Source organism: Tachypleus tridentatus, chromosome 5 (genome assembly GCF_004210375.1).
Source record: "Tachypleus tridentatus isolate NWPU-2018 chromosome 5, ASM421037v1, whole genome shotgun sequence".
In the NCBI taxonomy this organism is placed as follows: domain Eukaryota; kingdom Metazoa; phylum Arthropoda; class Merostomata; order Xiphosura; family Limulidae; genus Tachypleus; species Tachypleus tridentatus.
Window position 1 is genome coordinate 23,685,339 of NC_134829.1, and position 72,089 is coordinate 23,757,427.

General features: G+C 30.5%; 1 protein-coding gene across 6 annotated transcripts; it reads right to left on the reverse strand.

Moving 5' to 3' along the window:
- Positions 1–7,162: 7,162 nt before the first annotated feature.
- Positions 7,163–58,966, reverse strand: LOC143250721 (unconventional myosin-VI-like). 6 transcript variants are annotated; one of them, XM_076501654.1, is made up of 29 exons: positions 58,720–58,856; positions 43,153–43,219; positions 34,749–34,834; positions 34,352–34,472; positions 33,475–33,544; positions 31,523–31,596; positions 30,351–30,480; positions 30,059–30,223; positions 28,965–29,062; positions 28,079–28,243; positions 26,264–26,429; positions 25,768–26,011; positions 24,787–24,944; positions 23,422–23,513; positions 22,899–22,971; positions 22,068–22,291; positions 19,341–19,635; positions 16,762–16,892; positions 16,216–16,423; positions 15,605–15,695; positions 14,707–14,857; positions 12,765–12,982; positions 11,504–11,582; positions 10,346–10,395; positions 10,054–10,161; positions 9,408–9,511; positions 8,419–8,550; positions 8,041–8,229; positions 7,163–7,833 (listed from the first exon to the last, which is right to left on the reverse strand). In XM_076501654.1, the coding sequence occupies exons 4-29, from the start codon at positions 34,463–34,465 to the stop codon at positions 7,679–7,681; spliced, it is 3,684 nt and encodes a 1,227-aa protein (XP_076357769.1). In that variant the 5' UTR covers positions 34,466–34,472; positions 34,749–34,834; positions 43,153–43,219; positions 58,720–58,856; the 3' UTR covers positions 7,163–7,678. The 6 variants fall into 6 exon arrangements, with proteins under 6 accessions (XP_076357769.1, XP_076357771.1, XP_076357768.1 ...); XM_076501656.1 differs by lacking the exon at positions 58,720–58,856 and adding an exon at positions 45,312–45,474; XM_076501653.1 differs by lacking the exon at positions 43,153–43,219 and having other exon boundaries at positions 58,720–58,966.
- Positions 58,967–72,089: the final 13,123 nt, after the last annotated feature.

Genomic DNA, 72,089 nt, shown 5'->3' on the forward strand with positions numbered 1-72,089 from the left:
AAATGTAACTCAATGTGTTGTGTGTGTTTAAACATGAATGCAAATTTTCAGTTTTAATAAAAATTACTAACAATATTTAATTTAACTACAATGTTAAGCTTACATCAAAATATTTGCAATTTATTTTGTGGAATGTAAGAAAGGCAAATACTTGCTCTTGTCATTTCCTGCTGGTGCCCATGGTAAATAGTGTAATGCCACCAACAAGTTGTTGCTCTTGATAAGGTATGTAACATCTCCTTTCCAATGTAAAACATTCATGTATTCACACCATAAAGCCATCCATGTTTCCCAGGCAACAGTATACAACATAACCAAGAAGGACCTCAAACTAAAAAAACTTGACATAGTCACGTGTAAATAAGTTGCTTTCACAACACATCTGTTTAACTGTTGCATTGTCTATGGATTTTTGTGTGATTAGACTATTGAAACAGGTGCTGGAAAATTATCATCTTCATATGCATTATGGAAATCAACAGAAAGGTACTGTGTGCTTTGGACATAACTTTTTTGCAATATAAAATGCATTGCAAGGCTAGTGTCAAGATGCACAGTCATCAGATAGGGCATGACCAGACATAGTGAAATGGACTGTGATAAAGTGATCAGTTTTAATTTAAAGAGTATATGTTTCTTAGTAGTCCATGTAGAGGTAAAAAGTATTTAGTATGTAACTAGCTTATTTTATGGAGAAAATCTACTTATAAATTGAGCTTAGCCATAATTTCTACTGTTTGGTGAATTTTGAGTATTTCACACACAAAAGAAAAGAATGCAAATTTCATTACATACTACAATAATGAAAGCATTTATTTTTGTTAACTACATGTTTAACAAGCTAATTAATTTTACTAATAAACTCAAGTTTACAATAGACACTGATACAACAGCTTTATGCTTGAAAATAGAGACAATACCAGATACACTGATACAACAGCTTTATGCTTGAAAATAGAGACAATACCAGATACACTGATACAACAGCTTTATGCTTGAAAATAGAGACAATACCAGATACACTGATCATGTCAAACTTTGTTCTTTCTTAACACTACTGCTGAAGTCTAAACATACCTTATAACACTGCCACCTTCTTCTATTATTAAGATTCTTGAACAATTTTATTACACAAAGAAACAATGATACTCTAAACTTAAACTCCTAAATATAAAGAGCAAAGCATTGACGTTTAAAAACATCTGCATCCATTACGAGATCTTAAAGAGTAGGATAGTTATTTTTACATATTGTTAAAAGCCTATCCACAATCAGCAATCTGAGAAAAACTTCAACTTTTCTTGTAGTTTGTGTAGAGATTTAACAATACAGCAATAGTAATAACACAGTCCAAGGAATCCTCTTACCTCATACAAGTTCTATAGTGTGGGATAATTTTCAGTAGATTAAATAGTGGTTAGTAATATGTGCACTAGGAAATTCACCTGTTAATGTAATAATTTACACTTAAGGTTCTCTTTCCTCAGTTGTTATAATACTTCTCTTAACATGTCACTTCTAAGTAGGTGTTTACAAAATTTCATGGTAGTCTTGCAAGAACACATTCTATTAGTCTTTTAAATGTAGGAAATGCATTACTTGATCCAAATAGTAATACAAACTGCCACAATCCACTTCTGCAATAAAAATTATATTTTCTTGACTCACAGTTATTGGTATCTAATTAAAAAAAAACAAAACATTGATCCATAGAAAACATCCAAAGTAGAACAAGTGCTTGACATTGAAGTGGAATTCTGCATTGTGAGTTCATTTCTTTTCTGGTAGTCATCCTTCTTCACTAGTACAGTTGATGTCAGATTAGTACTATCTATAATTGCTTTTCATTCTTTCATGGCTCTATTTCTTTTTATGTTTAGCTTGTTATGCAAATTGATGTCATCTGGCCAACTGGCATATTGGAGCTGCATCTGTAACAGCTTATAAAATTTGTCTAGCCTAAATCATAAAGTTCACCGAGAAGATGTTTTGGTATTCTGTGAGAATGCCACATAACTTGTATTGTTGATTAGTTGTAAGACTTTCACACCTCTTGTCATAAAGCTCCTGTGAGATTTTAAGCTCTCCTGATGTTTAGATTTGAGTTCCTATAACTTGTTTATAAGGTGACTTTATGACAGTATTTAATGTAGAATTAATCTGGTTCTCATGGTTTTTTTATATGTATGCTCATAACCGTAATTTGATTTTCTTCAAATCCACAGGAAAAAAAAAAGTTCCAACTAACAGTCTCTTAGGACATGCTGGAGTTTTGGTTTTACCCTGTCCCAGTCACTAGTCCTACAGTTGTCTCTAATAAATCCTGGCACAAATATTTCATTTACTAATGTGTAATAATTGCCCTCTTTATTGTCACTGGAAGTTCATCTTCTAACATTGTAAGTGTCATGTAATGCACATGGATTAACTAGTTACTATTTAAATTAAGCACAATGCTACACCATGGGCATCAAAACCCAGTTCCTGGTATTGCAAATCTGCAGACATACCACTGTGCCAATTGTTTAAAATATATGTAACCTTATATCAATATCTTTACGAAACCCATTCCCAATATGCAATATTTCTTGATGTCATTTACTGACACATCATGCAATCTAAAGCAGCTTACACAGTTAGGGCTTCTTCCAACTTTTTCTTGTTGGAACTTTATGATCACTTGATATTGATTCTATTTTGAATATTGCAAATTGCTAAGTCACATAACAGTTATAATGATATACAGTTGTTGGGGGTACAGACTATATGAAAATGCACTTATGACATTGTTTTTTTATTTCTTATGTAGTGTGACCCCACCAGAAATTAACTGCTATAACATAAAATATTCATACACTCGGGTTATAAAGATGTATTTAGTTTGGACATTTAGTATGTGTGTATGTTATAGCAAAGACACATCAGGCTATCTGCTGTGTCCACCAAGGGAAATCAAACCCGATTTTAGCGTTGCACATTTGAAGACTTCTGGTGTTCCAGCAGGGGACTTGGACAGTTTCAAAGATGGAGAAATTGTTTGTGCTTAATGACATATGAAAACCAAAGAATATGAATCCATTTGTAGGACCAGAACCACCCATAGAGAGATGCATAACAAGTACTTCAATAATGATAAGTGCAAAATACAGTGTTTTGTAACAGCTCAGCATTCAAGAACATAAAGGTTAATCACAAAATCTGTCTACTTACTCCAAGCAACAGTATGTAACAATAAAGAAAGATCTCCATCTGGGAAGTCATGCAAGTCATATGTACAAAAGTTGTTTACATAACTAAATAATCCATTGCATACATCAATCAGCAGAAAATAGAATGAAATGAGAATTAATGCTATTTCATACAAAAACATATCAGTGAAGTCATTAGCTGCAGTGCCTATGAACCTTCAAAATTATTTTAATACAACTTACTGAACCTAATTATATTCAAATATCATGACCAAGGTTAAAATAAGAATTTTCAGCATATGGATTGGAAACTACCTTATTTATACAAAGTTGGCTGGACCATGCAAGATATTGGAGTCCCAGACCAAATATGGTTAACATTAGCAATATTTTTTTCTTGTTTTATGACAATGAATACTCCTAGTTAGATTGGTATATAAAATTAGGAATATTATTTACTAATTTAATTTTTGGTTTTTATCTATGATGTTAGTTTATCAAATGTTAATATTTTGCAAGAAGCTTGTTAAATAATAAATAAACAATAAGATTCCCCCCAGCTACAATTCTTTTAGAAAAAAACAAACAACTTTCATTTATTTTTTTACTATTTCCTCTCTTCCTTTTAATTTTTCTGCCAACTTCATTAGCACCCAACATAATAACCTTTTATAAGAAACCATATTGGAGGTTATCTGAATATGAAGACAAAAAGATCAGTTGTAGTGTCTTTATGGAAGGAACTAGAAGCTCCATCATAATTTCCAACTGATATTACACAAAGAAAAGTTTTATAAACCACAAGTTTTGTTGTTTAACATTAGTTTTCTAAATAAAATCTTCACAACAAATATTGAACTAATATAAAAATTCTCAAATATACACTTGAGATATTTTTTAAAAGAACATTATGTTGGTAATTTTCCAATCATAGGTGATTTAATTACACTTAAAGGTCATATATACTTTTTTTCCCAGGTTCCTCAAAATTATAATTTAAAAACTGTCAAGGCCTAAAACTTCTCACAAAAGAAATATTTCAGGCAAATATGCTTGCTGGTTTGAAGTGATTATCTTTTTTAGAGCATACTTAAATTTCTCTTGGTTACTTAAATTGAATGGTCTAAAAAGTTAGTCAAAGAGGAAATTAAGACATCCAACAGACTGCAGTGTGAAAATGTTATGCTGTATAAGTGTGTGTTTAAAGGTATGGAGTTTTAAATAACATTAGGTTGTAATGGTTGATCAGTCTCTTAAGTCATCCAAGCAGTGTGCTGTTGCTAGTGGTAGAATAAATAGGATTTTAAGTTGTATCTACAGAAATATTGAAAACAAGTCTAAATATGTTATAATTTCATTGTATATGTCACTTGGTTAGACCACATTTGGAGTATTGTGTTTAAGTCACTGAATTATAAGAAAGGGTTCAGAGTTAGTAAAATGGTACCTGGGATGGAGGGTTTGTGTTACATGTGAAGAGATTGATTCTTAAAATTGTGTTCTCTTGAAAAAAGAAGTTGGATAAATTCTGAGTGAAGTGTTTAAGATTGTAAAAGGAATTGGTAACATTGATGCATCAATATTTTTCATGCTCAATGGTGAGAATTATCAAACTAGGAGACACAAATATAGATTTAGACAAGGCATAAGCCATCATCTTCAGCTAAAAATATTTTATTTTTCAAATAGAATGGTTGCCCTATAGGATTGGTTGCCAACAGATGTTGTAAAGGCATCAAATTTGATTTTGATTTTGATTTTTAATTAATTTATTTGATAGTTTTAAGGTTGGCTTAGATGATGGGACAGCCAAAGTAGGCCAACAAGTCTGTTGTTTTTCCCAAACAGTATGTTACATTACTTTAACCCAAATACTCCAGAATATTATTCACACCTCAGAAGCATTAACCTAATTTTTGCCAAACAACAACAATAAAAAGAATACTTATTACATTTGAGTGGTTGAAATACTATTATACAATTTGTTTCTTGAAAAACCTTCAGAGACTGAATAAAGAACATAGTGCTCATTTGGAATTAAACAAAGTTATACAAAGGGCTACCCGTGTTCAAATATCCAACACTCTTTTTAAGTAAACCTATTCCTTGTGTAATATATTAGGTTTCTAGAAACAAGGCACAAAATATGATCAAAAACTTATCAACATATTTTCTTAATGCTTTAGGATAAAACAATTTTAATTGAGTGTACTATACAAAAATTGCTCCTATATTGTTTTGCAAGATCATAATACAGAGGAAACAAACATATATGTTTTCTGTATTATCACATAGAGAAAAATGTGTAGATATCTTAAATGAAAGAAAATTAAAATGACAAAAATATTAGTAAAATATTATTCGTCTTCTTTTAGTGCAGAACTAAATTATTTTATTTGAGAACCTCAACAGAGCTTATTAAAGCTATAGTGAAATAACCTTCATTGCATAATAATAAATATTTTGTGCCAGGCTTTGTATTAAGTTTCAAGATTTAAACATACTACAAATTGAATTTAGATGTTCACGTAATACAGTAAATAAACAGCTATATAAATTACATATGGGCATATTTTGAAAGACTGTTAGACACAAGTGACAAATTACATTCTACTTTGTCAAAGTTTTATTTTCCAATTAGTAAAATCTACATCATTTTATTTCAAGTGTATAAATAATTGTAAACTAAAACCAATATTGACATCAATAAAGTACTGGCTATTTTAATATTTAACAATTACAGTTTACTAATGTTTTTGCAACTTACACTGTAGTACTACATCAATATTAATATGGCCTGACATCATTAAGGTGCAACTTATATGAAGTTAAACATAAAAATTAACAAAATTGAAATTTTAGTGAGGCAAAGCAGGCACTGCTTCATAGTGTGGATTTGTAACTTGTAATGTTTTGTACTTTAACCAAAAACATTCATAAAAATCTTTTAAATTAGCATAACAGCTCTGTTTGTTCAGCAAAGACGTAAATAAACTCTTTCAGGTAATGACTGTATAAATCATTAAACAGGGTTGAATTTTATCATTTCTCATAGTGCAGAGCTACTTTGCAGTTGAATCAACATACATTTAAATTTAATTAATCATAACATTATACAACCAAAATCAACCTTATTTTCATAGTATAATATGATGAAGTATAGCCTGAAATATGGTTATGAGTAATTAAAACTTATACCTTCATAATTTTATTTCGTTTTTTTGTTGTTTTTTCTATACTTACATCTTGCAGAAATCACAGTAATACAAAGATAACCACGTATACAATAAGGATATTTAAACTGGTGAAGTGTTAAAAACTAGCATGTGTGTAAATTTCAAACTATTAAAATGCAATTTTTTAACTGCACACAGTTAATAAGATACTTAATGAAGTTACTGATGCTTCCATAAATATATTTTGTATACAGTTAAAAACTGCAGTTTTATTATCTATTTCATTACACACTGTTTATAATTGTATTTCATTTTTAAGAGTGATTGAATATTAAATTTCTATCTTAGTTTACTCTTGTTACTTAGCTCAATCCCTTTTATTCTATGTACTTCTCTACCTAGTCTTTACGTAACATGTGGAATCAAAATAAGTTTATTGGAAAAGTTACATTTTATTAACAGGACCTTAATCTTATTGTCTTTAAGGAAAGGTCAATCAGACACTTAAACTTAATTGAGGATACTAATTTTACATTACTTCTCTTTAAATTTATTTTGATTATTGTTAAAATATGACACGTGAGATACAATTAACAGAAGTGTTTCATTACAAGATCTACAATGTTCTAAATTGCTGCAAAAACTTTTTGGAGCTGAGGTTAAAATAAGAGTTCTTTTAAAAACAAAATAGATAGAGAGAGAGATCTTAATCTGCCAAGTGTATATTGATATATACAATTTTTCAATTCAAATGTTATGCATTGAATATGGAATAAAGAAAAGCACCACCACAAAAAATTTCAAGTATCATAGTTATTATTTATTACCATTAAACCTTTCTGGGAAGAACAAAGACAACTACATGATTTGCAAACCTTTAAGTAAAATGAAAATAAATTACCAAAATTAGTGACTCTATAATTGTATAAATACTTCTGCAAATCAAAAACTATCCACAACCTAAGTAAGCAAAGTGAAAAGCTTTAACTCCAAATGATTGAAACTGTATAGTCTGTGAAAACAAAACTAAATAATAAATGCTAACAAAATTTGGTAAAATTTCAAAGATTCTAAAGAGCTACTAAATTTGTCTAGAGGAAAGATTTACTTAACGTAAATTCAATTAATTTATTTTAACAATAAGAACTTCTGTTGGTTGTTTTTTTATCTTATGTGCATTACCTTCACATTTATAGCCGAGATCTGATTTTGCCACAAATATACGTTGCAGCTCAGCAACAAAAATTAAAGTTTATTGATATACCTAACTGTTTTTGTTACAAAGTTTCATTTCTATCCGAGTTTTCTGCTTAGTTAACTTATTTTCCGAGCCTGGAAATATGTTTTGTTCTCTCCTCCATTTTTCATCCATTCTTTTCCAAAAACATGTGGAAGTATCTCTGCACCTTTTTTTCGAGTAAGACCTGTTTCTTCAAGGGTCAGTTCACACATTTGCATGTCATCTTTACCTGAAGAGGAGATAGTCATGTGGAAAGTAAGTTTCAGTATACAAGAAACATGATACGTGGTTTTTGATTTTAAACAGATTAAAATATTACAGTTGTGTAGTAAAACTGTTTATGCTTATATATTAATTGCACAGAGGAGAAACAGATGTAATAAAAGATGTTAAACTGGGTGAATTTCAACATGTTGTACTAACAGAATAAACAAACCTGCAACAAGAAGAATCGGAAACCTCCCTGGATGTATTTCCATTTGACGAGCAATATATGGACCATCAAAATGAGCATACCACATTCCAACTTCTGATGCTGAAGCACCTGCTCGTAAGAACGGCATGCGAAAGTACCGCTGACGATGGTCTGGGTTTTTAGGTTGTCTCTGAGGGAGAGGTGGTGGAGCTGTAGAATAAAATAACATGTTTAAACAAATAATCTAAGATAAATACTGTAATTTTGACATGCATTTTTTAATAGTGGTAAAAGTGTACTAAATGTATGTATTATCACTGTAATGAGCTAATGATTAGTATAAATTTTTGAACTGAAACTTTTTTAAATTTCATTTTAACAAAGACACTGTCAACATACTTGTGTCTGTAACAGACTGTGGAGCTCTGCCCTGTGGATTTTCTCCCTTTTTGATATTCTTACGCTTCCAGGAATGATAGACCTTAAGACGCCGATGGAATTCCTCTCGACAAGCTTCTAATAATTCCAAGTCTGAAAAACAATACTATAGGCATGAGTATACAATCTGTAACAAATCAAATGAACTAGAACAGAAAATAGGTACTCTTCACTCCTTTTGTAAACTAGAATCTAAGAAAGATATTTTTCTTGCTTTGAAAATGTCATATAAAAACTACATTTAAAGTTTGGACTCATGGTCAAGTGGTCTTTATTTTTTTAATTCTATATTTCTGTGAGATTATAAGAAAAGTGAAAAGATAATTTATCAGTTCAGAAGATACTAGTTTTTAATCAACAGAACAATTTTTTTTTTTCAATTAGGTAGGACTAGCAGTGTATTTAATATCAACGCAATCAGAGCAATGCATCAACTGGAATTTCATATTGCAAAGTAAGGCAAAAAAAAACTTGTACATCTGTACACCTATAGCTGATCAGTATAGAGATCCCTAAGACAATTGTACCGAGTGAGTTGAAGTGTTAAAAATGCTCTGAACCTAAACTAACAAAACCTTAGTTGTTACAGCTATCTGTTCAATTGTGTTATAGTTATAAAACTAGTAAAATTTAGGCCTCAAAGCTTCCTTCAGAATGAAGGACGTTACAAGTGAATGTATCAATAAAACTATACAAGTAAAATAAACCAAATACACATTCTGTCTTGTGTTTAAATAGTAAATAATAAATTAGGAAGTAAATAAATGCACTAAACAATAGTTGTTTAGAAAAAGAAGTATTGTGTATATGTAAAAATTCATGTTTTTGGTTTTTTTTTCATCTTTCACAAGAAAATTCATGCACACCATAAACTAGTACTGCACTTGTAGTATTATTCCTATATTATTTAAAACAGTTAAATTAATGGATGCAATACCATTTATACATACCGCAAGATGTATTGATTGTATCCCGAAGCTTTGAATACGTCCATTTAGAAAGATTGTACTTTTTATTTGCTTGTTGTTGTCTATTCTTAATGACAGTGGATGATCTGTCACACATGAAAAGAAAAAACTTCTTTTAATAAAAATGTAAACCTAAGTAACATATCAAAATACTTAAGCACTTAAGATTAACCTGTTCAGTGCCGTAGACAAGATAACTCGTCCAAGCCAATTGGTAACACAGTGCCATGGACCAGTTAATTCGTTCTCAATAGTACCTAACTTCAACGCTAGATGTCAGCACCACACATGCATTTAACCTACTTACAAATTGTTTCACTTTTGATCCAAAATGGTGTCATGAAAAAAAAATTACAAAATGAAGAAGCATTAGAGTTGTATTGTAGCAGCTGAAATACTTGGCAGTCAACAGGTTAAAGAAAGGTGCTACATGCAGATCTCTACTCAAAGATGTGCTACAATACATGAGTCTACAGATCAAACCCAGTTTAATAATAATGCTACTTATTTACTTCTATTTTCATTAATTTTTATATTTTTTTACTTACCAATACTTTAAAATCAAGATGTTCGAATAACAAAATTGACATTCTTTATAGAATTGAATAAACGTAATAGCTTAGCAAACCTGGGAAGTGTCGGAGTCGGTGGAATATCTTCTACCACACTATTGTTATCCTGAGCCAATCGTAAAGCCAGCTCGTGATCACGGCATTCTTGTTCCAACTGTTCTTTCCTTTCAAAAAATATGTAAACTTTATTAACTAATGGTACATAACAAACTGTGAGTACTGAAAATAAGTTGACACATTAGATTAGTTTTTCAACTGTTTACTGTAGGACTTCTAATACAGGTAATAAGTTATAAAATTCTGAATACATTAAGCAATTAATAGTAGCTTATGAAAACTGTCCTGTACCTTCTTGCTGATTCTTCTCTTTCTAACTTCAACTGGGCTTCCATGGCAGCCTATACAATGATGTCAAAATATTTTAAGAAAGGATACTTGTATGAAATGATAAAATTACTTCAGAAACAAAAAATCAGCTGCTGTGTTCAAAATAAATAAAGGGTCATATTAAACCTCAAAAAATTATTGCTATTTGACTATAATGATATTAAAATTTAGAAAATATTAATTATTAAACTTTCAGAAAAAACAAACTTTCCCTGCAAGTTTAACTACATAAACATAACCCAATATTAACACCAATTTAAATGAAACACGAGTAAAGTAAATTTAGAGAAAAGAAATTGAGATAGAAACATTTAATTAATGCTCTGAAGTATTGGGTGGAAGGTAAAACATTAAATTGGCAAAAATATGCTCAGAGAAGAACCACAGTAAGAAGACCTGTATGGTTCAGGCACAATGCTCCTAATTATGATATATTGGCCAAAAGGTATACAATTGGTCAGTAGTATCTTTCACTACAGCTAAAAGACAAACAATGCCCAGCAACATCATACCATGATCCATAGAACTATCTGAATCCTGGCACTCTAACCACTAGGCTAGTGGTTTCCAAACTGTGTGTTATGACAAGTTGCTAGGGTTGTCAGAAGAGTTCACCAAACAAATAGTAGTTGAGAACATAAATGAATAAAACTTAAAATCCATATTGTTGCAGCAGGAGTGTTGTGCAAACCAAGGTAAATGATTAGGGGTGTCATCAGCACATAAAGGAACAACTGCTCAAGGCCCTACCCAATCTATGATTTTGTGTGTTCCCAAATAAGGCTTCTTAGGAACTTCTGACTGAATGAACAAATATTTCTCTGAAGTAAGTAATGTACTGACTTTTTAATTTCTTCTACTGTAGGTTCTTTAAGTTAATAAAAGCTGCAGAATAAATAAGAATAAATATAGATGTATTACAATAGAAGAGCTAACTTTAAACATTCAAAAAAAAATTAAATTACAGAAATACTTTATAAAAAAACTATTTTTACAAAAAGTATATTACCAGATCTTACACTAAGTACTACTAATATATATTTAACGTACAATCTATAATTTAATGTGTGGTATTCAATAGTACTACAAAAAACAAGTGCTTCAATACACATCCCATACCGCTAATTTTTGGTCCTCCTCTTCTTGTTTCCTTCGTCTTTCTTCTTCAGCTATTCTTTCTGCTTCTAACTGTGCCTTTCTGTGGACATTGATGGATATTTATCAGGCACAACTCATTATTACATTTTAAAATGTATTAAAAACACAGTTTAATGCAAACAAAATATCATGAGGTTATTATTTTATTGCACTATATTCTTTAAATAGGATCTTAATTAGTATAAGATTACCAATTTAATATGAAAAATAGTACATGTCAAAATTCCAGGTCACTACAATTCATGTATCACATTGTTTTTCAGATCATTTTATTAGGTTGCCCAGAAATAAATGTCCTTTTTGAACGGAGAAGTTTGTAAAAGTATAAACCATTGTTGTAAAACATGCTTTAATCAAAGAAAGCACCATTTGTTTCAACACACTTTTGCCAACATGTAATGATGCTGTTTATGCCCTTGCTTTAGAAATCAGAGTTTTTATGGGCAGTAAACCCCCTGATAGCTTCTTCTGCAACTGCCTATTTTTGAAAGCATTTATTGTTCAAAAAGTTGTATAAGTGCTTGATAAAATGGAAATCTGTAGGGGAAGGGTCTGGGAATAAGGTGGATGAAGCAGAACCTCGACTCCCAATTTGTTCAATTTTTGGAGCATCATCCTTGACAGGTCTCATAATGCCAATTTTGTTGATCTTCAGTCAGCTCATGTGGAACCCACTTATCCAACTTTTTTGTCTTTCCAATTGCTCTCAGATGGTTGACAATGCTTGATGTGCTTGTGCCTAGTTTTCCTGCAAGCTCACGTACTGTTGTGCAAGAGTCTGTCTCAACTGCTTTCCTTAATGTGTTTTCATCTAAGGATGGCTTCCTTCCATGACCTTTGTTGTCTTCAAAACTTTCACCTCCAATGTTGAAACCTTCAAAACCAACATTGAATTGTACGTTCAGTAACAGATCCATGACTGAATAGTTGGTTAATATTCCATGTAGTTTTGGTAGCCTTTTGTCCAAGTTTGAGGTCGTAAAGGAAAATCAAACGAAAGTCCTTCTTGTCCATGCTACCTTGAAGGTTGCAAAACTTGTTCTGAGTAGAGTTGAAACAGCAGATAATCAAGACACCTTGTAAGTGACAAAAGTTGGATTAAACCAATCAACCAATGATAAGTAATCCAACATTCAGCTTCTAAATATCATCATGAGAATTCCAACATCTATTTTTGGACAACCCAATACCAGTAAAAGTATATTTACTTCATTTCACATACTTTTTACGTATCTCTTCTTCCTCACGTTTTTTTCTTTCTTCTTCTTCCTTTCTCTTCCTTTCTTTTTCCATCTCTTCTTGAATTTTTCGTAAGCGCTCTTGCTCTTCTGCTATCTTTTGTTTTTCTAGCTTGCGCTTCAATGCTACCAGAGTGTCATTCATGGCCATCATCAATCTCGTGTAGTTCTGTTTAATTTCAGCTTCCTTCACGTCTGTTGTCTATGGACATAAAAAAATTGTTCATATATCCTCAAATCCATACATTACTGCTTGTCTATACAGCTGTTGTAGAAATATATTATATTGTTCAGTATATACCCTCTGTTACTACTTTATATTTTAAATCCATGTTATGAACAACTTTTCGTATATCAGTATACAAATGCATCATGTACTTATTTAACACTATTGGAACCACTATATTCTCATTGAAACACTGGAATATTATGTTTGCCTTATTATGTTATTTTTTATTTTTTACAACAACAGACTTCAATGTGTAATTATGATTTTAACTCATTTAACCCTTTCACGACAGATCACAGGTCAAAGGCCATGTCATCACGTTTGTTGATTTGCAGTTACAATTTTGTTGAACTACTATTTCATGAATTTATGGTCTACATACTGAATCAAATTGAGTGGTCCTATTCACCTCTTTCCACCTTGGGTAATGGTCCCTTATATCCACTTACTTCAGTACGTGTTATGTGAATAACCAATCAACAGCTTAGAATATACCCAGAGTGATTTTCCTTGTCATTTTAATCTTTAAAAGTGCTACACCGTTCTTTCGATTCTTCAGTGAGGTAAGTGTTGTCTTTAGTGTGATAGAAGTTTTATATTTTTTAAAAAATAAATGCATCTTACTTACTAAGCTTAATAAATTATAGTGGACTTCAACAGTATCAGTGTAGTTATTTACAATTTTTTTGGTTATTCAACTGTATAAATAAAATTTTTAAAATAATTTCTTTTATATCCCCACATGTGAAATTTTAAAAGGATTATCAACCTATGTCCAGCAGCAACCAAGCTCAAAGATCATGGCAAGAAGAGAATAATTTGCTTTACTTCTTGATTTATTGTTCTATATTAAAAAACTGTGCTTAATAATAGTGTTAATCTATATACATACATATAATGTACAATAATTGAAATGTGACTGTATATTACAAAATACTAGTCCACTAAAACACAGCCAAGACAGGAAAGACTAAAAGGTCAGTTTTATATTACTGGACACAATGCATGCACATGCACTGCATCAATACAAGTTATGTAATGTTAGCTAGACATGACTGAAAGATCAGTATAATAAAAAATGATAAACATATATATAAATATATAATGTTTTGAAAGTTAAGCTACTTAAACTAAACACTTGTATTTTTCTGTTATAATATGCAGTCATTCTAGTATGAAAAAGCGTGATTTATATTTCCTTAGTTTTTAACGATGTTTACGAGGTTAGTCAAATGACAAACCCCATATAGGTAGACTGTAGAAAAATATAGTGTGTTACTGAAAACAAACATGTCAAATGTATTAAAGGTGTTAAAGATTATGTAAATAATATTTAAGATTTTTGGGATGAAGAATAGTTTTTAATCATAACGTGAAATGATTTTGCACTCAGACTAGTAACAAAACAGACTATTTTCACAAACAACTCTTTAGTGTAAATACATTAAATACATTAAAATTTCAGACTTTTGGCCAAAAAAATACTTGTAATCTTTACTAAAAGTCTAACAAATTGTGTGAAGATACACATGGTGTGTCAAAAGTTATAGTTGCAAACACTTAAAACGTGTAAATGAACTTGTGTATGTTACACCCAGCCTGTAGCAAAAACATGAACTCCAACTTGTCTAATAACAGCTAGAATTACCAACACACTTCTACCTGGGTGACAGAACAAATAAAATTGGTCTATATACCTTTAGATTTTTAATGGTTTCCTTCATCTTTGTTTCAAGTGCATTTACTTGTGTTACTGACTGCTGCTTTTCTGCTTTTAACTGGTTGACTAGTTCTGACATTTGCTTCAGTTGACCTTGCAGAGACTTAACCTTCATAATGCCAAGGTATCTACCAAAAAATATGCATTCAAGAAAGCTTCAAAAACTGAAAATCAGTTTCATATATTGACATAGTTTCCCAAACTCAAACTGTACAATTTGTAATATCTTTCATCAGAATGCAGGGGTGATCACTAAGAAATATTTTTCACTACAGAATTTAATGACTTTTAGGATGAATATTAAGGAAAACACTGCTTTTTAACTACTTCAAAGACATATTAGTTAAAAGATGAGTAAAATATGTTTTGTATGAAAGCATCTCCATCTGAGATAATTAATCATTTGATTTGTTTTTGAATTTTGCGCAAAGCTACATGAAGGCTACCTGCAATAGCCATCCCTAATTTAGCAGTGTAAGACTTAAGGGAAGGCAGCTAGTTATATTCACCCACTGCCAACTCTTGAGCTACTCTTTTATCAATAAATAATGGGATTGACTGTCACTTTATAACGCCCCATCGGCTGAAAGGGTGAGCATGTTTGGTGCATTCGGGATTCAAACCCGTGACCCTCAGATCATGAGTCGTGCACCTTAACCACCTGGTCATGCCGAGCCGTAATCATTTGGTATCAAACAAGTATTTCTTTGAGAAAAACTAGAAATTGAAAACCTCAAGTAAATAACGTTAAAAACACAAGTTACAGAGATAAAAAAAAAGGTGTATTATGAAGTTAAAAGTTGTGGCTCAGATAAAGATTTTTTTTTTCTCCCAATAAAAACAAGTACATCCCAGTAGCTTTTCACTTATCTTACCTAGGTCGATATTTCTTCATAGCTTGATATCTTCTAACATTTTTCTGAATAATGATCAGGTGTTCTCTTCTAAACAAGATTTTGTTCTTCACTACAAAAATATTGCAAAAGTATTCTAAAGAAATTTGACTCACATGAGAAATGAGCACTTGAAAATGGCTTAATGATTACAATGCTGTATTGTTTTCAACATTTTGAAGATTCACTTACAGCAGAAAAAATCAAGAATAATTCCTAACTTTTTTTCAAAACAGTTTCATGAATTTCTGGAATCATTTCACAGTTCACCTAAATTTCTGATACCTATATTAGGCCATAATTTCCCAAACAGTCTCTGCAGATATTAACAACAAAGGTGGTTTCAAAATGTTGATATATCATAACATCTATACTACCAAAACATTGTTGAATATAAAAATATAAAACCAATGATGTCATAGCACTAGAAGTAATGCTGTTATAAATACAGAAATACAAAATGTCTGACAACACCCATTCATAATACTAACGCTGAGTTACACACAGAAAATGTACAACAATCAGAAAGCAACAAGTCTTTAGACATATACATGGAGTAAAAACATTCTTTAATATTTATATTAAAAACGTACATTTGATGACAGACAGAGCACAGTATTGAGTCTTTTTCCATCGAGAAGCAAGAAGCCATCTTTTCACTTTCTTCACAAGCAATGCCAGATTCTCTGGGTCAGACTTCATGATCTGATCAAACTCGGCAAATTTCCCAGGTCTGAAGAAAACTTTTGTCATCCCAAACCTGAAGTCATTTTCATTTAATCCAAGAGCCATGAATAAAGCCTGGTAATAAATTCATACTAACTTTTAATATTATAAAATTAACAACAAAAATATTTTAACTGTGATTGTTAAAACAATTTGTAGCCTAACTAATATGCTATTTAGTTATTTGGTCTCTTTACATGCAAGAATAAACATATATAGTAAGTGGATTTTTTTCAACTATTTATAAAGACTGAAATTGGTTCCTACATGTCATTACTCAGTTGATTTTAAGAAAGCAGTTACAATTAATTTACTATAAAGAGGCAGTTCGTTCAAGTTCAACTAATAAGAAATTCTAAATGCATTACTAAGGAGAGCTGAGGAAGTAGCCAAAACGTTAAGTCATAACTTACCTTACAGAAAAGACGTGCATCTAGTCGAACCAGCTCTGGAGGAAGGTAATTCTTGTACATGTTATAAAGATCAGCAAATTGGGCTCTTGATGGAAAACCTTGTTGCATCAAATTCAGAACAGACGTCATACCTGGTAATAATGTAACACGCATGATTTATCATATGATGTGCAAGTACAACTACTTTATCAGGTTGATAAATCGTTTATTACACTTTTTGCTTCGAACAGAAAAAAATTCAGCATTTTTTTTTAAAATTCAAGATATTTTAATGTGCAGCTACTACCTTTATATTAAATAATCTCATTTGATTTAGACATTCACTTTAGACTTTGTACATTCTAAACATTTTAATCATGTCTTGTTTAATACATACAGAACTAGAGGTTTTAACTACATGGTCTTTATAGTAAACAAGTATATTACATTTATCACTATTTGGCAACATGTCAACTGATAAGAAGCAAGAAATAACTCGCGTATTATTAAAATATGAAAGTAGAATAAAAGAAATAAGTATGTGTGCTAAATGGTGAAAACAAATCAAAATATTGCAAAACCCCAGTCTGCCATTGAAACATAACTCCTGACAACAAGTACACAATTTATTTGTACTACTTCAAATGTTACAAGAGTTTGGATTCAAATTATACTCACCAAACACTTGAAAACAACACTAATAATGAACTGCTTTATGGAAACACACTGTTGGTGAGAGATTAAAATTTATCTGTACCTCGACAAATATTGGAGTGAGATTTTTTCATTAGAAGTTAACAGTTTACTCCATAAATGAGCAGACAATTACACATTGTTATTAGTTAGTTTGAAATGAAAAGTTGAAGACTGAAAATTGTTTTCAAATGTTAGGGTGAACTTCTAATTTCAATTACATAATAGCTTAATAATCGTCTCAATTAAACAGGGAACGTAATAAAAGTTTCTATGGCAACTCTGCCCTAGAACCTATGCTGTTAGCATTATTTTCAACTTTAACTCATGAACAATTACTGAGGTTAAGCCTACTTAACAATATTTATCATCAAGTATTGAAGCAGAACTGCCACATTTTAAGTTCCATTTGGTAAATGTGATTACTCTTTAAATATTGTCATATGTTAAACTAGCTAATACTATAAATAACTAAAAATAAAAATTGAATTATTTAAATTTTATACTCTAAGTCAAACTTGCATCTTATTTAGCATGTAGTATTGAAGTTCTAGCTGGATATCTATCTACAAAATACAGCATAGCCTGTATGAATGTATAACTGCCAGTGTACATGGTCTTATTGTCCCTACCTAAATTCACCATACACCTGACAGGGAGGGGGCAACTTATAGAGGGAACAACTCAAAGATAAACAGTTCTTAAAACAGACAGATATTTTTAAGAAACTTTAGCACAGAATTTGAACGACCACACCATGGTAAACAACTCATTGTATTGTCTGGTGGAACTGAATGAAGTGGTAAGTGTGAAAGTTTAAATGCTTAAGTTTGTGTTGAAGTATATACATCTAGAATGAAGAAAGTTATCTACATTCTGGATTAACAAGCTAAATATGGAATTTATATTGAGTTAATGACTACATTGGGGTGAAACAACTGACTCAGAATAACTTATGTTAGAGCCAAATAAAATACTTTTGAAAGGTAAAATGCTTATGTTTAAATTAGATAATGCACTGAATTTATTTTTATGGTTTGGAATGGGTAACACAAGATTCATCAAACAAAGCAATAAATTTTACACGTGCAACTTGGCAAAGGATGAAACCAAACTAGAATAAACATGAGCCCATTTTTGTTGTATTGTTTGTCAAATTCAGCTTCAGAATAAATGACAATCAATTATCAGACATAGTACATAACACAATGAAAGATAGGTAATGATTAGCTGTTTACAATAGGAAACAAAAAATTTGGTAATAAAGAGGAATAAACAATCACTTGACAGACATAGCATACAAGAAACTAAATCAACAATCAGTTAGTACATTCAAAACATGTGAAACTGAATAAGAGCATTCAGACAACACACAACAATAATTTTAATGCATGAAGGTTATTAGGACTAGAATTAATAAAAATGTACAGAATTATCCATCCTATTGTGCACATTTTTTCATTGTGCTTGTTTGTTTAGGGCTACTACAAGGGTTATCTGTCACCATCCAAATTGAGCTCCCAACCACAAGGAAGCCAACAGGTTAAAAAGCACCCACTGCCAACTTTTGTCCTATTTCTTATAAATGAATAGTGGAATTGCCTGTCACATTATAGTGCTTCTATAGCTGAAAGTGCACAACTGTTCTGCACCATTTCTTATTCCAGCAACTTACAGATTGTGAGATGAGCACACTATCCACCACAAGCAGTATCCTGATCATCAATATAACCAAACCCAACACACTATTTGATTTTCTTGTGCACTGAATTCTAACATAACTACTAAACAATTTAAATATAAATAAAATCAAACTCAGTTGTACATAAAATGTCTTGTTTCAACTAAAAGCTTTTATATACAAATCTATAAATAACTAAATTTCCTCTCAGTTATATTCAACCTACCTGCACACCTCAACTGGCTTAGAATTTGACCTCCTTCAAATTTATGGTCTATCATCTGCAAATTAGGTTTAATGCAACGAATAAAATGAGTTCCAGTGCTACGAAGTTTAGCCATCAGTTCCATTAACTGCGAACGGAACTTGCTACTGACACTGATGAAGGTCAGTTTGCCTTTTGATGTTTTAACAGGTGCATCACCAGAAAATAACTGCTTTAACAATGGGTTTTTAGCATCCAACATCAATGCTTCTAGTGAGTCATGTAGAGCATCATTGTTCTTCTCTAAGAATTTGTCCTGAAAAGTCATAATTAAATTAAAATTCAAGAGACTTAAGGAACTATTCAAGAGACGATTTGCCTAACACAATAATTAGTTACATTACAGCACAATGCCAATTTTAAAAATATTTTAGTTTTTTTATCTGTTTTGTTGTAACCACAGTAAACCTGCATACTACTGTATACACTATTTTAGGACTTTACATGAAAGATGTGTGGACCTCAACAAATGTTTTAGTGCATACTCATTATCTATACTAGCTTGTGTGGACCTCAACAAATGTTTTAGTGCATACTCATTATCAATACTAGCTTGTGTGGACCTCAACAAATGTTTTAGTGCATACTCATTATCAATACTAGCTTGTGTGGACCTCAACAAATGTTTTAGTGCATACTCATTATCAATACTAGCTTGTGTGGACCTCAACAAATGTTTTAGTGCATTCTCATTATCTATACTAGCTTGTGTGGACCTCAACAAATGTTTTAGTGCATACTCATTATCTATACTAGCTTGTGTGGACCTCAACAAATGTTTTAGTGCATACTCATTATCTATACTAGCTTGTGTGGACCTCAACAAATGTTTTAGTTATACTCATTATCTCTACTAGCTTGTGTGGACCTCAACAAATGTTTTAGTTATACTCATTATCTCTACTAGCTTGTGTGGACCTCAACAAATGTTTTAGTGCATACTCATTATCTCTACTAGCTTGTGTGGACCTCAACAAATGTTTTAGTGAATACTCATTATCAATACTAGCTTGTGTGGACCTCAACAAATGTTTTAGTGCATACTCATTATCCATACTAGCTGAACTCATGTTTTTGTTTAAATTATTATGGCTAACTCAAATGACTTAATAGTCTTAAACTCTTTCATAAAGCCTACCTCAAAAAAAATTCAGATTAGGGTTTTTTTCTAACTTATTTAATTTATGTGTCTCAATATAATGTACACTTTTCCTCCAAATACCTCCTGACAAAATTGCTGCATTATATTCACGTTTAATTTTGTTACATATTTTACTAAAGGCTACCACTGAAAATCATTAACCTTTTCCCGATGGGTTTGGTACAAAACAAAGAGGTTATATAAACATTTTCACACATTAAGTATTTAGACTGCAACTTTTAACCCTATCCACCTGAATTTTTCTATTGGTGTGATGCAAAGTTTTAGTGTCTCATATTCAAAATTTTATTAAACTACATTTTGTTATTCCAAATTGGAATAGCATAAAAACTTAGCTAGTAATCAATATTTTAATAGTATAAAAGTTCTTAATTCTATAAGGTAATATTTAAAAAAGTCAAGTATTTCCCCTAAATTAAACGTAAATAACTTCATAAAATTGCCATTTCTCAGATAAACCACATTTATCAGTCTTCAATTTTGTTTGGTCACAAAGCTATCAAATATAAAATTACACCTCTGCTGCCACACCCACCTGTCCCATCATCTCTATTATAATTTATTAATAGTTCACTATTACATTTAATTTTATACTATTACCAATACAAACTCAAAATTTTCACCTATCAAGTGACATGTTGTATAACATACGTTCTAAATGGTTAAATGCAATTTCACTCAGAGTAGAAACAGCTTTCCCGTAAGAAAATTGACAGCCAGCTTGGATGAATTTTTAACGACTATTGTCGCAGAGTTAGAAAGCCAGAAAAATTTTGAGACGTAATGGAATTTATTTGCTCTTTGTATTTTTATTTGCCTATATTGTTTATGGTATTATTTAATTAAATAAAAATATTAAATGCAATACTATGATTAATATAAAAAATTAGGGTTAACTTTCTTCGACAGCTGAGATATTTGATAAAGTATAAATATGAAAAATGAGAGTTAAAATATTTATGTATAAAAGTATTTAAAATGTAAAAACAAGGATATTTTTAGGTTATTTAAGATTAGATAAAAACAAACATTTCATGAGCTGTTTGTATTAGTAACATGACCTACATGTAGTCCAAGTGATTTGTAACTTATAAGCACACAGACATTAGTTAATCATGGTTCAAAAAAGCAAAAGTTCAAGGAAGCAAATCAGATGAATGTAATTAATCTGATGGTGTCAACAATTCTAGAAGGTGTGAAGTTGAATGATTAGTTTAGGGTATAATATTATATCATGTATTATTCCAACTTTTCAATAAATTTTGTAAAATTAATACAAAAAAATTTAATGACATATTTCCAAAGATTTTCAGTACATTGATAGTTGTTTACAGTGTTTACAATACACTTTGTACAAATGATGTGTAGAAAAAAAATTCAATTTAATCTTTAAAAATTAGGTGCTCATTATATTAGAGCAAATGCAGTATCTCTTCTCAATTTATGCATTTCATAAGTGTAATGAAACTGTTATAAACACTTCTGGATTAATTTCATTTCCCATATATACAATGTAATAAACAAACCGTTTGATAACACACAGCTCCAGCAAAATGACGGATTAAAAATCCCTCGTCATCCCTAACTTCTCGATGGTCTCTGAGCCGAGACTTTCGTGGTACAGCCAACCTGAAGTGCTTGCAATTATTGCTGTGCACAGCTGTAGTAAAATGATTATGGCTAGGTTTGGGTAGCTTGCTTTCCTCATCCAAAAGATCAAAAATGCCAGTCCCTTTGGTTTCCATGAGATCTATGAATAAGCAAAGAAATATGTCTAATAAGCCTATGTTTTACAAATACAATTACTTTAAATTATAAGAAATTTATTTATATAGCTTGTAAATGATTTATGAAGTCCTTAAATAAAACTTTATCCATATCACAGAAGGCAAGACCCATGTATTTACAAAATACTATTTCATCACTGCAAGGCAGAAGATTAAGTGTACATGTTTATAATATCCTGCTGATACAGAGAGTTACAAACATTACTAACAAAATATTAAGCACTAGATTACAGGGGAGGAGTGGAATGTAACCGATTTTTTTTTGTGATCCTTTATGCTTATATATAATTGAATATATCATTCACAACGTATGTAATGACTAATAATGCTTATTGAAAACCAATTATCAACTGCAAAAATTCAAAATTACATGAACACTAAATATTATATTATCTATATAGAAAAAAAAGATTGAAAACGAAAATGGGTAACAATTAAAAACAAATAAACAGTGAGACAGTACGATACTTCATAATAAATTTTTGGAAGAACATGTACTGGGTTTCACGTTCTAAGATTCATTCTAATGTTGTTTTACTTGTTTTCAGTCTTCTCATGAAAAACACCTACCAATGCAATCCTGATTGTCTACAAATTCGATTTTCTTCACACCCAAGCCTTCCTTCTCATACAAGTTTTGCTCCTGGGGATTTTACATTAAACCATAAGGAAATTTCATTCATGTTAAATTTCAAAATTTTGAGAAATAATCATACAAAACAAATGTGCAGTTTACTCACAGTGACTGAAATTTCAATGAACCACCACAACAAAAAACATTACCCTTAAATTTTATTTTAAAATACAAAAAGTTCACATTGGAAGATTTCTAGTGTAGTTTTAAGAATGTATTTATTACTTTTGATAAGAATAACTTTGATAGGTGCTACTATTATACGTATTAAATAACTCTGTGGGACATATTTAAACTCAATATAGTTTATTTAATGATAAAGATATATTACAATATTTATTCATGAAGATCTAATATTAAACCAAATTACAAAAAAGTACTCTCTAAATATTGTTTGACAATTAAACGAAACTGCTGGTTCCAAGTAAAACAAGTTATACTATCCAAAACTTCACTCACATCTTTCAGAATTCTTTCGTTGAAAAACTGCTGAAGCTTCTCATTACAGTAATTGATACAAAACTGTTCAAAACTGTTATTCTGAAAATATTCTGGCAATGAAAGAAAAAACCATTACTACATAGATTTAGAATGTGCTAGAGTGTAACTTCTGTATGCTGTTATATTGCAACTACAATACTTGGTATTTAGGTTTATTTAATACATTCCTATTGTAAAAATGAAAATGTTTGTCTTGCCTAGTTCTTTAATTCAAGAAATATGAAAATCCTAATAAAGTTTACATTAATATCCAACTTCTATAACTGATTAATCTAAGAGCTAGACATGTATGTACAAACTTAGTTACAACATGGAATGTTCAAAAAATTCCACAAAACCTGGCTTGTAATTTGAATTACATAGAATATACAAGTCGCTTTTCTGTTCCAATAAAATTCTACAGTAATCTCTATGCTTTACACAATTATTTAAATAAAACCTACTGTAATATTCTTGCTTTAATTGGCCCTCAAATCAAGACCAATTTGTGTAGTGTAAACACCACATATCTTATTATCCTATATCATGTACTTCTGATCTATAAAATTTTTTCATTTACCCTAGTTCTAATTTTGGAATACTAGATCCAGATGAAATCATGCATTAAATTCATCCCGAGATGTAGTTTGATCAGTGTAATAACCTATCTGTTGTTTTATGACACAGTTGACCTTGTGTTTTTGCAAATATGTTGTAATTTTTCATGCAAATGATAAGTCAGTATTTCAGTGCTCTTTTCTTCTGGTTGGTGAGCTACCAAAAATATGTATAGTGATTGAAACTGATCTAAACTGGTCAAAGTTCACTGTTATAGTTTTGTTTTTTTGGGCATCACCTTGCTTACACTGCTGATCATGGACACTTTATAATTTAATTTTAATTTCAAATTCTTTCATCTTGACATCACTTTAATTTTGTCTTCCCAATCTGAAAGACACAATACATTAATTATGTTCCTCAAAGTTGTTTGTTTCTTCTTTCACATTAACATTCCACCCACCCAAGTCTTTAAAACCTGGTAGTATTCAAAGTAGTTTACCCATGTGCTATTATTTTTCTGAACAAAGAAGTGTAAACATACAAAGAAATCTGATGCTTAAACCAATATAAAAAGTACATAATATACAGAGTAAGATACATATTATTTAAATACTGCATTTGCTAATAGCAGTAGACATTTGATTGCTATATGTTGCTATACACATTTTTTGTAGTTTTACATTAAACACCCACAATACTTACACATTCTAACAGCAATTAAAGGTCAAAAGCAGTTTGATTCAATTAAATGCAATCAGAAAATGGGTATTAGAATCAACCTACCAAACCCAGCAATGTCAAGAACACCAATGTAGTAAGAGGAAGAACTGAATGGTATACTTCTGTTGATGCAGTTCACTATATAGTCAAATAACCTTGAGTACATGGCTTTAGCCAGAGCATCTCGACCATTCTGTGCTTCGTGTACCTTTAGAGGTACCCTATGATTCAAAATAATTACTTCAAGCACACCATGCATGTCTTTTACAATGAAATTTCATAAATGCAAATGTCAAAAAGTGCACTCGCAAACAAAAGTATCTAATTTTTATGCAGTTACTACTTATAAAGTGCACTCATTAATAAAAGCATCAAATATCTGTATAATTATTACTCTAGGAAGGTCACTCACAAATGAAACTTGTATACACATGCTAGAAATATACATGGTATTAAAACACTTAATTGTCATTAGCATACAAAACAGTTACACATAAATATGCTGATTAATAATGTAAATTTCATTCACATTAAATAGGTTTTGGACATATTTAAAATTACACGCTTTACACATTAATAACAAAATTAATGCTAACAGCAATTGCCACTTATAAAGGTGAACATGCAAATGTACAAATAAACTACACAGACATACATGTTTTGCAATGTAACAAAAGTCACTGGTGTAAAATTTGATAATGTATGTAGCAAAACAAAACTGACAGAGGTTTTCAGAACAGTATATAAGTAACACATGCAGTTATTTTTGATAATCAAATACCTGATAATGTATGTAGCAAATCAAAACTGACAGAGGTTTTCAAAACAGTATGTAAATAACACATGCAGTTATTTTTGATAATCAAATACCTTGTTTTTATTTTAAGTACAGTGTTTACATGTCATCATAATTATGGCTCTTTAACACTCCTACGAAAAGTGGGGCCTATTAGGCCCCCCTTTTCGTAGGAGTGTTAAGACTGTTGAAACTACATAACTAGCAACTCAATAAATAGTTCTTCAAATAGCTGAAGAATTACTCACATAATAACAGTGCCTTTGACTCCACCTTTGCTGGGTTGCATGACTCTACTTAACAAACTCTGTCTCAGATCTTCAGGATCTAATCCCATGAGAGATGCAGCTGTTTTAAGTGAAGATTCAGAAGAACTAGCAACTTTACATCCACCCCTAGTGTCATCAGGTGAATCTTCAAAGGTTACATTTCCCATGTGTAGAACTGCTGCTACAACCGTATAAATCGCTAGTTTTTCTTGGTCGTTCAAACCTAATACAAATTCCAACAGTTAAAAGAGTATAACAGCACCCTCTTTGTTTTCAATACTTGTTTAACATCATACATATTTATATTTGCATAAAATTTTTTTTTTAAATATCTACTATGACGACTTTATTGAATGAGCCAGAAAAAAAATTTATAATATTCCAAGCATGCACAAAAACAAATAAAATGCAAAACGTGGAAAAAACAAACATAAAAAAATGGTAACTTTTCATTAGAGTTTAATTTGCATCTTACCAATATTTTTCAAAGCTTTATCCAGAACTTGGAAGTCTCCAACATCATCCAAAAGTGGATCTTTTAAAGGACCTTTCTGTTGGTGGTCTTTAGACTTCCTGTTTACGTTAAGGGACTTCTCCGAAACGGCCGAGGTAAAATATTGTGTACAGCCCTTTCTTAAATACTGAAAGCAGAAATTGGTTAACAGATTTAACAATATGCCCTAATAATTTTATCAATATTGAAGCAGAAAATGTTTTTCTGTTCTTCATAAATTTGCACATTAAGCATTAACCACAAAAAAAGTTGGATATAGAGAATAAATTATAGATTTTACTTTTCTATCTTTCCTGGTAATTAAAGTTTTAAACAATACCACAAATACAATATATTTTCTGTTGCAATAAAATTCCAACATATTTATAAACTTTTCTACTATTTCAAGTTTCTATCTTTATAAGTGCTCCCAGAATTATCATCTTTGCTAATTGATCAAAATTAATAAAAAAGGTAATTTTTATATATATATATCAATCAAGGGAATGATGATGTTTCACGAACTGTGTCTGTAAAATGACTTAGAAGCTTTGTAGACCATATAAACACCTTTAAACTTTCTAAAGCAATTTCTGTTTGCATCAGAGTACTTTTATAATTGCTTAAAATGTAGGTATGTATGAGAAGACTAGTGTTTTAATAACACTAATAAACTGTTTTGTTATTTTAATTTTACTTATAGTTACAACTTAAAACTATTGGTATACTTCCCTTACAAATGTTTTAACTCCTTCCACTTCATTTCAAACTAAGTTAAACAAACATTATACAGAATACTTCCATCAACTACAGAGGAACAAGAAATTCCAATAACTATTTCTTGTTGGTGTTGCATACACCACTGGCAAATCTGTAATTTCCTGTATCAAAATATACAACAATATGATATATTTCAGCTGGAAGTTGTAAGCAGTCAAAGAAACACAGAATTTTTAAGTGGTAGCACCACCTTACCAGCAACTGTCAAACACATGAACTGATCTCCTTTTTGATTCACAAATGAAATTGTAACCTTTCTTCATTCTCTGTTTGAAGTTAGAAATCATATTTTTGATCTTCTGATCTAGTAGAAGGATACTACTACTACTGCTATTACTACGTTCCTTGTTAGCACAAACCTATTTTTTAGTGCCCTCTTAGTATTTATGAACTTGACAGATGAATCTTTCTCAACAAGGGCCATCAAAATGCCCATTATGATCACATCCACAGTGACTGCATATGTTGAAATTCTAATGTCTAGGAACTTTGCACATGCAGGTAATCAAGAGAATACTAGTGAAGGATGAAGACATGCTGAAGAGTAGCAAAGTTCCAATAAGGCTTGGAGATACCTGATGAAGCTATATTGGGCTATAGCCAGAAAAATAGATGCAATGGTGCATAAAGAAAAGGTTAATGTAATGGAGCCAATGGTTATACAAGTGGTTTTTGCTGATGATGTGGCCAGTCACAGTTTAATCAGTTTTGGTCTTATTTTGAAACTATAATCATCACATGATATATTTAAGTCAGTTACAAGTTTTACCAAAATTGGATAAATTCCAGATGTTTTTTTTTTTAAATATCTATTTATTGCTACCAATGCTCTTTTGGCTGAGGGAAAGATCCTGTGATAATATAAAAAATAACCTTCTGTACGTGATGATAAAAGGATTTCATTAAAATTTCTAGCTGTAAGAGGTATTAGTTCTTCATGTGCCATGGATGAAAACATGTCATTAATGGAGTCAAAAAATTTTGTGTAACAAGTAAATTTACAGAAAGGATACAAACCTCAAAAGTATCTGGACTTCCAAGTTTAAGCTGTTGTCGCAGTTGTTCAGGTGCTCCACTACAAAGTTGATAGAAAATATGGTAATTTCTCTCTCCTTTGTTCTGACTGCGAATCCTGGACTTTTCAAGTAAATAGTGAGATATGTATCCTCCAACTACAATATGCTGAAAAGAATTATTTCAAAGGTAAAATATAAAACCATGAAAACACCTAACTTGACACAAGTAAAAAATAATTCATGTAATAAATATGTAAAATAGATTTTGAAAAATGAAAATGACTAAAATATGCAATTAAAATGGGAGTAACTGAATTAAACATACAAAAATCAAACTCAAGTAAAATACATAACTCAAACTCAATGATCAAGATGCACAAATAATTTTAACCAAAATATTAGAAATAAACAACCATGAATCACTAATAAATTTGTTATTTTTTAACATGGTTTTATAGGTTCTTCAGGAGCATTCCACTAAAACAGAAACTGTAACTGGTTATTTTTTTATTTTTAACTGTGTTTTAGCAGAATGCTCTGGAAGAAGATGTAGAGAGAAACACTGAGTGTCCAAGTTAAAGAACAATAAATTTTGGCACTCTGAGGTCATTTATTTCTTCTATTAATTTTTCTTTAATACACCAATGTGCACTATAGAAATTAAAAAAGTTTAACTAAAATCTATAATTCAAAACAAATGATAGATACAAAGACAATAATTTCAAACCATAATAATTTATGGAAAAATAATTCAAATTAAAAAAAAATTTAATTGACAGGTATACAAAAAATTAAAATCAAATTTTTAAATTCAATATTTATATAAGGAAAGTGTTAAAATGTACTAAAATATCAATAAAATCATTAATTATGAACACATAATTTACCTTGTTGTTGAAATGGATTTCAATAAACTTGCCAAATCTACTGCTATTGTTATTTCTTACTGTCTTTGCATTACCAAATGACTCGAGTATTGGATTGGCTGAAAAAGAATTGACATATGACAAAAAAAAAATCACTTTATTCTAATTTTTTTTAAACATTATTGAAGTACTGTTGTTATAATGAAAAATTAAGATTTTTTTGTTTCAAGTAAAACTTTTGTTAAATTAATAGTTTGGTAATAAAAACATTACACAGTTATCTTATATAAATCAGAAACAGTAATAATAAAAAAAAAACACAAGAAAAAAAGTCTACCCTGAATTTTGCAATATTCATTTAATACATCTTCATTTGGAAAATGTTTTGGGTAGATTATAAATCACAAATGTTCTATGAATCCAACACAAAGTATAATATTAACACCATTTTGTTTAAAAAAAACAAACAAATACTCTTCATGTGAACAAACTTACATATATATTTCATTCATTTACCTTTTTTGTAACACTTTATAGAACACACTTTTCCTAAATGTAATCTCATGTACAATATGATACAAGTGGATTAACAATGACAAGAACTAATTCACTTCCATAGCTGTTTGCTTATTTTATATTAATAATAAAATGATTTTTTACTTAATGTTTGAGCAATGAAAAAATTTTTTAAACTCAAATAATAATTATTGTCTATTAGTACACTTGTAGCAAACTTTTCCGAGGTCTGTTTTGTTTAATATTTTTTTAATGTTTATAGTAGTTCTTTTTTGTCTGCATAATTTTATGTTCACTAAGTAAGATTCTTCAGAGGTCTTCCCTTAAGTATCATTTGGTTATACAACTTCTTATTTTATTTGTAATTTTACATACTAGTGCATTATGCATAAAAGTTAATTACAGTAATATTAGACATTTTACATAAAATACCCATAATTATTAATTATTTATATCTTATTACATGCTTTAGAAAGGTAATTTTTGACTGGTTGGATAATTCAAATACAGTGATGTTTAAAATACTTTTACAAGTTATGTGCTCTAGTAGTGTGTGTTTTTAAAGCTTTGCTCACATCAACAACAAGGTATTTACTTACCATCAAGGATTCTCTGTTCAAGTGGTCCAGCATGACTCCCCCAAGACTCACAGAGATACCGAAGGATGTATTTTGTTGACTCTGTTTTCCCTGCTCCAGATTCACCACTTACAATAACTGACTGACTCTGTTTACACCTCTTCATGTCTCTAAATGCTTTATCACCTAATGAACAGAATAATAAATGTAAGCAAGCTCTTACTGGGTATAAATGTGCAAGTAACATTTTAACATACATAAAGAAAACATCTTTAGAGTAAAGCATTACTTTAAAAACAAAACAGAAACCTACCTATTGCAAATACATGAGGAGGCAGAACTCCTAAAGACTTTCCCTGGTATTGTTTTATAGTGTTCAGAGAATACAAGTTTTTGATTTCAAAGTAAGGGTTTACAGCAATCAAAATGTTGGCTACATATGTCTGCCAAGAAAATAAAAAAATATTTTAATAAATGGTAGACACTAGATTTTTTTATAAGAAAAAGGAAGTCAACAAATAGCATTATATAATATTAATTTACATTAAAACAACACTTGTACAATTCAAATATTATCATAAAACAATATGAGATTCACATGATAATGTGATAAAGCAACTACTTCATCATAGTTGATAAACAAAAATAAAAAAGAATTGTACAGTAAAATCAAATTTCTGGTATGACAAGCTTCTATATTTAATAAAATAATTTTAAATATTAATACACTACAGAGTTAAAGAAATATGCATCACTCACACACACACACTTGAAAGTGATACACAATTTTAGTTTCTAAGTCTTTATAAAAAGTAAATGTTAGAAATAACATTTAACTCTTGTAGATCAAACTTCCAACATTGCTACATTTTCATTAGTATACAACTTTAGGTTAATTATTATCAATTTCTCACCAAAGCAATCTATCTCTGTTGATATTAACAAAATTAAATCAATAAATAATGTAGCTATTTTAATATAGTGATCTAATTGAGAGTATGAAATTCACAAAAAAAAATTATAATGATAAAGATGTAGTGATTTATTAGTTAGGTATCTTGCTGTTACTGATATATGGAATCATAATGCTACACATGAACCATAAAGATTTACAAAGTTTTCCTTGGTATTAATATTTCTTTATATGAAAACATTTTAGCATTATTGAAACAAATATAATTTTTTTTAAATTTTACATGTTTAAACTGTCAAAGGGTGTATAGCATAAAAACAAAAAATGTATTGCCTATTGATGTGTTTCAAGGTTTCCTATGGAAATATTGTCAAATTAAATTTGTATAAGCACTTAGGTGATACATCTTTTAAGTTTTAAAAAATGTAGTTTAATCAATGAAATAAAAAATTAATATTACTGTTGAATGTTATTTCATTTCTGATTATTATTGTAAAATAACATTTTTAGGTTTAACTGAAACATTACACACAAAATAGACACTAATTTATAACACATCATAATGTACTTACATAGATTTGATCTCTTTTATATCTCAGATAAACATTATTTAGAAGTGTAGCTTCATTTAAGTACATGAGGGCACCTGCACAAATTAAAAATCAAGTTATTCACAACAAACCAAGTGTTCTAGTTTCAAACAATATTTTGTTCTTAGAACTAAGGTTTACAGTTAAAAAAGCAAAAATACTAAGTCTGTATTTTCATACAAATTAGGAACTCCCAAATTACCAATATTGATAACACAGAATATGAAATAAAAGCTCCTATCTTTCTATCTGTTGAGATATCACACACGTACAGAATCAATTACAGTAGCCCTGCTCATATTTTTCCCGTTTTGAAAATCGGTTCCTTATATTCACATCTGTATACAACATATGAATAACCATTTTTAAGTGTTATGACACCATCTCATTCCTTCAAAACAAGGTTTCAAGGATGTAGATGTAGGCTTTAGTCTCCTAAAAATTTTATAATTTTTTAGAATGAAACATAACTTAGTTATAAAGCTTGATAAATTATAGTGAATTTTCTGGTATCAATATAGTAATTTATGATTTTTTGGTTATTCAACTATATATACAAAAAAAATCTAAAAATATACTTCATTTAATATCCTCCATGTGTGAAATTTTAAAAAGCTTAGCAACCTATGATAAGTGGCAACCAAGTACAAAAATCGTAACTGGAAGACTATTAATTCACTTCTTTATGTACTCTTCTACATTCTAAGAAAATTAACTTTAAGAACTTATTTTTTAATAGTAATAATATATACATTTAATGTATAATTGAAATTTGACTGTATTTTACAAAATAATTGTCCACTAAAACACAGCCAAAACAGTTTACTTTTATATTATTGGATACAGCATGAATGCACATATGCACTTTTGTCATTGCAACTTTTGTAATGTTAGCCAAGGAAAGGTGAAAGGTGAACAACACAGTAAAAATGATATATCAATGCATATTTTTTATGAGATTTAAACTATTTAGTCTAAACATTTACGTATTTGTATTATAATCTGTAATTACTCTAGAATGTAAAAGGCATAATGTATATTTATTTCCTAATTTCTCAGGTGGTTACACAACTGATCAAATCAATAAAACCAGAGATTTGTTAGTGAAAATAGCAGATAAGATATAAAGTTTGTTTTAAGAAATGTCTGACAACTATCTGGATATAAAGATTTTGTATGTGAGATATGAAATTTTTCTGATGCATAAAAGTATCTTTAATCTTAAAATGAAAATTACTTTGCATACTGGATACGTAATATGTGAAAAGAAAAAAAGGCACAAGAAAAACAAACCTTGAAGCTTAAAAAAAATCTGATACGAAAACATTGTGACGTTTACTGATAATCTACAAAATTTTGTAAGCAAATTTGCTAATCTACAAGTTATAGCAGAAAAACTATAAGAAGCACAAAATAGTTTCAAGGGCTGTTGTCAAAAGAGATAAAAAGGCTACTCACAATGTAGAAAAAGTTAAAAGGGCTATTCACATCTTTTAAGTATTTAACCCATGTTGATAAGCAGTGCTGGATTAATTCAAAGGTCTATTGCCTTGAAGCCCCAAAGGCTTTGGGGATACTAAAAACCATAAAAAATTTTGAAAAATACACAATTTTAATAATAAGTCAATATAAATACATTAGCCCTTAGGACCCCAGAATTTTTAGTCTGATCCTTTCAAGAAGACAAGTTTTTATTTTTCATTGGTGAACACTATAAAACAGACAAGATCAAAAGGTGTTACAGAAATGCCCTCACAAACAATCAAATGGATAATGAACAGTCATACAGACTACTGTATTTCTATATGATATTTAGTGTATTAAAAACATATGCCAATAGTAGTTAAAACAGTTAAATATGCAACATGTAAATAAAGTTTACTTATTTCAAATACAAGAAAAGTAACTCAAGAAAATTGTAACAAAAAACTTGCAATTATCATCCACATCCTTATCATCATCATCTTCTGCCATGAACACACAATCATAAGGAGCAGTGATGACCTGTTGTATAAAATAAAAAATGTAAGATTAATTCTTATGATTCAGTGTTGAACAACTTAAACACAGAAGTTTGTAACAAAGTAAACCTTACTCATTTTTTTCAACCAACTACATAATATTTTATGCTGTCTTTCAAAACTCGTAGTGCATAGTGGAGGAAATTACACATTTTGGTGAAAGTTAAGAAAAAAATGACCTTTACACTTCAGATAAATATAAAACATTTTTACTTAAACCAATGGCTTGCAGAATTTTCAGAATAATAAAAGAAAAAATCACACACATACACATTAATAATATGTATTTTAATATTAAACAGTTATGTACATTAACTATGAAAAAGTCACAAAGATGAAACGTTGGATTAAATAAAAATATATTCTTTTAGATTTGTCTGAGTGTAAAAATAATTTTTTTCTTAACTTCTGCCACAGTAAGTTTGTAATAGAATTTAACGTGATAATTCTAACTAGTTGAGGGCTTAGATACAGATTTTCTTTCAACTTGTGTGGTCTGAGAGAACACAGAATAACAAAGAAAAAAATATCACTTGGCAGTACTGTTACATGTTCTTTAATAAGCATGACCAACCAAGACTATATACACATATTTCTGCACTTATAATTTAATGAACTTCATTATTAGAGTAAAAAGTATGACCAACTGAGACTTTCTGTGAGATGATATAATTGCTCTACAATACACAAATTTTGTTCTGAAAAATTTTAAACTAAACACAATTACATATTAGTACAGATGCTTGGTGTTTAAATCTTCAGAGCACTTAATACATATTTTACACTTTACCTCTTTTGAGGGTTTAAAGGTTTCTACTGTTATAGTCTCTTCCCCAATATCAACAATCCTCCCAAGTCTGTAGCCATCAGTGGGATCTGGAGCCCAGACTTTGCTCGAGTCCATTTTTACCCTATTACAAAATCATTAAACATCAGAATTTTATCTTATGATTCAACACAAATACAAAGTTGGTAAAACACCAAAGGAAATTTGTAATTAATATTTTTCCTATGTTACCCGATAAATATTTGTAAAGAAAGTTTAAAACACAATTTGTTTTATAAATGCACTAGATATCTGTATGCAAAGTTGCTTATACATCAGACATGGCATCTGCATTAAACCTGTTTGATCATTAATTACGCATAATACCTACAAATAAATGAGTTTCATCAACACATCTTACCTGTTTCAGGGAAGCGCTCAAATGTAATATTGTAATCCCAGTTTATCTTTCAATCGTCCCTACACTGTTGATCAAATTACTACAAGCTAAAAGAGAAAAAAAATGAAACATTTAATTGCATTAAAAACAAACAAACAAAAAAGATTTCAAACACACCTATTAAAAGTATTTGTAACACCAATGTGTGTGCAAAACTCGGTTACCTTTCTTATCTGGCGTGTATGTTCAATACAAGTGTAACTTTGTGAGAATTGTCTACACTATGCATGGATGGAACATGATTATACAATTCATACTGACTATATGTGTAATGAAATTAACAAAAGTGTACATGCCAAAATAAACATAAATTCATAGAAACAGGAATTTTCTGGCTGAAGAAAAAGTTTGGTGTAGTTATTAGAAGTGTTTGAGTAATGAACTTGAGACAATATGCCTTCGTTTACTCTTGCCTTTTATTATGATAATGTTAACTATTCAAAATAAGACATATGTTAAAGCTGGTAGTATTACTTAGGGTGAAAAAAGTTTGTCACAAATCATTTCAACCTCCACATGTTTTAAATAAAATCAAATATTATATTAAAGAACAAATCTAAATATGCCCAATCTACTTTAAAGGGTTGCAGAAGAGAGATATAATCTGAATCTCAAGATGGCTGATAGGGGTATTAAAATAAACTATATTTTACTTCAACTAGGTTTTTTGTCATCACAACAGATATAATCTGTATCTCAAGATGGCTAGTAGAGGTATTAAAATAACTTAGTTTCATTCAAGTTATTTTCTCATCATCACAAGAGATATAATCTGTATCTCAAGATGGCTGATAGGGATATTAAAATACACTATTTTACTTCAACTAGGTTTTTGTCATTGCAACAGATATAATCTGCTTCAAAGATATTTTGAATTATGAGCTTTTTCCTTAAAAATGTATTTACATTTTCTGTCTGTTGTACTCCACTAAAACATAAACAAGAAAATCCTGCAACTAATTATAAGCATTTTATTCTTTACTTTATAAACAAATCATCAAGTAATTTATGTTGTAATTATTTGTGTCAACATTTTTAAAATAAAAAGTAGCACTAATTCATAATAGTGCCTGACACTTCCTGTGTAACATTTTTCAGTTAGAGGCAACACTAAAATTGATTACCTCTATTAAGAAAAACATGGATTATTAGTTTTATTTTTACAAGGAACTTCTAATGTGATCAGAGAGTAGCCTATATCATTTATGTGGATCTTAAATCCTAATGAGCCATTATGCTTTGAAAATAAACTTACTCAAAATTTAAGTATAAAATCCTTTAAATAAATCTAAGTAACCATTGGCTTTAAGTATATAGCAACTTACCATTTAGAAATTAGGCCAAGCTTTTCATAAATACAGATTTAATTAAATAATTAAGTTATAAAAACTCCAACAAAAGATAAAATGACTGGTTGAAGCAAATCATTAACTTACAAAATACAGTGAAGAAAATACAGATATAGCGCACACCCTGAGAGAAAAACTAGAAATGACACTACACCCTAATAGTTCAACTGCCAACGTAATTGAACTTTGAACAGTTTGTACATGTAAAAGATAAATGGTTAACGGATTAGGTGGAAACAGTGCTTGGTAGATTACTATTATTTTCTGTTATAATTAATACTTCTTAGAACACCAAATAAATTATAAATATTATCACTTCTTTCATCTGATGCTCTTAAGTCTCACAGTTTTCATCATTTCAAAGAAATGTTTACCTGAATTAAAATATATTACACTACATGTATTTAAGTGAATAACACTTTCTTTGGGTGTAAATTATTTTTAAGCCTTTTAATCATAATGTTTAATCAACATTCATATAAGTTCGTGTACAGGTATAATCAGTTATTATTAGAATAATAATTATTCTAATTTGCAGAAGAGAATTCAATATTATATTGTAGAAACCACAGGAAAACATTGCTTTTCCTCTTAAGAAAATTTGTAATTCATCTTGTCCATAATTATATTGTTTTTGATGAAGTATATTACAATGACAGTGACAATGCATCACGAAAAGTAAAATATAGAATATATAACAATTAATTAGTTTGCAAATATCACTAAACTGGTTGTAGGTTTTAAACATTTCAAATTTAATGTAAGAGCAACACCAACTGAGAGGCAAGAAATACAGTACACAATAAACAAAATTTCAGAAATTCTTTGAAATATATTAACAATTAGTGGTTGGCAATTAGTGGAATTTGCCAACTAATTCTTCACTAAGCTCATTAATTGATTATTCTAATAAGACTTGAACAGTTGGAAAGACAAAAATATAGTAATAAATTGAAATATTAATTCCCATTAGCTGAAAACTTACATTAATTAAGATGAACAACATTAAATCAACTAAAAATATTAAGAATAATTACATAAGGATAGTACTTGGATAGTTGAAATAATGAGAAACTAATTGTCATTAATTGATTTAATCATATTTTTGATTATTGAAGGATTATTTTTTTGTGGCATTAATTGATTTAATTCTATTTCTGATTGAATGATTATTTTATGCGACATTAACTGAATCGACTAATAAAGTCAACTACTCAGCTCTAAATTAATGTGAATAGCAACATTAAGGATTTTCACCACCATAGTCAATAACATAGATAAAATTACAATTTTCATCTGAAACATTTTAGGATAACTAGGGTTCCTCTTGTCAAATCAGCAGTACGCATGAGAACTTGTAACACTAAAAACAAGAGTCTGATACTCATTGTGGGCCTTTCACATACTGCACAGCAATGTTCTTGAAAACAAACAATTAGGATATTGTATGACAAATATGCATTGAAATCTTATTACAATTACTATAAACATACTAATTAAATTTGAGTCAAGAAAAATACTGTACAAAACCAAACTCTAAATGAATGTGAAAACCAAAGAATATTAACATTATATTTACTTTTAAGTAGCTTAATGGTGTAAAAGTTTGGGTGCAATTTGTTTAAGTTAACAATTACATATCACTATGACTTTTGTATTCAAATATGTTTTTTTGCAATCTTGTGTTTTTCTTGGTTTACTTATCACTGCAATAACATTATGCATGACTTAAACAAGGAGATTTTGAGTTTTGGCCACAAATGCTTTTTATTCCAGTGCTGATGATGTGTAACATTCCTATGAGACTTTGTATTTCCTGCTGGTCTTAAAAAGAAAAAGACAGTTATCTTTAATGTCCCATGTTTTTATCATAAGTTAAGCTTTACAAAAATTTATGAAATACCCTATCTGACTTCAATTCTACTTTGTAAAGATATTGAACCAACTGAGATATTTTTCAGAAAAATCCACTGTAAATTTTTTATGAGTGATGATATATATTCTTGTTTACAATTCACTAACCAAAACATCCAATTTTCAACTACATTAACAATAAATGTGCATATGAACACACAATTTTCTAGTTTAACAAAGTTATCAGTACAATATGTATTCCAAATAACAATGATGCACAGCAGAGAAAGCTAAGAGAGAAAATCTATATACATCTAAAATTATACAAGAACTATTTTTTGTAAAATGATCAATTGAAGTATAAGGGTGAAAACTATTATTTCTTAAAGTCAAATGAGTAACTTACTCAATTCTATGAACTAGTCCTACTTTCCCACACATGCAACAAACCTGAATTTAGCATAACCAGCCTTTTTTCATTGACTATGGAGTAAATAGTTGAAATCAATACATGTACTGTGGGCAGAACAAGGTGCCAGTCAACGCATACCTGTCTGGACTACTGCAGGTTTCCTTCTCTCCAGAATTGGAAACCAAGTGTGTGTAAAGGCACCGTACTTGTAAGGTTACATTTCACTCATGAAACAATGAAGGCTACAACTGACTAAGCTGTACATTAGTCTGACCTATTTTTTTCTTTTCTGATGTATAGTTGAGATATGACTTGCACAAAATATTCAAAGTACATTTGGGCTTTTCTTAGTTATGCCATGAAGTATATGAAAATCATCCAAACACTTATTCCAGAATTTACTCAAAGAATATTTTTCAAAATATGTTGTTTCAGCAATTTATAATTTGCTATTTTTATTCACATCACTTTAAAAAGTGTCACTGATAAACACTGAAGGTTAAGTTTACTACTAACCACAACAAGCAACTGCTAATAACACATCCACAGCTAACTGTAAGTACAGATTGTATCTTTAAAACTGTATTGTAGTTTATATTTCTACCATACATGAATCCAGAACTACTGAAACTTGTACCATGTCACAGAAACAAATACTGTTGAATATAATTTCTATCTCCTCATATGTCAACTACAACTTGATTCTTCAAGTTTGAGCCTTCTGCTAATTAAAGTTTGTTCCTTCTAAGAAACATTGAACCTGCTGCTAACTATATCTTGCACCCCTATTATTCCATTGTTAATTCAAACTTTTACCTTCTAAGAGTCGTAAACCTACAACTAATTACAATTTTTTCTTCTAACACACAGGCTTACTTTTACTGTAGCTTAATTTTTCAAATACACACGTCTTCTATAATTTACACTAATGATTCTACTGCTAAGTGTGACTCATAACATGCAAAACAAGTGCACATTACATTTTTACTTACAAATAAAACTAGAAAGTGTTTAACTAGAAACATAATTAACTTCTGAAGAAAACCAAACCAAACACTAACTGCAAAGAAATTTTATTTTTATTAAGAACAAAATAAAGGCTTTGAGGGATTTGATAATTGTGTTTTCAAGTACTAAGCGAGTTGACATTTGAAAAGGAACACAAGAACTTGGAACAAATTAAAAGTTCTCAAGGATAATTTATTTCATGCAGAAAATGTAATCATTCTTCCTTGAAATACGGTTCTTAACATTTAAACGTATAGTCAGAAAAGGTAACTTAGCATAAACTATGTGTACAGCAAACTAATTATGGGATTTTAAAAGTTTGGCCAAGGTTAATTGTATAGCAAGACTTTAAAATACCAGTTAAGGCCAAGTCTAGTTAACAAGAAAAATAAACTTTAGGTCAGGAAATAATTAAAACATGTTTGAGTTGTAGGCATTTTGGTATACATTATTCAAACACAAATTGTATAATTTCTCATATATCACAACAAGAAAAGTGTTAATACCCAATTGTATACACATGCACTAAAAATTAAATTATTTCAAGTTTAAAAATATGAGACTAGCATAGAATTTTATGAAATAAAACAAACAAGTTTACATAAGAAATCGTTTATCATGACTAGATGAATGATAGTCATTGTACGGATTTTGTCTAATCTAAGCTTATTACTAAAAGCTACATCCAACAAAACATACCTATGACAAAGCATGACATCTACAGTCTATAGCCAAGTAAAATGTAAAGAACAGAATAAGAGGAAGTTAAAAAATACAAATTATCTTTAATGATATAAAAGTATTCTAGTGTACTTTTTACTATGATCCATATAACACTGGTATTTTAAAGGTTTGGCTGAGGGTAATTGTATAACAAGACTTTAAAATATCACATCACAACTAGAAAACTGCTAATACCCAATTATATACACACCAAAAAAATATTCTTTTTAATTATTCCACGGATATACAACTTTTTACTATTTTAATCTAACTTCTAATGTCTTAACAAAGCTCTACTTAAACATGCAATACAACTTTTTATTATCTTAGTCAATTTCATTTTATTTAAATAAATTTGTGATATATTTGTTCACTACACATTTCTATATTTTGAGGTAAATGTGCAAAGTATTACAATTGTGTGATTAGGAGCCAAAACAGGGATGAGGAAGAACGTGTTATTGTGAATGTCATGTGTCTGCTATACCTTAATGACAAATCTGTTTAGTGGTTTAAAACATCCTAAAATGAGCATGACAAAGCATGACACATTCTGCAGGTAACTAAAGTATGACGAACAGAATCTTGTCTACCTTTTCAACTCGAGTTGTGTATGAACATGTAAATAATAAACAAGGAATCCACTCAGTGCTAACTCATTTGTACAACTGTTTTTGGTTGAACAAACTTTATTGCCCGTTATCAAATATACTATTTACCTACCAATCTTACAAAGATGCTAGCCAATACACATCTGATTCTATTCCCCTTTATACTAAGAAAATACAAGTAAAACACATTATAATTACCTTGCACATTTATATCATTACTAATCAGTAAATTATTAGCATACAAACCACAAATTAATCATTATATAAATATCAAAACACTTGCATGCAAATGTGCTTAAGAAGTTTGCTGCCTCTAATAAACAGGTTTAATAAATCAAGTTCACCAGCTCCTCGTTGATTTAGAAACTAGCTAAGACTAAGGCTACTCTTGTTGGTGGTACATCTTACTCTAACAGACAACCTGTATATGTATCTATGTATGTAAAAGAAATAATAAATACAGTGTGGTACTATCTGTTGAATGATGCAATGGATGCAAATATATATAAAACACTTCACATTTTAGTCATTTTATATCTTTATTGATGTAATTTGTAAATATAGTACTAAAAATACAGTTTTTAAAAACTTACTTTTTCAATGAAGTGCATCACTTTTAAACAAAAAACATTAGAGCTGATATCAACACAAAACACTTCCTGTGTAGTACTTCCCAAAAAATCTGATAAATGCACTATGTATTTGAAAATATGTACTGGAGAGATATTGTCACATTTTGTTTAATGAACAAAACATATTTAACCTTATTACTATTCATAAAAATCTCAGCCAAAACAAATCTCTATATTTAATCAACAAGCAGGATAAAAACTTTCAGATATGAGTAACTGCTTAATATATAATAGGTTTTAATGTAGCTGACAAAACTTTTTCAATACAATCTACAAATTAAAATTATACAGTCAAAAATCCTATGTTCGTGCACCACAAAACTGCTTATTCTGCAGAAGAATATCACAATGTTAAAATAGTTACTATTGTCAGACAAAAATGTTAGTTATAATGCAATCCCACTATAAACAACAGTTTAATATTCTTTTTTAATAAATAGATATTAACGAATACACTCAAGATTTCAGAAATCATCTGACAGGTCAAATTAGTCTATGGCCAATAAGAAACATTTGGCAAATAAGAAACAAACAAGTCAAAAGTTATACAACTGGTAGCTGACATAAAAGTAAATTTTCCAAGTCTAGAAATTTACACTGACACTTCAGAGATCACATGCATGTTATGCACAAAATATTGCAGCCACATAATCATATTGAACTTAGAGTTCTGTATTTCTGAGCATGGTAGAGATGGGAGAGAAATTGTCTTCAATGTTTTGGTATGCCTATACATAGCCAAATTCAATGTATAAAATATATATATATTGATTTTTTTTTAAGTAGCAACACAAACTGAACCAATATTAAGTACTTTTAACAATTTTAAACATACTATTAAAAAAATCAAAGATAATTTTTATATTTTAATTACAAGACTGGAAAGACACTTATTTGACTTTTTTCCCACAACATTATGGTATTATGATAATATAGAGGATTACCACTTTTACACTTACCTCAGCCAGTCACCTTTAAAATAATCACATGGAAATGCAGTAACTCACTAGTAATCAACTTTTTATGGATTGATATACATACTTCTTGTATATGCAAAATATTTATATCCAAGTAGCATTGTACATACAGGATTCTATAAGTTATGTGTTCTCCTTACCCTCAATCCCAACTTACAAGTTTACAATCTCTCTATGTTTTATTTTATAACAACCTTGTTGCCTTGGATAAGCAATAAACAGTGAGTACAGATGATTTTCAAAAAAGCATTCCAAGGCATAACAAATTTTTGTGTTCAAAATTCTATCTTGTTATAAAATGGGTTGTACAAATTAAACACATTACTCTGTGTATATAAGATTTGTAATGGACATTTATTAAATGAAATAACTCACATTTTGCTATATTGAAAACCTAAGGACTATTCACATAATTCAAAGATAATCAGTTCAAGATGATACATTGTACCAACATGTATACACTACATACATGTACCTTTAACATCTCGGTGGTTTGTTTGAAAGTCAGGAGAGAAAAAAAATTATGGATTATACGATTCATATTTTAATGTGATTAGTCAATAACAAACATAGCCTCACATCAAGTACAAAGTGAAATCATGACTTAGAAGATTACTAACCGAGAAATCTATAATCTAAAATTCATATTTTAATGTGATTAGCCAATAACTAACACAGCCTTACATCGAGTATGAAGTGAAATCATGATTTAGAAGATTACTAATAGAGAAATCTAAAATTATAGGGCATTCACAATTTCAATACATAAAAGTCTTGGTTTACAATATAGAAAACTTACTTGAACAAAATTAATTAAATGTGGCATCAGCTTTATCACGGAACAAAAGAAGAAGCATGATAGGTATCTGTATGTAAAGAGCAGATACACTAATAAAACAAGATTACAGAGAACAAAGTTCACTCTAAAATATGGTCTTATAATACTATCAGCATTGCACTAGTAATAAGAAAAAGGCAACCGTATAATTACACTGAATAAAAATAAGTTTACACGTACATGCAAGATAAGTTTATTCAGGATGTGGCATTATGTGTAGTTAAAAAATTGGTTTCTAGTGCACATACATCTCTGTGAAAAAGAATACTCCAAGGTGATTTAGATTCAGATTACATATCATAGGCATTTAAGAATAACTATTACAGTTTTAATTAAAAGTGTGTGAATAAATTGAAAATTACACTAGCCCAGTTAACCTGATGAAGCTGTAAGAGTGAAATATACAACTAATGAAGTTACATGCTGGAGACATAGGTCGTAATTTTATTTTATTGTATAGATGTCTCATAACTCCAGTTTGCATTAAACAAAGTTAAGAATAGAAATTATGGTTTCTGTGATTGATACAATTAATCAGAAATTTGTGTGAATCCTCAAAATATAACTGAATCATGTCACCATGTGTGAAAAAAAAGCCAGAATTGTTCAATTGTACTTTTATAAATGTGACTTTTAAAAAACTCAGGTTTATACATGAATCTGATGGCCTTATTATAGCCATCAATCACTAGAGCACGCAATTATCCGATACTAATATTTGCTTAAATGAGTAATGTTCACAGAACAACTTTGAATCTAAGCAATTTTATCATATTAGCAGCACCTATCTAGTCCACTTCCCTCTTCCCTTCATTTGTATTCTCTTATTACATGATAAAATTCTTGATTGCTTTTACTTAAGTTTTTTTGTGTTTTTGATTGAAGATTCTTTTTGAAGAATCATATATAACCTTATATATAATCTTATATATATATAATTTATATATGGTTATATATAAAAAATTCCTGGCCTGTTTGATTTGTATCTTCTGTTAAGAGAAAATGATATGCAAAGTAACATAGTTACATCTTTAGCATTTTATTAGAAAAATCACGAGGGAAAAGGAACCTTGGTGCCACATGAAAACATTTTGATAACTACTTGAATTATCATTAGTGCTTATATTTATGATCATTAATTAGGGATATTGTACATTATTTACAAACCAATTCTCATTTTTAAAATAGTACTTTTACAATTAAATATTTGTTTAATATTTTAAAATACAATTGTTTAAGGGTTAACGAGGTAACACATACAGTATCACATTAGAAAGCAGACAGAACAGCTACAAAGTTAATACTTGATGTTGGTCTAAATGCAAGGTAAAATCCAGACTGCTCTCAAAAAGCCCAACTTTAGTGGCCAGTGAGGTAGGTAACTGAACAAAGCAGTAAACTTGATAAAAGTGTTTACATTAATTGCAGTCTCAACAAAATCTACTGTTTCCTGCTCACTTTACATCTCTTACTGACCTAGAAGAATATTAGGACTTCGATGCCAATGTCAATATAACACAAACATCTACTAAATTCAACAAACTAAACCCTAAAGAAGTACTTGATATCTTTCCAGGATATATATATATATATATATATATAGTTTTATTGTGCTTATTTAATTGCCCATTAACAATTAATGAAATTGGTAATTTGCAAACTATATATACATACATGCACACATACCAACACAAAGAAGAAACCAATTTTTTCTAAATATAATATTTGAAGATATAAGTTCATTTCTACTGATGAGAATGGTGCAGAAGGTACAGCTAAGATAATATACTACAATTACAATGTATTTTGTAATCAATTCAAACTTTTAGAAATATTTGAAATTTTAATGAACAAACAGTAATAGTCAAGAACATTCATCAATTTGGTAAAGTTTGTTACAAGTATTAATTTGTTTATATTACTAATAAACAGTACCAAATACCACCTTTATTTCTATTATATTTTAGTATATGAATCAGGAACTTTTCCTACTGCAACTGTGAAGAGTACGACTAAATTCAACTTTTCCAGTTTTTGGTTCACTCATGAAAACAAAGCATAAGTTTTAAATTTAAACACACACTGCAAATCACAAACAACATGAAGCTAAGTCAACTTACGTTTACATGAAGACCAGAACAAGCATCTCTGATGCAACTTCTAAAACAAAGTATTCCATGCTATCAGAATAGTCTTAATAAACAATGTAGGGAGACAACTAGAAGATGGAAAACACATGCAGTGACACTGTTGGTGTTAACAAAAGAGCAGTGTTCCAGTCCAATGGCTTTGGTCAGGAAGTATTCCAGGTGTACAGGCACCACTTCCTCTACTAAGTTCACCTGGCAAGCCAATAAAGCCATATGCACAATATGACTCATGGATTACACACAAAAGGTTTAATATACTGCTATACTAATTCACTGTTTCAGTGCATATACACAAACTTAATAAACTACTGAATTACAGTAATGAAAAGAACACTTCTAGCTAGCTAAAACATCAACTTTGATTGTACAGATGTTAAAAACAATGGAAAAAAATTCATCAGTACTGAAGCAGTCAACCATGTAAGATAATACAAAAACATATAGATGCCTTGCTAAAAAAAATTGATAGAGAAATCAATTTAAATATTGTCCACGGTCCACTGTTTGATACAAAGAGCAAAAGGAATGATTCATTTATTCTGTTTAGAAATCATACATTTTTAAAACTTGTGTGTAATTAAAAACACTATAATAATAATTAGTTTCTTGAATTATAAAATGAGGATTTAACCTTTTAGAAAAGATACAAACACAAATTTGATCACTTTAAGCTCTGTGTAACTGATTTGAACTACATGTAACAATTTAAGAGTTGTTCTAAGTTAGAACAGACTGAAATCTAACTGTGATTTGCTTTGAAAATACTAAATAGTTCATAAACATAAATAACAATCCAAAGATAGCTGTGCAATAAAAATATTTAGATTCACAGTTCTTAAATAACTTTTCTAAAACTATGGTTACCTTTTATACAACTAAATTAGTGAACAGATGTTATATGTAAAGAAAGATGATTGTAAAACTGGATGCATTTGGTATTACACATGTAAAAAGCTACAATGAAAAGTCTCTGTTTTTATTGTACTATCAAAAGTTTTATTTAAGTAATTTAAAACAATCAACTTTACATTTCTTTAGAGGTAAGTTTTGTCTATTTCATTCAACTAATAATTATAGCTTGCTCATGCCTATTTAGCCTAACCTATATTATAGTGATAAAGTTATCCTGTTTTTTTTTTCTCTAATTATTTCTAGAATATGGTAATTGTCTTTCAGAAAATATTCAGCATTTGGCTTCAATGAAATGTACTTATTGTGAAAAACCATTAAAAAGAAAAAATATTCAAGTATTTTTGTAGTAATACAGCTGCAAACGCAGAATTTCAAAACCAAACATTCAAACAGAACCACATCTTGTAGTTTAAATGAGTTAAAACAAATGTGTAGACTATATAGGTTATGTGCTGACTGGGAAGGATAGGTAAACCTGTGAATACCTGATCATAATTTGTTCTTACAGTATATTCTTTTGATATAGTTCACATAAATTCTTTTTTAACATGCAATTTCTTGCACAATGTAATACATTGTAGCTGATGGATACAAAATTGTAAAACAATCATGATACCTATACTTCATGCATAAAGAATGTTGTTAAATTTTAAGTAATTCTAAAAGGTCATTTCTGAATGAAATTTTGATATCGTTTTTTCTTACAAGTAACTTAAAAAAACATTATCGACCAAGAAAATTTGAAGTTAACAAAAAATTAAGACTAGTTTCACTGATTTCCTGAATCTTGTAAGTAACAAATTCCTAAAAAGATGGTTCTATAAAGATTGATAAATAGTACAGATAAACGAGGCATTAATACGACAAATAAAGTAAACAAAAACATCTAACTAAACTGATTATGTAATGTCAAGTGACATACAGAACTGTTATATAGTTAAAACTAATTACATATAACAACAACATAAAGAACTGTTATATAGTTAAAACTAATTACATATAATAACAACATAAACTTACAGCAGGTAAAACCAACTGTGGTCAAAATATTGAGGCTGTTTACTATTACTCTATACAACCCTGAGCTAGTTTCCTTCCACAAGAAAAATATCTTGTCTCATTACAGTAAGTCCAAATGAAAACCAAAAACTCTTAGTGTTATAATTAATACAATTATGTATGAGTATCAATTACTACAACAAAGATATGTTAGCTTCAAATGTTCAAGAACAATTACATTATTCTTGCATGATGATATTCCAAGATCAACTAGGTTTGTTTCTTTAAGGTAACTTTCTAATTATCTTATCTCTTAAATGGAATTTTATGCATTTTGCAAAAAAATAATTTTTGGCTATAATATTAATTTTGGCAAAAACCATTTAATAAAAAATTATTCTAAAGATAATTTGAATATTTCCCAGTTAACAAATCTAATGTCAACAGGAAGAGACCATGTGGTTACCATTTTCATTTGTTTTAAAAATATGCAGTAATTTCTCACTGACTTTGTGTGAATGAAATAAATGATAATTAGCCCTTTTGCAACAGATCAAGGGTCAAAGGCCATGCCATTACTTTTGCTCACTTGTATTCAAAATTTTACTGAACTATTATTTTATGAAAGTCAACAAGTTTGGAATTAAACTGTAGATTACAATTCACATTATATACGAGTTAATTTCTTAATTTAAAAGTAAATATCAAAAGAACATATGTAAATATAGATTTTAGTGAGTCACATGGTATGTTGAATGCAACACTTTGAAATTAGAGGTTTGTGATGCCAAAACACTAAGTCTATAATTTCATACAAATTAAAAACTCAAGTTACTAATATTGACAAGCTAGAATATAAAATAAGAACTTCATCTTTTTGTTTTGCTGTACTGAATGAAACATGGTGTTACCATTCAACTCCCTCCATTTTTTGAAACGGTTCCTTATGAACTCTAACTATAGTATATGACATGTGAATAACTAATCAACAGCTTAGAATGTCCCCAGAGTGGTTTTTATAGCCATTTTAACCTGTGAAAAGGCTATGGTGTTCTTTTGAACCTAGATATCAAGAAGGTAAGTTGTGTCATTTGTCTGCTTGAAGTTTCAAAATTTTTAAAAATATAAATCAATCTTAGTTATCAAGCTTAATATATTATTGTGGAATTCTATGGTATCTGTATAGGTTTTTTATGATTATTTTTGTTATTCAGCTGTATATGTAAAACCTAAACAAATTTTGTTTGATATCCTCTATGTGCAGTATTTTAAAAGGTGTAGCAACCTCTGCCCAGCAGCAAGAAGAGAATTGTTTGCTTTACTTTTGGATTTATTATTCTATATTTTAAGAAAAATAAGTTTAATAATTTATTTCTAAATAGTAATATTCTGTGCGTGCGTGTGCACATATATATAATGTATAATAATTAAAGTGTGACTGTATATTACAAAATACTAGTCCACTGAAACACAGCTAAAACAGGAAAGAGTAAAGGTTAGCTTTATGTTACAGGATACAAAACAAAAGTGCACCTGCACCAAGTCGATGCAAGTTATGTAATGTTAGCTAGGTATGACTGGAAGGTCAATATCAAAATATATACATATAAATATATAGCATTACAAGACTTAAGCTACTTAGACTAAACATTTGTATTTTCTTTTTATAATATGAAGTTATTCTAGCATGAAAAAAGCATAATATATTTCCTTTTTTCTTTATGGTGGTCAGAGTATAGAAAATCTTACTGAAAACAAATGTTTGAATTGTATTTAAAAAGTTTTCAAAATTAAGCAAATCATGTTTCAGATTTTTGGGATGAAGAATATTTTCTTTAATCATAGCATGAAATAACTTTGCACTCAGACTGGTAACAAACAGACTTAACATGTTCACAAACAAATCTTAAGTAAAAATATTTCATTAAAAAATCTGATTTTTCTATACCAAATACTTCTAATCTTTATTAAAAGTTTACCAAATTTTGTGAAGATGTACACGCTGTATCAAAAGTTATAGTCCAAATAAGTAACGTGTGCAAATGTGTCGACAAACTTGTGTATATTATATTGAGCCTACAGCCAATTTATTTATGTTGTTTAAATAGAATAAACATTAAAATTTTGCAGCTGTCCACCACGTTCACTAAATTTATCTGATTTGATGAATATTTGCGTTAACTCAACATGTTAAAAAAAAGTTTATAAACATTGCAAATCAGAAAAACAATATCTATTACAAACACTAATTTCAGACACAAAAAACAAAACAAAACAACTCAACATTTACTAAGCTGTAAGTAATCTCCAGTCATGCAACTTGCTTTCATACTGTACATGTGCATTCATGTCTATTCGTAACTACTTTTAGGTAAATTACTTGTACCTGGATCACAATGAAACCTGCTTCAAATGTGTTGTTATTGTGTTACACTTTTAGTGATATTTATTATTCATCTTATCTGTACAAGTTTACCTTAAATCAAGATATCTGATTTTCATTGAAGAAAATTTCTCTACCCTTCAAACAGATATGATTTAATACATAAATGTTCATAACTCACAAACAAAAAGAGCATTTACAAAACTTAACAAAATTCCTAATAAATATAAATTTACTTTATTATGATGTAATCTAATTCTTGCTCTATTTAATCATATAAAACTTTTTTACAACTATTTTCAAAGCTGCTTCATTAATAAATGCTCAAATAACTTGATGTGGGACCAAACAAAAGAAAGATGGTAACCATGGTTAATAAAAACTGACAGAAATGCTTGAGAGTTAAGTGGATAACACATTTTCATGAAGCTTTCAGATTCTCACCAAAAACAAAGTGCAATGTTTACAGGCAAAACTGTTTGCAACTGTGCAGAAACAAAAATGTTTAAATGTTGTTCTTCAAGAATAACATGAAACTGATATTGATTTTTTATTGATTAATATATTTGAATTAAAATTGTTGAAACATACAAAACTGACTAACACTTGTATCTCAAAAAATCAACCAAAGTGTCAAAAAGAAATTAGTTTGTGTAAGTGATGGCAAACAAATATGAAGAGCCAAAGGAAACCCTGCCTTTATACTTCAGGCATGTTAGTTTCAAAATGGGTTACTTTTTTTACTCCTAAACTGTTGTACATGTAGATGTATCAAACATTCAAGTTATGCAATATTGTATGAAACCTTTAACAAGTTGAAAATATGATTAGAGTGCTGCAAGTTGCTCCCCACAAATATCCAAAACATTACATTTTTTGTTGATGAAAATAAACTTTATTTTCTGACACAGATTGTAAATCATACTATATATAATAGTGATTAAAAAGGTCACTAGCAGCTACAGGTTAATGTAAGTTATGGTTATGTACATTTTTTCTGAGGAGTGAGTTTATATTAACTATATTCAGTCAGTTAGCCATAAGGTAAAAGGGAAAAGATAGAAGAGTACATTTGGTGATTTGACCAAATAATTGATATGATTAATTACTGTAAGGAAAAATTACAACAGTTTATATCTCAAACTTATGAAACAAATTAACCTAGTTCAGGGATTAAACAAAACCTTTTAGTTGAACCATGGTTATTAAACTTCCCTGAAAGATTTTATCATAGTAGTTTGTTTTTGTTAATGCTGTACAGACTAACAAAATGACAGAGGTTTGTAAGCTAAGCCGACATGTACCACATAAAATACTTAGTTAATTCAGAACACAAGAATACGGAACGTGAAGAGGGCTGTTTGACAGACTGAGGGTACCTTTCCAAAACTTGTACTAAAATCCTCATAAATATCAAAGTTTTTGTTTAAAAAATCCATCACTATCCAGTAAAACAAAAAACAAACATTTAACCACTAACTATTTTAAAAACCTGATTTCCATAACCTCCATTATTTTAAAATTAAGCTAACTTAGCTTGCAAAATGGTTTCCCAGATGTTGTGGAGTGTGCTAGTACTTGTAGTTTGAATTCCTTCAAGTTTCTGTTAGATCATTTTATGAATGTTATACAGCTAGTCAGGTTGAACTGATTTCTTTGTTGAGCAACCTGAATGAGTTGAATGGGATTCCATTTCCTGATCTTTTTTTTTTTAATTATTGATGAATCCTAAATTCAAAACTTTAAACAGAAAGTAAATCAAAATCTGGAAACAGACCTTCATAAATTTATGAGTTTACGAGCTCTTTCTGTTTTTTAAACCACTGATTATTCTAGAACTCTTCACCCACAATTGTGTGTTTTTCTTATTGCAAAGCCACATTGGGCTATCTGCTGAGCCCACTAAGGGGAATCAAACCCCTTATTTTAGTGTTGTAAATCCATAGATTTACCACTGTACTAGCAGGGGCTCCACAATTACAGCACTTTGATATTCTCCCTAAAACAAGTGAGGCAAAAAAAGCACTCACTAATGATGGTTCACAAGGTTATGTTTTAATAAAATTAAAAATTTATGTAAATCAATTCCAGAATACTGTTAGTTTTTTTTATGTTTACAGATCTTTTCTCCATGTGACATTTAGTTTTATTGTAGAAATAGCTGGTGTAAAAAAAAAATCCATTCTGCAAAGTAATAAGGTATTGAAAACATTTTCCAAAGGTTTTAAAAGACATAAAACATCAGATATGCCAGACTCTTATTTTTGTACATTAACAAACAGTGGTAAGATGCATGAGAACCAGGGATATGCTAAGGTTAATAATGTCACAAATGTGATATGGTTTTGCTTATTTGGATGAGAACATTCCTGTAAAATTATATGCAAAATGCCAGACTGCACTAAATTCCATCAGCTACTCACATCCTATTAACAATATAAAACTGTGTTAACTGAAACCTATCTTTAACAAACAAGAATCTTGTCTTCTCTAGAATTGGGCAGTTAATGGTAATTGCTAATCACCTTATCAATATACCCTTAACTGGTTACATTAATCAAAGTTAAGCATTAGTGTGATAGATAACTTTAACAGCTTTGCCATAACAAAGACAGCACAAGCAAACTTGGTAGCAATGGGAATTGAAACCAAGAACCTCAAAAACCCAAAACTGAACAAAATTGAAGTCCATTATGGACCTTTGTTCTTAACAACAAATAAAACATTTTGATTACTTGGGCAGTTGGAATAATCCAAAACAGTACTAATTGAAATCCTTAGTTTTGATTAGTTGATTACTTTCATGACAATAAGAACTATGATTAACTGACTACTGGAATAATCAAAAGCAGGAATAATTATAAACAATAACTGTGATTAGTTGATTATTTTCATGATAATCAATTAAACCATAATTTTCTTTTAATTGACTGCATTGATTAATTCATCAAATTATTCATCTTTAGTGAGTTCATCGCTCCTATTTCTATTTCTCGAAATTCAGCTTTTATCCTATCGATCCCCTGATAATTTTGAAACATCAATAACATATTTTCTTTGAAGGGTTTAAAACAAACTTAATAACTAAAAAAATATCCCTGTATTTCTTTTCCAAGAATCATCCTAGTGGCTCTTCTCTGAACCTTTTCTAAAATGTCTATCCTTTCTTAACTAAGGAGATCAAAACTGTAAACAATATTCCAAGTTTTAAATCTCAAACATTTGGGTGTATGGATTTGATTCCCCTGTTGTACGTCTTATTTCACTCCATAAAAAAAACAAAACTGGATGAAGCAGTTTAAAACTTAGGATTAACTTTCAAAAGATTACGTAGCTTCTTGAAAACAAAAAAAATCTTACTTTCATATTATTAAATTGCAACTTTCCAATGCTAAATGATTTTATTGTGATATGTTCACCACTGTTGTAAGCTTCAACTACTGATTCTTGTAACAATTTCCAACATTCAATAAAATGTAAATTTCATATATCCTTTTGTTATGCAAGATAGCATAATGGTTCACTGTGCTTTCAATTATTCAAAAAACAATAAAAATAGTTCTTTCACAACAAAATTACAATCAAGCAGCCTTTAATCCTACAAACTCACAGGGAGATTTAGATCCTTTAATGCATTGGACCAATATGTAACAGATAATGTTCGACTATCCAAAGTGTAAGATGATTGATGTACGTTTTTACAATTCACATTATTGTTACAATTTAAATGAAGTTGAAAAATATCTTGGTGTTATGATAGAAAAATCTCTCAAGTCAACTAAACAGTGTATTGTAGCTAGTAATAGAGTTAATAAAATTTAGGGTAGCATCTATCAAAATACTAAAGATAAGACAAGATATAGAACACCTGTAAGGCCTCATTTAGAATACTGTGTACAGTTTAAGGCCCCCGTCCTCAAGAAGGACAATGAATTATTGAAGAAGGTTCAAAGGAGATCCACTAGGATGATACCTGTGATAGTAGGATTATCCTATAAGGAGAGACTAAAAGTTTTCTTTGGAGAGGAGAAGGGTCAGAAAGGATATGATTAAAGTGTTTAAGCTTATTAAAACTAATGACAATACACATCCATCCCCCTTTTTCTGTGCTTAGCAGTAAAAACAATAGGGTAAGGAGTCATAAATTCAAATTTTTCCAGTATTACTTTTTCAAGTAGGGTGGTTGGCTTTTGAAATGAGCTGAAAAGATTGGATGAATACATGAGCAGTTGTTATTGTTGGGAGCTAGAAGTGATGCACTTAATGGGATAATAAGCTCCTTATTGTCCCTTTAAAATTTTATGAAATTTTAATCAAAGTTTCATTTAATACATATAATACACTTTAATTTGTTTTATATTAATTTAGACAGTGACTTTCAACTTAAATTTTGATAATTTTCATCACCCATTCAACTAGTCGCTATTTTGTTCAAAACAAACTATTTTACTCCAGTTTGTGTGTTGTATTACTGTAAACAAAAGGGGGAATTTTATACAAATTGAGTTTTTCTTTGCAGTTCACTTAAATTACTCTAAAATAAATATTTATGATTTTTAAATATTTATATGCACAAAATTATGTAATGAACCCTTTTTCATGAATAAATGTAAACTCCAAAGTATTTAAAAAAACTGAGTGAAAGAACACAAGTTTATACAAATATTTTTTAAAAATTCAATAGACCAGTTACTGTTACTTCTAAGGAAGGAAAAACTATGGAGAGTGTGATAAAAGAAACTTTACAGAACTGTTTATTGAAATATAACATAAAATAAAACCAACATAGAATCATTAAAGAGTTTGCCCTATATTTGTAAAACATTCTTAACAAGTTACCTCACTGAATATTAGATAAGAAATCATATTGGTATGAACTGTAGATAGACTAGTTAACTGGATGAAAGCAAAAGGTTGATATAAATAGATCCAATTAAGCTGAATTTTTTTGTTACTAGTAGTGTACCCGAAGAGTAGGTGCTTGAAGATTTGCTTTTTTATTATTTATATTAATAGCAAGAATTAAAATTTAGCAAAGTTTATTGTTGACACTCGTGTATTTCTAGCTGTACCAAGGATGCAAAGGTACTAGAGAAGAGTTGTTGGATCAACTGGCATGTTATACAATCACTGGAGAAATGACATAATTTAAATTACATGTTAAATATATATATGAACTTAATACTGTGATTGTAGAAAACAATTTTGGCATAATGACAGTAGTAAATTCAATGATAGGAAGAATGTGATTATCAGGGTCCTAGAAGGGGTCCGTCTTGGAACCTTTCCTGTTTATTATTTAGGTAATAATATGGACTACTATATATGCAGAAAGATTTATAAATTCTGATAATGATATTAAACTGATATACATGAATTAACCTGTGGAAAATGAGTTTCAATATTGATATATGTAAAATGATACAATATTCAAGAAACAACAACATGCTTCTTTGTCCAACACTGATTTCTACTCATTTCATCAAACATCTATTTGCCTGTGGTCCAGCATCAACTTCCAAAGAGCTCACACCCTCTCTTTTGAAGGTTAATAAATCCTGTTACACCTTAGTACCCTGTTTGAAAAATGAAAGTGTTTAATTTTCCTACAACTTCTACTTTGCAAACTCCATATTCCCAAATCCATAACTATCATCATTAAACACAAAAATATATGATGCATTGATCCTATATGTATTCAACTTATGAATTTCAATAATTCAATCAGATCCCCTTTCACCATTCATAATAGTAACTTTTCTTTGAAACCTTTACAAATACTCAATAACATTCTTAAAGTATGGAACTCAATAGAGAATACAATATTCTACATGAGACCTAACCAGAAAACTATACAAAGGGACAATACTTTTAACCTTTACTTGATACTCCTGTAAACAAAACCTCAAATTTTATTTCCTTTCCCAAAGTGACCTAGAAAGTCTAAAACACTGATCAAAATAACTAGATTATTTTGTCTATAAAACTTTTAATTTCCATCTTGATTAAAATAAAACCACAGTTTAAATTAATGTAATTCACTTGCATTACCTCGTATTTGGCATAATTAAATTCTATATACCATTTCTCTGCCCAATTTTCCAAATGATCCCTTAATTAGATAACAGTATTCCATTCTTTAAGTTTGACAGTACAATCACACTGATGCTTGAAAGCACCTATGACAGAAGTTCAGAGTTCATTCATATCAAGTCCATCATGATACCCTTTGTTTTGAACCCATTATTGATCCTTTTCAGTCTTACCAAGAAGTATGTGCTATTGAATTCAGATCCTGTTATTACTTGTCAATTAACAGTTTATATATATACATACAAACTTACAAATAACTTATGTGACCTTGTTGGCTGCTATGACTCTGATACTTGGTCTAGACTAGCAGTGTAACATCCACAATATGATATTCCTAAATCTTTATGTTGTATATACACATCAAATATTTGTAACTGAGAAACTAAATCAATATTTTCAAGTTTAACTTATAAAAATAAATATTTATTATTAGCAAGTTCAAGCTAGCAAAATGAATGTTAGCATATTTGATCATGAACTAAACTACATGTCTGAATTACTTTTCATATAACACAAGGACATATGGGTTGCAAAACTGATAAGAGGTCATCATAGTCCAGACACACACCATGAATGCATCTCAGTTTAGCCAGTAAAATTTCTTTGTTGATAAATATACAGCACAATTTAGTCAATATAAATTAACTTTTAATTTTGTTAATAAAGAATTGTGATATGCCATCAAGACTGGACTGTGTGGTGCTTTATAGTCCACAGGCATTTTTCAAATGTGAAGGACTGAATTTCCCTTATGGCCAACTAAACCCACAACTCTAATATCATCAGCAAACTTGACCAAACTTTTTATCATTCCCCTATCAATACTATTAGTGTATATCAAAATGAGTAAAGGTTCCAACACAGAAGCCCTGAGGTAACCCACTTGCAACCTGAACTCCATTTCTTACAACTTCTTGCTGCTTCTTTCTTTAATAAATCCTTATTCCATTGAGAGAACTTATCTTCCAAGCCCACACAGATAATTTCCTTTACTGGTATGTTATGGAAGGATCTTGGAATTTAGTTGATCAATCTCTAAAGCCATCTAAGCAATGTGCTATTTCTACTAAGAAGGCACATAGGATTTTAGGTTTATGTTCGAAAACAGTGAATAGAAGTTTTAAGAGAGTATAAATTCCACTGTGTAGGTCAATGGTTACATCTCATTTTTGGAGTATTGTGTTCAATATTGAGTTCCTTATGTTAGAAGGACATTGGAGATTATGGAAAGCATTGAAAGAAAGGCTAGTAGGATGATATCTGGGATGGAAAGGCTGACATACGAGAACAGGCTAGAAAGTATGAAATTCTCTTAAAAAAAGTTAGAGATGATCTAATTGAAGTTTTTACAATTTTAATAAAATGGACTTACATGCATCACCTTTTTTTTATACTTAATAGTGAAAACAGTCGGACCAAGCAACAAATTTTGGTAGGTTAGGAGTCATCTTCAGCTAATGCAGTTTTATTTTTCTGATGGAGTAGTTGAGTTTGAAATTTGTTGCTTTCAAATGTGGTGAATCGAGTTAAGCAATTAGTGATTTTTTATGATTGGTTAAGTGTTTGGATCACCAATCAACAATTACATCCAATTAATTAATAACTCAAACAAGACTTGGATAGTTGGAATAACTAAAACTAGTAACAATCAGAAACACTAATTTCCATTAGTTGATTATTTTCATAAATCCTGATACAGTTGAACAATCTTGAATTAATTTAAAATAATAAAAGATTACCATTATGATTTCTGAGTAATCATTCAGAAGACGATTTGATTATTTTATAAGATACAAATTAATGTAGTTGATTTATCACCCAGCTCTAGTGATGAATGTAGTAAAGTTAAGGAAGTTTTAAGGGTTAATTTAAATAGCATTATTAAATTTACTACTTTGTAAATTAATGTGTATCATTTTATTTTTATTGTAGATTGTTTTGCATTGTCAACTTAAAATATTGAAAAGATTAGCATAAATCTCTGAAATTAACCAAGCCTGCTCACATTTTATTTGGATTACAGTAAAAAATAGTGTCAACAGCATGGATACTAAGTGATTAAACAACAAATTATAATATTTATAGGTAAGAACATAAGAAAAGTATATTTAATTATTTATGTTCATTATCAGTGTAGTCATTCGTTTCTAAACAGGAAGCCTACTCTGATTAAAAGTTAATATTAATTACTTGTACATCCACGTTATCATATAATGGATCTTTTATATACCGATACTTTTAAGTCTAGGAAATAGTGCTCTGTGCCAGCAATAAAAATACAGAACTACAGACTTAGGTCAGATTACAAACTTATCTTACAATCATAATTCTGTAGAATGGCTCAGTGCAGTTAACAATATGGTTCATGCTGTTTGTCATGATTTGTTTATTCTAATGGTTTATTAGACACATACAAGCATATGATGGGATATAACTGGATTTGCCAATGGTACAAGGATGTCCTCAGTGAGCCAAATGACCACCTGCCAGCCTGATGGCAAGTAAGTGGATTATCATTTTCCATTTATCAAGGAAATTAATAAAATATTTATTAAGTTATAATCATATTCACTGATAAATGGAAAATGATAATCCACTTGCCTTTAAAATTTAAAAAAAAAAAGACCAAATAATTTTAAGTCTTGTTGGCTGATTTATTTTGTAAAGCCATGAATTTAAAAATGTTTCTGCTATCCCAAATATCATTTCAAATATTGGAAAAACTCCGACTTGGGTAACATTAATATTTGGTTTTATAAATTAAACCTTAAAGTTGGTCCAGATTATTGATAGCTATGAGAATCATTGTAAAAATCAGTACTTATAACCGTATGCCTATTAGTATCAACAATAATGACTGGTTGTTGAGTGAGAACTGGACTTCCCATTTAATAATTATTAATATAGTATATTATTATAGTAATTTAATATTGCTTCAGCTGTTATATTAAATTGTATTTATACTCGTAGTATTTAACTGATATTACTTACGTTAGCTAGGCGTAAAGTCATATACTTTAGCTGCTTTCTTGGTTCTGAAAAAATTACTTAACTAATAGCGTCTCAAAAAGTACAAGACAAATACAAATTTCAGGCGAACGTACATTCGCTGTCGTCACCACCACCTCTCTACTAAATGCAAAGCACTTATTGATTGCACTAGATTCCAATACCTGTCATGGCTTCCTACCATCGTGCGGTTATGATTACCACATTACTGTAACAGGTTGAATGCTGTAAAAATTGCAGCAGCTGCGAAATAAATAGAAATAGATTTTTGTTTCTAAAAAATTCAAATATAAAATTATGAAAGCTGTTATTATCATCCTTTATTCAACTTACTGCATATTCTGATTGTTGTTTAGTTCGTCTATAATATATGTACTTAAAGATCTCGTTTTTACCAGATTTCTTTTTCTGATTTGTAATCAATCAGGCATATAATCAATAAACTTATTTTTCCTTTCATATATAAGTTTTGCATCGCAAATTGTATTAAAATTCAGGAGTTTCAGTGCCCATTCGCCCCCTGTGGTACAACGGTGGAAACCAGATTTCGACAGCCATGGAAGGCAGACCAGAAATAATCCATTGCGTTGCTTTGTGCTTAACATTAAGAAAAAAATCCAAAAACAAACAAATACTGTCCGCCAACTTACACGCCAGAAAGTGGGTTAGTGATAAACTTACAAATGTAAATGCTAAAATACGGAGTTTAATTACCTGTGGTGGACGGAGATCAGATAATTTATTGTATAGCTTGTCGCCAAAACAAATTAATTGACATTAAAATTTATTATCAGGTTTAAATTGTTTACTGCTCTTCTGAGTGCAACCATACATAATGAGTAACTTTATTTAAATAAATTGATTAGTGATCTTAGTTTCATATACAGTAGTAATAAGTGATTTTAGCGCAATAGTAAAATATGGGCATATACGTTTTGTCCAACTCGAGATGCCGATATCCGGATTTAAGCGTTTGTTTGTTTAAGATTTCGGGCAAAGCTACACGAGGGCTATATGCGCTAGCCGTCCCTAATTTAGCGGTGTAAGACTAGAGGTACGGCAGCTAGTCATCACCACTTACCGCCAACTCTTGGGCTATTATTTTACCAACGGATAGTGAGACTAACAGTCACATTATAACCGCTGAAAGGGTGAGCATATTTTCGAATCTCCATCATACCTAACCACCTGGCCATGCCGAGCCAAACAAACTAGTCTTCAATAATTAAACTGCGACTAAGCCAGCAGTTATGAAATATAAATAGGACAACAGTGTACAATAAATACGGCGCAGAAACAGATCACTCAGTAAACTGGCATAAAACAATATCTGCGGATTTACAACTCTAGAAACATGATTTCGATACCCGTTGTGGGCAGAACACAGATATCCCTCTGTGAAGCTTTGAGTTTAACTACAAAGAAATAGAACAAACATAAAACAATAAGATTATATAACGCAATATTGTAAATAAGTTTAGTATCAGAGAATATATTGAATTTCTGCGTTATAAATGTAAAAGGCCCGGTATGGCCAAGCGGGTAAGACGCTTGACTCGTAATCTGAGGGTCGTGGTTTCGAATCCCTGTCGCACTAAACATGCTCGCTTTTTCAGCCGTGGGGGCTTTATAATGTGACGGTCAATCCCACTATTCGTTGGTAAAAGAGTAGCCCAAGAGTTGGCTGTAGGTGGTGATGACTAGCTGCCTTTCCTCCAGTCTTATACTGTTAACTTAGGGGCGGTTAGTGCAGATAGCCCTCGTGTAGCTTTGCGCGAAATGGAGACAAATAAATTTAAATTAATAATCATTTGATAAATACAGATAAAGGTTTAGCTGGTGATAATGCCGAATATTGAAAGGGAATATTTACTTTACATGTATAGTATTCATGTCACATCATTGAATGTTTGTTTGTTTTTTAATTTCGCGCAAAGCTACCTGAGGGCTATCTGCGCTAGCTGTCCCTAATTTAGCAGTGTAAGACTAGAGGGAAGGCAGCTAGTCATAACCACCCACCGCCAACTCTCGGGCTACTCTTTTACCAACGAATAATGGGATTGACTGTCACATTATAACGCCCACCCTGCTGAAAGGGCGAGCATGTTTGGTGTGGTGGGGATTCGAACCAGTGACCCTCGAATTACGAATCGAGTGCCTTATCCACCTGGCCATGCTGGACCAGAATTTGAACGTTGCGAGTCGGTAAACTTACCGCTAATCCACCGGGGGACCATAACATGTTTGTTAAAATTAGTTATAATCACCTAGTATGCACCCCTGTGATACTGTAAGCTGCACTGAACTTAAGAAGAATCTAATTATTACTTTTTTTTCTGTGAAAATGCAGGTTTAGCTTCGTTAAACTGGTATGAGTTAGTGATGGATATCATTGTTATTACTTGATTTGCTTTACACAGTCGTATGTAGAGAAAATGTTAATGTAACATAACATAAAACAAAATATTTTCAACTGAGCAAGTGAATTACGTTTCCAACAGTTCTGTAGAAAAATTTCCAGAAAAGAACGAGCTTTGGTGGATCAATAAATTTTCTATACATTATTCACATAATATGTAAAGTGGAAAACACCGGTTTCAAAACAAAGAGAAAAATTTCAAGATTTCAGTATTTATCAGTCTGACAGTATGTTGTAAATGGGAACGCTACTCAAGTGAGGTTACAAAATGAATTGTGTATACATTATCTAAATATATGTGGCGTATAAGCTATGCCCGGCATGACCAGTGGGTTAAGGCGTTCGACTCCTAATCCGAGGGCCGCGGGTTCGCATCCCCTTCGCGCCAAAAATCCTTGCCATTTCATCTGTGGGGGCGTTATAAAATCACGGTCAGTCCCACTATGCGTTGGTAAAAGAGTAGCCCAAAAGTTGGCGGTAGGGGTTGATTACTAGCTGCCTTCCCTCTATTCTTACACTGCAAAATTAGAGATGGCTAACGCAGATAGCCCTTGGGTAGCTTTGCGCAAAATTCAAAACAAGCAAACAAACAAGCGTATAATTTATAAGAAGCACTTTGGGTTTTTCACCGTAAGGTTTTGTAGACTGTGATACAAAACACGTAGTTTTCAAATATTTCGACGACAAAGTTTTCATAACTCAGACAATGAATAAATCTTTAAGCAGATTGATATTCAAGTAATTATTTAAAACCTTATTAACGTTTTTCACAAGGGTGAGCATCCTGTAAAAGGTAAAACGTCTAATGCTATCATTTAAGTGGCCATTAATGTTCAGGAATGGTACAAGAAGTAAGAAGATTGTCATTCTTTATATGTAGTTGAAACACTAGATAAATTACATCTGAAGTACAGAGCATATGCAGAGGTAGAAAGATAGAAAATTCTGCTTTTTCCTTTTTTGGGTAATAAAAGTTGGTTTGGTTTTTTACCATGAGTAAGAGCACGTATATTTATTGAATGATAACATGCTGCGCATCATGCAGTAATTGCATTTACCGTATCGGCACTGACAAGGAACCATATGATAGGGTATCATTCTAATTTTGGATGATGTTATAAACTGGCAATTAAGTATTTTAGGAAGGACAACTGAAGGACCCACCCAAAGCTTTAGTGCTTTACCTTGCGCATGACCATAATAAACTAGTGATACACATAACATGTGGTATTTTTAGCATTCGTTTAGCCAGTTACTCATGAAGACAAGAGACACACGCCAGTCTTTCGTTAATGCAATGGCTGATATACCATGTTGAGCATGAAGGATCATATCATTATGAAATAGTATAGGCACTGTGCCATAAAAAATGTTCAGAAGGTAAAGTGGCCACTTTATGGAAAGTTCTGCCAGAGAATTTTAGATTTTTTTGAAAAGAATAGCTATGGATATAGTTTAGCTAATGATGGGGAAGATTTTAGCTGAATATGTTTCATTTTTCATATACAGTTAGATTAAGAAACATTAGTAAAAGATTGTGTTGATTGCTCTGATGATGAGATAAGAGTCTAGAGACAGCCTCTTAATAATTATGGCAGAGATAAGCAGCTTAATCGACAGCTAAGGTACTCAGTTGATTGAACAATCAATGGCTAAAAAGACGATGTTTCTTGTTTCATGAGCTCTCAAGTGGTAGTTTATAGTAGAATGTCTATCAGACACTCGATTATAATGCAGCTACGATAGTTCGTTGTTTGAAAAATCTGGGACTAAAAGGAGATAGGACCTTTACTTTCTCAGCTACCGGGAGTACTTAGTAGCAAAATTTTATCATCTATACAAATAAACATCAATGTATGTACGTGTGCATGTCTTCCTTATACGTTTCAACATTTCCAAATTTCTTGATGAATCACCACCAAGCTTGACGCAGTGATACAAGACGATATGAAGAAGGTCAGGAATGGGTTGGCCACCCATCTAATTGTATGTTAATATAATTCATGAAAACGGTATGTTTTATTTTCAGTATTATAAGGTTGTTTAGAAATAAATGTCATTTTTGAACTGCGAAGTTTGGAAAAGTATAAACCAGTGTTGTTAAACATGCTTTAACCAAAGTAAACACTATTTGCTTCAAAACACTTTTTCCAACGTGTAACGATGCTGTTTATGCCCCTGCTGTAGAAATCAGTGTTTCTATGGTCGATGAACCCCCTGAAAGCTTCTTCTGCACCTGCCTGGTTTTGAAAGTGTTTATTGTCCACAAAGTCGTCTAAGTGCTTGAAAAGTGAAAATCTTTAGGTGAAAAGTCTGGAGAATAAAGTGGATGAGGCAAAACCTCGCTTCCAAATTCGTTCAATTTTTGGAGCGTCATCCTTGACAGGTCTCATTACGCTGATTTTGTTCATCTTCAGTCAGCTCATGCAGAACTCACTTTTCCAACTTTTTCATCTTTCCAATCACACTCAGATAGTTGGTAAGGCTTGATTTGCTTGTGCCTAGCTTTTCTGCAAGTTCACGTAATTTTGTGCGAGGGTCTGTCTCAACTGCTTCCCTTAATGTGTCTTCATCTAAGGATGGCTTCCTTCCAGGACTTTCGTGGATTTCAATACTTTCATCTCCGTGTCGAAACCTTTGGAACCAACGCTGAACTATACGTTCAGTAACAGATCCATGGCTGAATACATGTTCCGTGTAATTTCGGTAGTTTTTCGTCCAAGTTTGAAGTCGTAGAGGAAAATCAGACGAAAGTCCTCTGTGCCCATGCTGTCTTGCCGGTTACGAAACTTACTCTGAGTAGAGTTGAAACAGCAGACTATCAAGACTCCTTGTAAGCGACAAAGGTTGGATTAAACCAATCAACCAACGATAAGTTACTCAATATTCAGCTTCTAAATGTTATCGTGAGAATTACGACATTTCTTTTTGCTTTATATATTTGTATTGCTCTTTTAATGTTTTTACGTTAGAAAAATAAAATAAAAGCACAACTTCCTATTCTTCGTTACAATTGTTTGTTTGTTTTTTGAATTTCGCACAAAGCTACTCGAGGGCTATTTGTGCTAGCCGTCCCTAATTTAGCAGTGTAAGACTAGAGGGAAGGCAGCTAGTCATCACCACCCACAGCCAACTCTTGGTCTACTCTTTTACCAACGAATAGTGGGATTGACCGTCACATTATAACGCCCCCCACGACTAAAACAGCGAGCATGTTTGGCGCGACGGGGATGCAAACCTCGAGTCGCACGCCTTAAACCACCTGGTCATGCCGGGCCCATTGAAAACACGTAATCGCAAACCATGTAGAATAATAAAACATCTGCAGGATACCACAAAATCCATAAGATACTACAAAACCTGAAGAATACTGTAAAACCTGTAGCATACTGTGAAATCTGTGGAATAATAAAAATTTTTTGTACAATACTACAAAACCAGAAAAAATACTATAAAACCCATAGGATACTATGAAACCTGTAGAATAATAAAAAATTCTGTAGAATGCTACAAAACTTGTAGAACACTAAAATTCTGTAGAATATTAGAAATATGTAGTATATTAGGAATTAGGTTCTAACAAGACATGTGAGTTTACTTGGTTGTATAAATATTGACTCAACATACATCATCCTGTTTTTTATTTGAGTTTCCTTTTATTTTCGTGTTTAATTGGTGTATTATATATATATATATTACCATTAGATGGTAGAGCAAGCACAGAAGGTATAACAACTCTATCTGATGGTGAAAGTAATTGTGTTGTCTGTTATATGAAACTCTACACGCACAGATATATCCAAACCATAAGATGTTTTATGGTTAATGATTCAGGAGAAGATCAAACATTTCTGCTGATATTTATATCTGATATTACTTTTATCTTCGTGATATATTTTGAGTACGAACTTTGAAACCTTTGAAACTTTGGCGCTTTGAAACCATACATACAGTTTTCCCTGTGGGGAGACGTGGTTGTTTGTTATTATGTGATTTGAGTCAGTTGTGTGTGTTTATTTATACCAAGGTGAAGCATGACCATTACACATGTGTAACACCTGGATAATCTGGGCTTAAATAATTAGCAACGTGTGAAGGAAAGACAACTGAATTTTGCTTTATTCATTAGTTTGTTAGGTAACTATGGCCTGGCATGGCCTAGCGCGTTAAGGCATGCGCTTTGTAATCTGAGGGTTGCGGGTTCGCGCCCGAATCGCGCCAAACATGCTCGCCCTCCCAGCCGTGGGGGCGTTATAATGTTACGGTCAATCCCACTATTCGTTGGTAAAAGAGTAGCCCAAGAGTTGGCGGTGGGTGGTGATGACTAGCTGCCTTCCCTCTAGTCTTACACTGCTAAATTAGGGACGGCTAGCACAGATAGCCCTCGAGTAGCTTTGTGCGAAATTCAAAAAAACAAACAAACAAATTGTTAGGTAACTAAAAACACCTTTGATAAAACTTTGTAAAACCAAAACAGGAATTCGTCAATAAATAAATATAAAATAAATACATATCTGTCATATAAGATAGACTTTATACTGAGGTGTTGATTTTTACTTTAAGGTGACTGTAACTGGAGGTGAATTAACGTTATTTCGAACAACCCTTACGTCAATACTTCATATACTTATGAACACTTGTAGATCAAAATGAATATCTCGCAAAGAAGTATAAATCAACCGTTAATCAACAAACTATATCCCCTCAGCCTTGTTGTATAAATGTCAAGTGTGAAAGCAGTTTCATGTTACGATTATATCTGTGTTTGAAAGTATTTGATTTCTGGCTATCATTCATTTTTATCATATTAAAATGTGGCAAATACGATAAAGCAAAGCACGTATCAAATATAACATGGTAAATACGACGAAACATGGTACATATCGATCACAGTAAGGTCAAGACAACGAAACGTCGTACGTATTGTACCTCATTTTGCATTTTCAGTTGCATTTAGATATTTTAATACAATCGATTTTTCACCTCGTGTATTTTTTTCAATTTTTATCACTTTTTAATAACTAATGATTAATTTCAAATATCAGTACTAAATGAATATGCTTTCACCATTACAGATAAAAACAGGAAAAAAAATCTCAAGATTAATTTTCGGTTATCATTTCAAAATATTTTGATTTATGTTTTTTATCTTATATATATATATATATATTATACCCTTTGCTTTTAAGGGTGACTTCCATTTAAATTATTTCTTTGGAAATATTCCAGCTTTGAATTTAAGAAATCTTATTTGAAATATATAACATTTAAATGCAAAAAGGGGTAAAATATAGATTATGTTTCGTTGTCTGTAGTTTATTGTAATCAATATTTACTTGGTTTTCTCGTATTTATCACATAATTCAGGTTCTAGATTCATTTTTACAACAACAGATGGCAGAACAAACAATGATAGAGTGAAAGTCTGATTTTGGATTATAAACGGAAATTGCACTTCAAAACAAATAGTATCAGATATATATATATACATACAGGGTGTTCGGAAAGTGACTGTGCAGTTTTGTAATCATATGTTATTGTATTCCAGATTTTGATTTCAAGCCAGCAACTGATAGCGGTGTTTAGAAACAAAATAAGAAGAATCCAAGCCTGTATTGATGCCAATATGGGTCACTTTCAACATTGTTTATAATTGTCATTCATACTTACCTCCTGTATTCTATATTGAAACATGTCTGTTAATAAATATATAAGTGCACAGTGACTTTCCGAACACCCTGTATAAGACAAAGAAAACGGATCATACTATTTTGCAACTGTGACCAAAAATACTCATGATCGTGTTCTTAAATTTGTTTTGTCTATGATGGTGAAACTATATTCGTATGTATTTAGGATTGATATTCTAAATTAGTTATCAAGTATCAAAAAGTGACGGAAACAAAATCATTGGGCGAAAGTCGATTATATAGAGAAAATCAGTTTAAAATCTCAACATTTTAATTACACAGCTGCCCTATGACATCATCATTATATTGATGAAGAAAACACAACACAGATATAACTTACTTATTTACAGAAGTTGGTTAACAAAAAATGATTTCGGAATATAATTTCTTTATGATATTTATGTATTGACCCTTTATGATGAACTCCTTTAGATAAACGTAAGATTTATTGTAAAATAGTAGCTATGTATGTATATATATATGTATAAATGTAGCGAAGTAACTGATGTGGTTTCTGTTCTTTTCTTTCTCATCTTTTGTAAGTATATAAAGTCCTCTTACGATCCTTCAATAGTGAGCGTTCTTTGGAGGAACAAAAGCAAGTATGCTGAACGAACATCCTGAGAGATTTGCTATACATATAATATTATTGCAGTTTCAAGAATATCAGAGTTGATTCGTTTCGAAGTTTCTGAAAGTCTTTCTAAGTAACTGTCAGGGTGTAAAAATGTGTCATGTCTACATAAACATAACTACATATATATGGAGGAGATAAATATATAACTATCAGTACATATAACACGTGTACATATGTGTGTGTGTGTTTTTGTATAAAAACGCATTTATTCGGTCAGTACAAAGACAGGTACGACCGCTCGAATTTATGTACTATAATAAAGATTCATTCACACATAAAAACTTCTATTGCTTTGGTTCTCGTAGAAACCACGAGATATAGCGTTACTACCTTTGAAGGTTTTCTATGTACAAACTTCTATTGCAGTCAGTCTTAACTGTCCTTTGGTATGTATGATTTTTATTTTATTTGTTGCAGCTCATATTAGCTCTTTTAGTTTATTTGTTGCATTTCCCATCAACTCTTTACTTTTATCTTTCGCAGCTCGTATTAGCTCTTTATTTTATCTTTTCAAGAACTTTGAAAGCTCTTTCGACGTCTCAATAACAATAAAATATTTTTGAGTCAACTGAATGAGTTCATAATATTATTATTTGTTCAATTTCTGTAGAATATTTATGTAACTGATCAAGTGAGATAAATCAGAAGCGCAGGTAGATAGAATATTAGAAACAAAGTTCTAAATGAAACCGATTCTAGCTAAGTTAAAAAAATATCTACTTAATTATAATTTCTAATTTAAAACTTCTAGACTTGTCGCACGCGTAAACCTACAGAGTAAGAGAGAGAGAGACAAGTTTATTATGCCTTCCACAGAAGAGGTCGAAATACGTTTTATATATATATATATATATATGTGTGTTTAAGCTTTTAAATTTTTTTAACTCTATTTCTGCATCTTCCTATAAATTTCTTAGAACGAAGAATCTCTTTGCATAACATTCTGTTTTTGGAATTAAAGTATCAAATTTAAACCAAATTATTCATTGTTTGTAATATAGGTAAAAGCAGACATATACCATGAAAATAATAATATATGATGAGAATTTGTCTTACATTCATTTTTACCGTATATAACACATTCACATGAAGCGTATTCATAAATATTTCAGTGTAAGTGGTATAATTTTATTGCCACAACTTGAACGTGACAGGAACCGAATGAACTGGATGGAAAGATCCTTCTTCCTGTCTATAACAATGCGAATTTGGAATGATGAAAAACACATCACATTCGTCTATTAAGAGGATTCAGCACTATGTTATTAAATGAAGGAAACTCATTCTAACACTTTAGTATAAGATTTATATATAAACTTATAAAAAGCCTTTCGAATTGTATATAAATAACAAGTTTTTATAAAATATAATTTTTCCAGTTAATTATCACGATATATATAAATGGACGGATGCGATATATATAAATGGACGGATGTTTATATATACATGTCTTTGTTTATTTTGTAATTAAACACAAAGCTACACAAGGTACTGTGTCCACCAAGGGTATCGAATCCCGGTTTCTAGTTCGCAGAATTATCGTCGTTCCACTTGGCACATTTGATTTATACCGTTTCTGGTTGTATATATTATTTTTCACATTTAGTTTTAGTTTCGAAAATAAGCTTTTAATAATTTTTATCAATCCATTCATGAATGTTGGGCATTGACATCGTGCTTTAGAATCTAAATGCTATTTTAAAATAGCACTCCACTGATCACTTATTAAGACTTACGCTAAATGTTTTTAAAAAGTTTGTAATTTTATAGTTATTGCTACTTAGTATCCTATGTTGAATTGATTCTGAATAAGCAGATAAACAAGTCACTTCATAACCACAGCCGATTACTGTCGCTGTGGAACAGCGTGTACGAGAAGTATCATACATTTTGATGTTGTTTGTTAATTTCATAAGCAGTGTGATGCGACCGAAAATTGATCACTTTTGGAAAGAGTATGTAACAGCACTTTCAGACAAAAATATTTATACACTGAGATTTAAAATCTACAAGACAGAAATATTCTTATAATTAATGACGCTGGAAAACATAGGAATATGGATCAATTTGGGATATCAGGACCATTGAGAAAGTGACTTGTAACCTGTCGTACATCGCTGTTAAGCAAATAACTTTATAACAAAGACAAAGGTCAATAAAATATATATGTATTTAAATTATCAGGTAATAAATTTCATATAAAAAGTAACAACCTCTGTTAGATGCAGCAACAAAATCAAAGAAAAAAGAAAAAAATGTGCCTTAAATAGTATCTAATTTTCTATAGATAATAAAATAATGTGTTTAACTTTTGGTTTGATACATCTCCATGATCAGTAACTATACAATTATTATTTACGTCAATGTGTTGTAATTTTAAGGTTACCCTGACACATATATACTAGATATTCACAAAATTTAGAGATATGTTAAATTGGAAGAATTTACGTATTACACACGAAGAAGCTAACAACATAATGTAGTCATAATTCGAACTTTACTGTTTATAAAAAGTTGATGTATCGTGATAGTTAAGTGTATATTATACAGTATTGTGCAAAAGTGTTAGGTCAGAATGAAAAATTAGATTTCACGCTACCCTCAAAGAAAGTTAAGATAAATCACAGGTGAAACATTTAAGGTTTTATTAATCTTCATGGTTAGTACAAGAGAAACTCACTGGAAGTGGTTGATATTTTGTGTGTCCCCGGTTTGCTTTAATAACTGCAGACAGTCTTTCAGGCATTGTTGCAACACATTTAATCAAAATATCCCTTGGGATTTTACTCCGGATGTCCCTAATACACTACCATAAAGTTTCTTTGGAAGTGACTTTTGATTTGTCAAGTTTTGGATCTATCAAATCCAAGTGACTTGTAGCCTGTTATACTTTAATTGTAAGAAAAGTGTGGCATCTTGTAATATGTGAAACTGCTCAAATGCGAATGTCAGAGGCAAAAGACCTCTAGGTTTTATAGGTACCAGTAAACAAAACAAAAAAGAAGGATCTACGCCTAGAAAAGTTACAAAGTCAGGTGTACTTAAGCTTCTTCCATGATACAACCATTCAATTGTTTCGTACCTTATGTAGTTGGAAAATAAAGAAAGATATTCTGGTTATTTCACACGAGAACGTGTTGGTCAAATCGCTTAACGTATTGCCTATGGACTTTTGTACTTTCAGTGTTGAAATTACTGCTGGTAAGTCGTGCTCTCGTACACCAAATAGCTTATGAATAATTTGCATGGAAATGTGCCGTGTTTTTGACATGACAGTCCTACGACTTAGGTTTTTGCAATGAAAACTACCATGCAATGCTAAGATAGTGTATGACCGTACGTGTGATGATGAACTGTGACGACGTGGTGAGGCTCCACTGATGACAAACGCTTACAGTTGCTGTTTACTGAACTAATGACAGTTACCGCTTCTTTTGCACTATCTTGTAGTTTTGGTGGGTGAGAATTCATTGTCAAATGAAATACGGTTATTTGAGTACATGTGTGCTTAAATTATTTTAGCAAAACAATTAATTTTAATTTATAATAGTTAATATTATGTATTATAATAAAAAACCTTTATTGGAATTTCGATGCATTTTTTCATATCGCTTTGTAGAAGAAAGTTTAAGTTGCTTTAGTTGTTTGGAAAAATTGAAATATGTTGCAGTCTGTCTCCATAGCGTGGATCAGCACAGCGATAGATTAGATTTTTTTTTTCATCTATTGCGCACGCTCTCTCGTAACCGTGTTAAACCAACATATGTCTTTATACTATACCTGCTCAACGATAATATTTTCCAGGTTGGCCCTAAGCTACAACTCCATATAATAATGTTATAAGTGTAGCAGCCAGTTGCAGAAAAAATTATTCACCATAAAAGCCAGTAAAGAAGATATTGGTAATGACTGTTATTTGTTGTTGTAACCTGCAAGAAAAAGTGATACAAACAAATGGGAAATTACCCATCCAGACACAAAATGTATGGGACTACACGTTGAATGGTTTCGTTAGATAGAAAAAAAATCTGTACATAAAGGTGGACACAGAAATTTTATGTAAGATAGCGGCTTCATGAGCCGTTTAAAACACACACACATTCAATCATGTCAAAGTTTCTGGGTAAATTATGTCTTAAACTTCTAAACACGTTTTTCTAACACGAAGGTAAAGTATTCCTGGTTCATCATACTAAAATGGAGAGAGCATACCAAGAAATAGAACTATATCATGTACGTATAGGAATGTGTTTGTTTGTTTTGAATTTCGTGCAAAGCTACTCGAGGAATATCTGCGCAAGTCGTCCCTAATTTAGCAGTGTAAGAGTAGAGAGAAGGCAGCTAGTCATCACCACCCACCGCCAAATCTTGGGCTACTTTTTACCAACAAATACTGGGATTGATTGTCACATTATAACGCCCCCACGGCTGAAATGACGCGCATGTTTGGTTCGACCGGGATTCGAACCCGCGACTCTCGGATTACGAGTCGAACGCCTTATCACACTTGGCCATGCCGGGTCATGTGCTTGTGACATGGACATCACAGAGTAAGACTTTTCAAGTAGTTTTGCATTGAAGGAATAAATATGATATCAAATAGAGC

Coding starts and splice junctions, on each gene's coding strand:
- LOC143250721 (XM_076501653.1), bottom strand. CDS start 34,465: ATGGACTCGAGCAAAGTCTGGGCTCCAGATCCCACTGATGGCTACAGA. Junction 29,063..30,058: donor TGAACAGAGAATCCTTGATG/GTAAGTAAATAC, acceptor ATTCTTTTTCAG/CCAATCCAATACTCGAGTCA. Junction 14,858..15,604: donor ATGAAGAAATATCGACCTAG/GTAAGATAAGTG, acceptor ATTTTTTGGTAG/ATACCTTGGCATTATGAAGG.